The sequence below is a fragment of the Oxyura jamaicensis genome, chromosome 8, assembly GCF_011077185.1.
Source record: "Oxyura jamaicensis isolate SHBP4307 breed ruddy duck chromosome 8, BPBGC_Ojam_1.0, whole genome shotgun sequence".
NCBI lineage: Eukaryota > Metazoa > Chordata > Aves > Anseriformes > Anatidae > Oxyura > Oxyura jamaicensis.
Genome location: NC_048900.1, coordinates 23,865,661 through 23,937,522, shown reverse-complemented (window position 1 = coordinate 23,937,522; position 71,862 = coordinate 23,865,661). Strand labels below are relative to the sequence as shown.

The following is a 71,862-nucleotide window of genomic DNA, read 5'->3' as shown; positions in this document are numbered from 1 at the left end:
GGAGAGTGGACTTAGAAGTGCTGGCTTGGAGGAGAGAAGATGCTGAGACCCGGTAGATAGGAAGGGAAAGGATGAGCCAGGCTGGGGTTGAAGAGGGATGTGTGAATGAAGAGGGATATGTGAAAGACTGAATGAGTTCCCCTTTGCGTGGGGTGGTGTCGAAGAAGTAGCAGTCCCAGACGTTCCTTTCGCTAGTGAGAACCAGGGTTGGTTGCTCCTCTTCTCTTTCCAAGGACTTGAGTTTTATGATTTAGGAGCAGGGTCAGACTCAGCTGGGCCCCCATCTTACAGACGTTACAGAGAACTGCCTGAAAGCAGCCTGGGTTGCATACCTGCAGCCAGGAAGCCAGTAGGCCCTCGTACGTGCTCATCTGTCTTTGAATCATGTGTCTGTACCAATGTCATGATGGATGGATGGGAGCTCAGTATAAGGTCCTTGGAGGTCCTTTCCATACAAGTAAAAACAAAGCAAGCAGGGTCAAAGCTGAGGTCTGCCTACTGTGCCTCAGGACCTCACACCTACTTCTGTAGCCCTATTGCACCCCCAGACAGCCCTCGTGGGAGCCACTGGCACGTGCTTTCCATCCAAATAACATGACTGCAGTCAGAAGGAGTGAGCAGGTATAATTCAGGACAAAAAATTAGGCTTTGCATGCCTTCTGGAAAAGGGCAAGCTACTCAGGATCTGACAAAACTTGAGCTGATTGTGTCTGTGCATTTGCCAGCTGTTTGCTGGGCTTTCATTAGTTAGTTTATCTCTGATAGGGGGAATTTGGCTGAAAACAAGCAAAAGATATCTCACCGAAAGGAGAATGATTTTAAACACCAAACAAACCTGATATTGTCAGTCTTTCAAGGTGAGGGGGTTAAACTGTGAGCATTTTAGGGAGAATAAAATGCCCTCGTGTGATGAATTCCAAGGCATCCAAAAGGCACAGTGCTGGCTTTCTGTCTCCAAGAGCAGAGTAATGAATAGCAGTGACAGTGCGATAATTAAAATGACCTCTTGGAGATATGGATTAGAAGGTATGCAGAGGGGGGGAAAAATTCTCCTTTGAATTAATCTAGTGTTAATTTATGACTATCGTTGGGTTCTATAGGTTTTGAGGGAAAGACTTTCAAAGTTGGTTTACTGGGGGAGAAATGTTCCTTTTGTGTATTAATTGGGAAAACATTTGCAGAATTCCTTATTATTTTTTTTTGAATGGTTCTATATATACATATGCATATATATAACAAGAGAATTTCAGGTATTTGCTTAGCTACTAAAGGATTTCCTCTAGAATTATGAATAAAGTAATAAAAGCAGCTGTGGAATGTGTGTGCTGTTTCACTTTCATTTCTTCTTCCCCAGTAGTCCCCAGAGTCACTTTGAAACCAAGAAGAGGACAAGCTGGTTCTGGGAAGCCCTTGGGCAGCCCTGCTATCGGGTGTCAGAGATTCCTGCCATCTGACTTGTCAGCCTTTTAAGTTTAGATTTAATAACTGGATTTTCCTGAAATCGTTGTCTCTGCTTCTTAATTGTCTCCTGTCACCCATATCTGCTCCAGAGCCTGCAATTTTCAACTTTCAGTAGAGACTAATGCAGAATCCTCATCGCTACTGGAGATGCTTCCCTTCTGCCGAGATATCCCAAGCTTCTAGTCGGATAGAAGGGACAGATTGGAGACAGTTACCCATATGGGAAATGTTGACATCCCATTTGTCAACTCCCATGTTGGTAACCTTCTTCCCATCCCCTCCACCTGCCTAGCAATACCATAACATCCAAACATAAGGTTATCTGCCAAGAGCATCTGCCTTGCTCGTCAGCCAGGCAGCATGCCCGTTTTGGAGCCCACCCTTCCCATCCTTGTTCCAGCACTTTGTGCTCAAAGTCTTTGCTCTCGCATTTCACTCCCATACCTTCTGGTCCACTAGCAGCCCCAGCTGCCCAACCCATCTTTCCACCTCGAGATCCCTACTGTGTCCCCCCTGAACCTTACAAAGTGAGTCTATAGAGTTTTCTCCACAGACAGACCTCTGCTATCATGGTTCACCAGTAAAGCATGCTTCTTGAAAGCTCTCCCTGACCAGCTGGGGACAGGAGCCTACACTGTTGGCTCACATGATGAGGGCTTGCACATCCGTAGGGCAGAGCGTGTGATGTGCACACACCATTTCACAAATGCTTGGGAAGACCTCATGGGAGGTGAAAGTATGAAGTATTCAGCACCCAGTCTCTAGTTCAATTTCCCCTCACGTGAGCACTGAGGTCCTTTTAATCCATCTGATCAGACAGATCCCACTTCAGAGCCTTCTTCTAGCCTGCTAGCTGGTGTGGTTGGAGCCTCGTCTTCCCAGATAAGATGATCTGTGTCTCAGACGTAAGTAATGCACATTGTACACTCAGCAAGTAATTCTTTCCTAGTCTCTCATGTCAAGTTCAAGGTAAGGCAATATCAGGGATTTTTAAAGTTTCAGAAACCAATACAAGGCCAAAATTGGGTGTCTGACTTGTCAGAAATGAATTTACTTTCCAGAACAAATGCATGTGTTTATCTGAGCCCACGTGGTGGACTCTTCTTGTGGGGAGACCACAGCCCCGTTGCACTGCCCTGCCTCTCCTGCTCTCTGCCTGGGGAGTTGGAGGGCCCTCCCTTGGAGGGGTAACAATGAGTTTACTTTGCTTTGCACAGGACTGGGGCATTAATATTAAAATACTGAAATTAACTTGTTTTGGGCTCTCCTGACAAGAAAATCCTGCTACAAACCCCTGCACAGGCAGTCTAACTGCATTGAATTGGACCCTCGCTGTGAGGGGATTATATATTCTGATTGGGGCTACGTTTGCAATTATTTTCCCTGCCACACCAAAGACCTTTACTGCAGAGCTGCAAACCAGTTATAAGAACATGAAATGCTTTGACTTCTTCACGAGGGAAACATTAATCCAATCACAGGTTATGTCCATTACAGACTATGGCAATATTGTATACAGGAATTCCCGGGAGAAGGTTCTACAAAAATTGGAATCTCTCTATAACCATGTTATGAGATTTACTGGTGTGGATAAAATGGGCAGAGTTAAAATTACCAGGCTGGCTATCTCTAAAAGACAGGTGAAGTCTGCTGGCTATCATTGCTTCATAATATTACAAATGGAAAAGCCCTGAAGTAATTGAATAACACATCTGCAGAAAAATCCTTGTGAACTGCTATAACCTAAAGATAGACTGCAAGGAAACAATGTATGTACAGCACCTGGTTAAAAGGAAAAAGATGCTTTCCTTACCTGGTGCAGGAAGATATCATAAATGTAGATACAGATTCTCTCTCTGGCTCCTGTATTATATGTTTGTGTGCTTTATAAATGTGTGTGTGTGTGTCTATCTCCTTTTCACATAAACTAAGTTAAACCAGTTTCCTCTGCAGCCTGAAGCACAATGCCGGATGGTAATGATTCATAAGCAGAGCTCGCTGTGTCTCCTTTTGTACTGGAGGCTGCTAAAAACATTTGGCATGGCTGGTGAAGGAGCTGATTTTTGTCCCCTTAAAGTCTCTCTGTCCCCTGACAGAAAGAGATTTCAAAGAACTTTGCAAGAGTTTATTAAGGATTTTCCTGTGCTTTAGTACTGGCATGCAGTGGGCCACAGCCCAAGTTAACAGCAGAGAGCAACTTCACAGGGTCTCTGCAAGGCCGGGGCTACACGGCGCGGTGTAAGTGTGAACCTTTCAGAGGGGGAGGATGGCCCACAGCCTGCTGACTTGCTCAGTACCTCTGCATAAATGCAACTGGGCCATCTTCAGGCATGGAAGAGCCTGGAAGGCTTCCTGCCGCCGCAGGCTGCCGTCCCAGCAGGTGACCATCGTCTCTGCTCTTCCCTGGAGGTGAGTGCGCCGTGGCCTGCACGTCTGTGGAGCGTGAGAGGGGGTTTCAGCTCAGACATGATACATCCTTCTGATACATCCTCCCCTGGTTCCGCCTGGGCCTGGAGGAGCCCCTCTCATCACTCATGTTCTTCCCCATCTGGTAGCTCCGAGCAGAGATCCAACGGCGTCCGATGGGAGCTGCACCGCAGCAGTACGGCAGCCAGGGGTTGTCAGAGCTGGTTAATTCAGGGAACTGGGATTTATTCCGCATTTCCTGTGCTCCTCCATGGCAGATTAACACACTCAGAAGGAAGATAACGCTTTTGAGAGAGCGAGTCTGGAGGGGTTTGAATCCTCTGTGACAGGAGCACGAGGGAGGCTGAGCTCATGGGCACTGATCAGTGATGTACTTCAATCAGAGCCCCTTTTTTTCATAAAATTGTTCACTAAAGAAATTCTTTATCATTTAAAACATTTTTTAAATATTAAATAATATGTTAAAATACTGCTTTTCCAGTAAGGATTGAACTTTACTCCCTGGAAGCAGTGGGAACAGAAACCACCCAGCTCTAACTTAAGCTGCAGTATCAAGCGCCTGGGTGCACAAAGGAAGATTTTCTTACCAGCCAGTGTTTGGAAGATCAATAAAGAGCTACAGCAACTTTTGCCACTGGGGAAGAAGTCTTTCTCACAACCAGAAGGGAGCCAATATCCTCCTGTGATCCCCCACTGCATGCACAAAATCACACTGAGGGTAAGGAGTCCCCTGTTCATTTTGCACGTTTAGGGCTGTTACAGCGGGTGCCTTCAGCCAAGGCGGCCTGAACAAACGCTGGGGCTCTGCACACATTTCCCTTTGGTGCTAGGTGAAGGCAGGAGATTTTTTGGTTTCATTCCCTGGCTGTACCATGAAGACTATTGGGGATTTTTCTGCAGCACTTACGCCCCATTTCAAGGAAGAATAAAGGAATTTCCAGAGCTGTCAGTTTTTTTTTTGTTTGTTTTTTTTTTAAGGCCCTCTGTTCCCCACGTTATGGGATGCAGTTGCGAGATGCCACCTCCCTGAGCTGTGCTGCAGTACGTGCAGAGGCTGCTGGCTCTTGTTTGCTTTGCTGAATGCCGAGCGCCGTCCTTGGTGGGGAAGTTATTTTCTGGCAAATCCATGTTGTACTCAGCACTTTCATTTCTTCCTCCCCTAAGGCAGGTTCCTTTCCCTCTTGGTTGGTCACAGCTCTGTCACACTCCCAAGGAATCTGAGCAGCTGATCCTGAGTCACTAAGTGGAAAATACACAACATGTCTGGGCAGGCTTGATGAAGAAGTAGGAGGAAGAGGAGAGAAAGGAAGGTGGAGAAGCACGATTTAACTTTAGCTCAGGAAGCTGCATAGAACTGAGGGATGCTGTTAGCACTGGAGCGGCCCTTTCAGAGCTTGCAGCTCAGCACTGAGGGTTGGCTGAAATCTTCCAGGTCAAGAACAGCTTTGCTTTTCTTCTAAATGAAGCCAGGACTTCACCCCACAAATCTTAAGTGATCTTCAAATCTTGAATGCTCAGCTCTTCCATGGATGTAATGCTGCAAGATTTAGGATAAATAGAACAATATTCCTTCCTGTGATTCATCCCTACCATTCAAAACCCTACAGTAAGTCTACCTCATAGGAAAGTTGCTCTATACAGCTTCTTTTCCACATGAGGAAACACTAATTTCTCACGTGGTGGCCCAAGACTCAGGCATCTGAATTGAGTTGAAGTAGGACAGAAGCGGATCACTGAGCCAAGCAGGGAAGTGAACAAGACCCCATGGCGGAGCCCAGCACCCAGCTGAGTGATGTAGGTGGGTGCTTGGTGAACACATCACAGAGGCTCCCACAGCAGTGCTAGCAGAGGGTAAATGGTAACTAATAATGGATGTTAAATGAGTTGATTCATATGTCTCAACCTTGAAAAAATGAGGAGAAAGGTTTCTGCAAAATATTTTCTCTTCTGTCACTCTCACATTCCTTGCTTGGTACATCCCTTCTCAGGATGGCTGCGTGACTGAGCTGTCACGCAGCCATCCTGAGACATCCTGAACCATTCATTTGAGGATTTCGGACTGAAATGGATGTAAACATCACAGTCCCCAGGTAATTAGTTCCATGCCCAAGATACAAACGTGGGATCTGTGAGATGATGAGGTTGGGTGGGAAGTCGCACGGAGGAGAACCCCAGAAACCCCCCATGACCGTCGCTATGATCAGGCGTGGGGGGGCATCTTCTGGGTCAGTCGTGCTGACTTGAGAGAACCCCAGGTATAGTTTGAAAAAACAAAAAAAAAATGTTTTCATTGATTTAGAAAAATGGTGACTAACTGCACAGTACAGGGCCAGAAGTGGAAACCCAAGCCCTGTTTTGTGTCAGGGTGCCATGCAGCATGGGATGTGCCAGGTTAAAAGGAGGGCATGCTGTGAGATGGGGAACCGGTCCTGTGAAATATCAAGGGCTGTCAGAGCAGCCAGTGGTGGCCAGGATAAAGCTGTCTGAATTTTGTTCCAGCCTCCTTACTGTCTCAGTATCCAGGTGCCTGCAGTTTGTAATAAAAACATGTTCATGCTGCAGGCAGCCACTGTAGGTTCAAAACACTAGACTTGACTGAAGGCACAAGTGAGAAGGTCAGAGAGAAGCACATTGCTGCGTCTCTGCCAGCAGTTTATCAGCACGTTGGTGGCCAGCATCCTGTCTGTGTTTGATATGGAGGGGATGCCCAGGGGCAACCACAACCCTCAGACGCTTTTGTAACCCCTTACGCTGATTATGGGACTGCAAAGTCATGCTTAAATGCATGCAGGACAAAATCCTTTCTTACTGTGAACTCCCTGGGTGAGAAGTTACAGGTGAGGTAATACAAATAATGATGACGATCCCAAGAATCGGTATTAGCAGTGCTATGGACTAGCTCACTTGATAAAGACAAGCATGTCCAACACATTCAGCTCTTGGCTGCCCCAGAGCACTTTTGTTGGCTGTTGGGCTTCCCACCACGCATCGGGTCCTGATTCCATCTGGGCCAGTTCTGGCACAGAAAAGCAGTTCTGTCCCAAACAGGGCTGCAGGGTGAATCCTTCATCAGCATGACTGCACTGACGCCAGTGCAAAATCACGGGAGAGACTCTATCCCCGCGTACTTTTAAATCATCGAGCTAATAAGTACCCTGGATGATAAGATGTAATCTTTTAAATGCAGTATGGATATCTTCCCCTGAATTATGCATGATAACATCTTTAGGCATGAGCTTTATTTATTTATTTATTTATTTATTTATTTCTGAAGGAGCTGTCTTTTGGTGGTGGTGGAGATAATCACTGTGGTTTACAATTAGGGAGGCAGGCCCAGGGAGAGCTCCCTGTGGCTTGACAATCTCTGCTAACGGCCTGGAAGCTGTGGTGTCTCCATCCTTGTAGAGATTCAAAACCCAACAAGACACAGTCCTAGGCAATCTGCTCCAGAAGACCGGCCTTGAGCAGAGGGGTTGGACAGGATGCTCTCAAGATCTTTTCCATGCTGGGATTCTGTTTCCCGTTTCTTATATCAATTCCTGACTGTTGTACCATTGCTCTGCAGCAGGTAGTGTAATAATAGTAATATCCAGGTCTCCTGCAGCATTTTTCACTCCTTGATCTGCAATGTCTCTACAGAGGCTTGTGGTTCTCCATCCCTTCTTAACACCTAGGGAAACTGGGACAGTCAGAAAGCAAATGATTGCTTAAAGACGTTAAGAAAGACAGGGTTAGAGGAACCGAGTCTCCAGAGTGTCACCTCCCACTCCCACACCAGCACAGCAACCCCAACACCTCTGCAGCCGTATTTCGAGAGAGACACCTGCTGTGCCCAGCATCCAGCCGCAGCAGAGGCCGGAGGGGCAGGAGGCAGCACACTGTCCACGGCAGCAGCCCCTGGACTGTAAATCACAGCAAATGAGAGCTGTTCCTGCGCTTTGCCAGGGAGACAATGGAGCAGGCAGCTCCGCTCCGGTGAGCTCAGCTGAGCCACGAACAGGCAAGCTGGTGCTTTAATGAAGGTGCGTTCGCGACTGCTAAAAACAGCCTCTACCCACCAGTGCTGCAAACCCCAGGTTTAGCTTCTGCATATCACAGGATTTTTATTTTTCCGGTGATTCTGCAGGTCTCAGATTTAGCCAAATTACAGCACATAACGGCAGAAACCTGCTCTTTATTAATAGTATTATCAGTCCTTACAGACTGATATTTCTAATGACACACACACACAAATCCTTAACTAAATCTTCCATTGCTGTAATTTGATGTCTCAATGTATCTTTTGACCTATTGACAGATACACCTTTATAAAAATATATTTTCTGATTTTCACATGAATATTGGAAATCAAACAGAGAAGCAGATGTGAGTGCTTGTCTACATACACCCAAGCACAGAGCCCACACTGTGTATTTGCTTAAATCCCCCATCCTGACAGACAGCACTGATCTGCTTGTTAGTCTTTTGGTGAGCTGGATAAATATACGGGCTGTGATTGTACGGTATAGGGGAAGGCAGCAATAGCCATTTATAGACAATTAATCACAGCCATGTATTCTTTATTTCCTGTTTATGGGTGACACAGTGGGCTGAATTTTAATCAGCTCTCACCATGGTGGGTTTTCATGTTCCTGCTTTCAGCAGTTAACACTTTAGGGGTATCAGGAAAGGAAACTAGCAGAATGAATACGGATTGGGGTCACTTTCAGGTTTTAGAGATGATTTTGCTTCCAGCTTTAAGAAACGGACCAAACTGATGTCTTGTGAGCGTGGGCTTCTAGGATGGCAGCCTGGAAATGGGTGCAGTTAATGAGAACAGGTCTCCCATAATGATATGTAGAATGGTGAACTAAGTTCAACTAAAACCACCTTCTGAACCCAACTTCCCACAGTCTCTACCTAACAAAAAGGAAAGGGGCTGGTACAGCTGTAGCTGGAAAGTTTGGCGCAGCATGTGCTGTAGCTTTCTGCCTCAACCTTGCTGCCAGTAGAGCCCAGCAAGTCTCCTTCAAGGATTTCCCACACAGAAGTTATTGCAGGAATGGCTCCCCCATTCTTCTTTGCTTTTAAGCTTAAATATGCAGCACAGCATAATGCTCGACAGCAGAGACACAATCTTCATCCCTTTGTTCAAGGAATGCAAAGAATAATTAACAAAGCCCTGACCTCCCCTCCTCGGATGGTGCACAGTTTGACCTTTACAGTACTAAAGTGGTATGAAGATAAGAATCATGTACTGTATCCTGACCTCCGTTACACCATGGTATGTCTGAATTTGGCATCAGACCACTAAAGTAATTAGGATTGACTGGGACTAAGACTGCCACAAGTGGTATTTGATATTTCTGGCAATTCTGTCCAAGCCAGGCAGTGGGATCCACTGCATCGCCCTACGCATCCCACGTACAATGTGGTTGTTATGTGTGCTGCTAATCACATGGCAGGCAATTAAAATGGAGAGCATTTCAAAAGTCTAGTTGGCCATTTACATCATATAATTTGGGACAGGGGCCAGATTGCCCTGGATGATTTAGATACCTAACTCAATCAATGAGTATGAGACATCGAAATGCCTTTGGAAAAAATAAATAAATAAATAAATAAAAACCTGCAGCCCCTAATCTTTAAATTTCATCTTTAATTTTGGAGTGAAATTGGTGCTTAGAAAATATAGCTCAGGGAGGGCAGGGAAAGAAGCATCCAGTGAGTAAAACTGAAATCTTGCTGAGCCAGGACTGCCATCAGCTGAAGACGAGATGAGAAATTAGCACGCAGCTCAGGCTGGCTCGCTCTCAGGAATACATTGACAAAATTGATGCAGGGATATGACGCCATCCGGCCCCTAAAAACCTGCAACCCTTTAAATTGAGGGCCCCTGGGTGACAGATACTTTTCCAGGCATTAAGACTCTGGCAGCCCAACCAAAGTACAAGATCAAGAAAGTAAATTTGAAGGAGTTACTTTATTACAGATAGCACTGCCTTTTCCAGATAGCCACGCTTCAGTTAAGCCCACCGAACCAAACTCCACGTTGCAATTCAGTCGGGAAAAGTAGCTTGCCCTAAGATATGATACAGGACAAGCAAAATTAATAATTTTGAGACGTATCATCATAGGAAGAATGTGAGGAGGTTTTTCTTTCTTTTTTTCTTTTTTTCTTCCTTCTTTTTATCAGGACTCTCTTACCTTCAGATTCTCCTCCTGGGCTACTATTCAAAGGCAAACTTTGTTCATGCTGCTTGGATCCAGTTTTCATGCCCTAGCATCAAAACAGGTCTCAGGAAGAGAAAGAAGCAGGACATATATGCAGTGGGCCAAGCAGAGAAGAGTCTCATCTGGTCCAGGGCTGTAGCTACCAATGGGAAGAATTTAAGTGATTTTTGTAAAATGAAGATTTAGCTCATAAAGGGGTGTGGGGACGTGGAGACTAGAGGTTGGAGGCAAAATGATAGATCCTCGCTTTGAATTCAGCCTGAGACTACAGAAAGCCACTCTGAAACTACCACTGGCCTCAGATGATCCTTAGTGTTGGGATGGGGATGCTTCGGCTGCCTTTTGTGGGGTGAGCGAAAGATATCAGTCTTCAGAGCTGCCAACATTCCAGCACTGGAGGTCTGTGCAATTTGTGACAAATAAAAGGGGATTTACACAGCCAGAACTGCTGTGCAAGTACAGTGATAGAGATAACAAAGAGTTTTCTCCTGGACACGATCCCTTTGGGGGCTTTTTAGAGTATTTCCAGGTAGCCCCATTTGAGAAGAGAACACTGCTTGCATCAGTGCCTATCTGTGAGTGTCTGTGCAAAAGCACAAACACACACATACACACACGCATGTGCTTGGGCAGCTTCATGTTAACAAAAGATCTCTGCTGATTTCCTGGCATGACCAGTTTGTCCTCTGCTACACCCAGAAGGTGTGAACAGCATGGAAATGATCTGCTCCTCCTGAGTAACAACAGAACCCTTATTTAGCATGCTGTAGCAAAGGTTATTAAAACTGCCTGCACAATTTCAATGTCCAATTATTTTTTATTTTATTAGGAATTAAAATTTCAGCTCACCCATGTGGCTTAAAAAAAAAAAAAAAAAAAAAAAAAAAACTGTTTATATGTCAAAAACTCCACACTCATTTATAACAACTTACCACAGGCTTTGTCTACAAATGTGCACAGATTGATGGAGTGGGGCCCAAACTGTGGATGCAGACCAATGACCTACACGTTGTACCAGCCCTGGGTCCACAATGCACTATCTGTGGGGACCACAGCACAGGATCCAGCTGGCAGAACGTGCACAGCCCAGTCATATCGCATGAAAGCTTCATCCATTTTCTCGTTACCCTGCGCCTTCCAGGGACTACTGTACTAGAGCAGCCATTCAATTTTCAAGGGTTTGACCACACAAGAAGCAAAGCAAACTGGCACAATTCCTCTTCAACACTTAACCAAGTGAATATTAAATTCAGATGTGTATTTGTCTGGTAGAACAGAACTGCCCCGATGGGGCAGAGGGCTCAACAAGGATGCTGTAATAGACCCTTACAGCATTGGTCTGCATTGTGAGGATCCTTATATTAATTAACTTCCTTCTCTGACCTCTAAACCAAATATTTTTTCAGTTTCTATCTAGATCAACATCCAAAGACAAAGAAACTAGTGAAGAACATACTAAAATTTGAGCTAGGGGTCAATGAAATTCAAGGTGACAGCATCATTCAATCTCCTGTGCCCACATCCGCTGAAAAGCAACCAGAGAAATCTTATCCCCTCGGTCTGTTGGTTTTAGTTCTACATCAGGCCTTTGCAAGTCACATCAGCAAGTGTGGTCCCCAAACCCCAGTGGTTTAGAAGAAAAAGCTGTTCCCAGGGCGTCTTTTCAGAAGCAGCAAAGTTGCAGCTTTAGATTGATGTTCATTTTTATTTGCTGATCATAGCTAATTAAAAGAAATTAATAGAAACATAGCCAGATCCAAAAGTTTATTACAAAAGAAGCACTGTAGTTTAATTATGCCACTATGTTGTGTATGACACAAAGCCCACTGAAATCTGAATACTTGATGATCTCTGGAATTTGACTAAGAGCTCTTCGGCCGTAGGGAGAAACTTGACAATTACGAATCTACATATGCTGACAATCTCTACATATCAGGGGCCCCGTGAGGGTCTTTAATTGCTCTGTAAACTTCAAACTGGAGTGTTCTTCAGCAGGAAAAAAAACAAGATGCTGCATTCAAGCTAAAGAAGAGTGGTGGTTGACATGTTTATTAAATACCCCAGGCCCTGAAGGACTGCAGGGTGGAAAGTTCTCTGGGTAGGAGAAGTTATAAATGCAGCATCAGATTTATTCAAGACAGAATTACATGTGAATGTTCACGTGCAATGATGATATGATGTGTCCAGGAAAACTTTCTGCAAAAGCACTTCAGCAACTCCAACCTGTACTTCTATTCTCTTGCTTTCACAGCCCATTTTGCCACATTTCCATTAGCTTTATGACTATGCACACAAAATGTTTGCATGAGTTGAATGGAAGTGGGCAGTGGATTTTATAAGGTGCTGACCAGGACTTTTTCACAAGCAAAATACGTGACATTTGCTTTAGTGTTGTATAAGGGTAGGCAGTGAGTTTTGTCCATGTTTCAGGCAGGGGAGAGGCTTCTACTCTCCATGATACCTTCAAACAGGGCCTAAATTTATCCCAGAAATTTCAGTGGGTTTGGTTCAAAATGCAGCTGCAGGAAAACTGATAGTTTCATGTGAGAAGAGATTGTTTCATATCCCTTCCTCTTAATTTCCAGTTTGACATAAGCTCACACTCGGATAATTAAGGTTATTCCTGTGTTATGGACAGCACAGAAGGTGATCCTGGCTCAGTCTCCTATTGCTGGATCGACTTGATGGTGTCGGCTGTGATGTTCACCTCCTACATTGTCGACATAATCTCCAAGTAAATTCTGATTGCTTCATTTCTTATTTCTTTGTATTTTGGGAATGTCTGCTTATCCTCCCACTGCCATGAGGGTTCACTGCCCTTCCTGAACCAGCCACAGAGCACAGGGACAAAAATAACGTTGCCATCCCCACAGCTTCAAGTCAAAATCAAGAAGTGATACAACAACCAGGAGAGAAAAGCTAACCGGGAGGTGATGGTGCCAACAAGCAGCAGACACTGCGTGTGTTTTAAATGCTTTTTAAAAACTCTGGTGGAGAGGTGACTGCCCTAAAAAAAAAAGGCAGCAAAAGAGCACACGTGCTCACAGGCAGAGGTACCCGCTTAATCTGTGCATGAAGGACACTTGAGCAGGACACGGCCTGGTTGCCCACCCGCTGTGTAGGCCGCAACCTCCAGGAGAAAGATGGGGCAGGTGCTTGGCAGGCCACCACCAGCCATGGGCTTTAACCTCACAAATAGCCATCTGACACGGCAGCATCGGTCCTGCAGAGGGGCTTTATGAAGAGTTTTACCCCTTCTGGGGAGCAGAAGGGACGCACAGAGCTTGGGTTGCAGGCAGGTGGGCTGTGCAGCACCGGTCAGTGGGAGGACACCTTGCCATGCAAGGAGGTCGACCAGGAGATAATTGTAGGGAATAATTGGGACCTTCCCAGTGCCAGCTTTGTTCTGGGCTCTAACGACACAACGCAAACCTCTGAATTTGGGGAGGGAGAGTGTTATAGGCGCAACACATTAAACAACCTTAACTCCAGTGAGCAATGGCACCACTGTAACACTTGTTTATTAGCAAAACGCATCTGATCTCAAAGGCCTGCATGACAAGTTCATTACATATCAATTTAATTAGCTGATTTACATTTAATTTACATTTCAATTAATGTCTTTAGCAATAAAACGTTGCCTTAATAGGGTAATTGCCTGTTAGGCAATATGTAAAAGAATAAATAGTCACATTCTGAGGAAGAATTCCTATTTTCAATTTTTTATTACCATAAATAACCTAAATAATTATTGCTCTTAAGGGGCCACGTCCCAGTTCCCTTCTGGGCCTAATTATAAAGACTTAGTACCTCATTAAGCAAAATGGTTTCAGAGTCACAGAAAAGCATTACTCTAATCGTGACTCATTAGTTTCAACAAAAGAGGAGAAAACTGCAAAAGTCGGCACATTTTGCCATATTATTCTTGCGGTTCATAAGCAGCAGCACATTTGAGAAGTGGCTGCTACAGCTGTGTAGGCGTTTCTGTCGTGGAGCCCTGCTTTCAGAAGGGGGTTGTGTGTAACTTTGGTTGTTAAAAGAGTCCTGTCAGGCTGGAAAAGCTGGCACACATGGCCCTGGCACCGAGCAAGGAGCTGGAGCCAATTTCTGGTGTTCTGTTCCCTGAGAGTTCCCTCTGCCCCATGCGACCACACACAGCACGGCTGGGTTGGAGGCTGTAAGGTGGGATCCATCTGCCATGTCAGAAGGGTTGCTGTCATCTCCAAAATATATGCCAGCGCAGAGAAAAAGGATGTGGCCTCTAGGACATGTTTGAATTCAGTGATGCTAGTAAAAACCTTCCATGACAGCGCTCCTTCCTTGTAGCCCCTATGGGTTACTTTAGCACCACATGGATCCGGCACCATCCGTCTTTCAGCAGCCAGCACAAAGCCAGTGTGAGGGCACGAAGCTGGCCCAAGCTGGATCAATGTATGTGTCTGTGCTGCCGCTGCACCCAGCAACAGAGATCCAGGACCAATGACTCAAGCGGAGGCCTGGACTGCATTTGCTGAAAATGATGTCATATAAGCAAATGAAAAAGGGACTGATCAAGGTTTTTTGTAGCAAATGATAAACTCATAATATGCTATGAATGCATAGAGCTTTTAAAAAGAAAGTGTTTAACTAATGAGGAAACAACCTTTCCATAGTTTCCTCATTAACCTTTAAATGATTATTCAAATGTAAAAGACCTGTACTCAAACACCATGCTATTCTTATGCTGCAGATAAATCCAGAGCTAGAAATAGGATTTCTTAATGGTAGTATTTTGCAGCTCATAAGAACAAATAGCCTGTGATGTCTTTTGTTGTTGTTGTTTGTGTGTGGTTTATTTTTGTTATTTTTCATCAGTGGCTGTTACCGTTCTTTTTTTACAGGCAGCACAGCAGCACAGCAATGATCAGTGATGTTCCATACCCCAGAGTTGCAAGGAGAACCCCTGCCCACACTGCCTGGCCATCCTGCTCTGACATGTGTTGAAGTTGGTGGTAACACATTTTGGAATTCATCTTCAACCCCGAGGTCTTCAGACAACTTGAGGCTGTTAAGGAAATGCTGTGCAATTCTGTGCCAGATCTCACCTGGTGTAACTCACTTAGCTCCAGAGGCAAATTGTGGACTGTGTGCCTGGGCAAATTATTGCTTGGCTTTTCCTGTGACAGGTGCTGTATGTATGTACCATTAGACAGTGAAAAAGACCTCAGGTTGGAGTCACTTTCTTCTAACACTAAATGTACCCTTTCACTAGGATAAGCAAAATAGTGCTGTCCTTAGAAGGGAGCTGGGGGTGGTGGTGGTGGGCAGAGAGAGAGAGAAAAGCTTCAATTTCAAAAAAAAAAAATATCTTATTACCATATGAACTTAATTGCTTAGACTCAGATATATCTCCTGGTATTCTGCATTTTATTTTTGCTCCCACACTTGCTGGGTCTGGAATTCTCTTCTGAGCTGCTAACTCAATTTTTGCTTTTTAAAGCTCGTTTAAAACCTTTCCTACTTCCTCTGTCTGTGATTAACACTAATCCACTCACCCCTTTCTTTTCCTATGGCTTCTTACATTCACCCCTTGCTTCAGACTGCAAGAATTCTAATTGGTGTCTGCTCTTCTTTTTGGGTTTCCATTTTTTCCTTTCTTCCTGCTCCATTTTCTCTCTGTTGCTACATGGGCTGCTCTATGCCATCCTGTTATGCTTTCTAGCCCAGATCTGCCTAGTGCTCTAAAGGATTTGATGATTTTCTTTAGGACTGACTCTAATAATAGCCACAATCCTGCCCCTTTACAAATCTTCCTTACAAAGAAAAAAAAAAAAAAAAAAAAAAAAGTTCTGCTCTCCAGAGTGAATTCCATTGAAAACCAAAAGTTCTTGTTAAAAAAAAAAAAAAATCCTTCCCTGTTCCTGATGGATTGGAAAAAATTTAAAGGAGTAATGCTATAATTTATGAGGAATTTGAGCATAGATCTCAGAGCACCCTATTAGACAGGGTAACTTCAGCTATTATTTAAAGAAAGCATTTCAGTTTTCTTCTCTAATAGAATACCACACTCCAGTTTTAACAGGAAAACAAGCCAGCCAGAAAGTCCTTCAGGTTCTCTAGTGACTTTGCTGTTGTCAATCAAATTAACATGGAAGATGCTCAAACACTGCTACTTTAATGGGCAGGGGGACAAAACTCCTGCCACACTGCAGAGAGGCTTTTGAAAAAACAAGCAGCTACACGCCATCTGAGCTGGCTGAGGCTAACAGAAGCCGGAGCCTGGGACTACAATGGGATGTGATGGATTTGGGGCTTTAACTGCCATTTCAGATGGCCCGTGCCCATAACTGTGATTTCTCAGCTGCCTATTCAGCTGCTGGACTAGCCTGGCTGCCCAAAGGTGAGGCTTTTCCCCCAAAAGGCTGGTGTCTGATGCTCAGAAGTAGCTCAGCAAAGACCACGCTGAGGAGCTTGGAGCCCAGGCTGTGCCTCTGCACTCTGGGCCTCCCCAGCAGGAGGACTCCCAGCCCTGAGGAAGGCCGGAGGTGTGCAGGGCACGTCTGTAAGATGTGGGAGACAGGCCTTGGCTCTTTGTTGTCACTTTTCTTTTGGTTTGGCTAAAATAAGTTTTGTTTAGACAAAGGCATGTCTTTAGTCAGCTCCTCATTTTCCTCTGGAATTGCTGGAAGATGGAGATTTCCCTTTTCCTTTAAGAGCTAGTTCCACTGGTTACTCACTTTCGGTGTTAAGATACAACGCCTAATTTCTAATTCAAATTCTTCTAGCTTCAATTTCTAGCAGCTGGCTCTTGCTATGACCTTCCCAGTAATATTAAAGAACCATTTAGTATCCTGCATTTTCTTAACCCAAAGATATTTATCAACTGTAATCAAGCCCCAATCTTTGGCTCTCTGCTCAGGTGTCTGTGCTATCGCTGCTGCAGCTAGAGCCCATCACTGGCAACCTTCTGCATCCACTGCAGCAGACGGGAGCCCGGTCGGATGCTGCCCAGCCGGCTGCTCTGGATTCCTGCAGGGCCAGAGCCACCATCTCTGGGATGGCAGAAGACTTGGCAAGAAGAGTTGGTGGTTTCTGTGTCCTCCACTAGTATCATCTGGAGTTAGTTGCTCTGCCAACCTACCAAAGTTCTTTTCTTTGCTTTTAAATACAAAGCTATACATGCATAAGGAAGAAAATGCTCTAATTTATTCTACAAAAGTGTTCATCAAGTGAGAGACAGGACTCTGGGAAAAGATTAAGAGCTTACATTTTTCATTTGACTTATTTCACATAAAATTTCATAGAGGATAAAATGATGGGAGGCAAAGAAGCAATGATATTTCTGTTTTATCTCTGTCTAAGGACCATAAATCTTTCTGAAGTATCATTAATTATAGCAGCGCAATTCACAACGCTATTGTTAAAGGTCTATCAGCAGTCCCATTATAAACCCCCTATTTTCAGGGGTTTATAACTTGGTTAGAAGAATTTTGTTTCAGGCAAAAACTTTGCTGGGGCAACGTCTCCATCTAAGATAATTTTAAAAAAAGAAAAAAAAAAAGTAAAACACAAAGGAACGTATTACCTCTTTTGAATTGATTAACGGAGAGCCTAGGAACCTTCTAGGGGTATAAATCTAATACTGTATTGGCTGATTGTATCTGTACCATTTGTGAATTCATAAGACTGAATGCATTGAAGTTATCTCTTAGATGAATTTAGATCATTCCTTTACAAGAAAAGTTTCCAATTACCACAGCTGAATTCAAGATCTGGAATATTCCTCCAGTGGCTGTAATCAAATCAGATTTGATTTCTTCCTTAGCTAAAGCCAGTCAAGAAAGAATTTAGTAGAACTTGAAAACAACTTACATGTTAAGAATATTTAAGTATATTTCGGTAGCTTGCTTTTTTTTCTTTTTTTTTTTCCTTTTTTTTTTTTTTTTTTTTTTCAGGCATGACTTGCATCAAGAATCAGTGAAGGTTAATGATCACATCCACCAAAGTGAGTTCTGAGGCTTAGCAGCAACACAGAGGGACTCACATTGTCATGGCTGAGCCATGGTGAAATGTTAGAGAGGTGCTGAGTTTCTCCAGATGTGCAGTAGAAAACGCTCTTCAACAGGCACTAGTGAGACTGGGAAAGCATGGGGAAGAAAAATCATGGCTTCCCCTGCAGAACAACATGACTGGGCACCCTTTGCCTGTAGCAACTTGTAGGTTCATCAGGGAAGCCTGAGAGCTCTGCCCAGTTGTGTTCTTGCAGGTTAGGAAAGAGCAAGATAAACATAATACCCCACACTTTGATGGGATCAACAAGTCATTGTGGTCTTTTTCTAAAGCAGTGGATATTAATGAATGCTAACTTCTGAGCAACTTTTTTTTTTTTTTTTTTTTTCCTTGTTTTAAAGTAGAAAGATTAGATGAAAATGTATTTTGTGAAGCATGTGCTGACACCCTCAGGTAATCTCCATCCTCTGTCCTCATCAATAATCTAACATTCTACTTTCTCTGTTACCTTACTGTCTGCAGTAATGCAATTCACTTTGGTCCCCTTAGATCCTATTAGAATCTCTCACATTACAAAATTCTTCCAGCTCTGCTGTATAGTGCACTGGGATTGTTTAGTCTTAACTTCTGGCTGTTTTCCTCAACTACAATTCTTTGCACAGGAACTGACTTTTGTGAATTGCACATTTAACCTAGCACTGAGTGAGAAGATCAAAATAAGTAATGCACATGGGTATTGTCCTATGGGGTCTCTAAAGCACTCTGATTCTGCTTTGAACACTGGTGAATGTATCTTGTTATAATGAGTTCCACTATCTAAAGTTCTTTCTTCTATCAGTTTTGATTGTTGTCTTTTAATTTCATTGCATGTGTCCTTTGAAAGGATAAATAGGCATGGGTAAATAGAAAAATCCATTTTTACATATTATTCAATCCCTTATGTACCTCTTTTGTATTACATCTTACTTTTCTCCTCTCCGAAGTAAAACAGCCTTAATGTTTTGTTTGTTTGCTTTTTCTAATATGGAAATCTTCCCATATCTCATAATTTGTTGCTGTTATTTGAGCAGATGTCTTCCTGGAATTCTCCAGAGTTATTGACAAGACAATCACTCTCAGTGATGATATCTAAATAGAAGTGCTTGATGTGCATTGACTGAGGTCTTTTTTGGCTTCTCCGACAACATCAAGGTTTTAAAGTAGGCAGGAATGGCTCTCCGACAACACGCTTACAAGGACTGCAGTAGAAGGTGGAAAAATGTGGAAAGCTCATCTATTCCCTTCATTCTTGTTGCCAGAATGCCTGTGAAATACCACTTTTGCACCCAGTGTAAAATGCCACTTTGCACTCGGTGAAATGCCTCCTAAGTTTAAGGAGAAAACCATTCTTGTCTTCTTAACCAAAAATGAATCTCTGACGAACTCGGTGATGTGAGATTCACTCTCTGATCTCCAGTCTTATCTGATCCATTTCTCTCTAATCCCCAGTCTTTTTTAGATTCTGGACTTTGGAATATCCACTGTTTCCAAACGTGATCCTTCTTGTATTTCCTACCTATGTTGTAGCATATACCGCTATGTTGAAACTCCTGAGGCCTGACCCTCTGAACCACTACAGCAATAGGGTAGAATTCTTGTGATAATTATCTTAAACCAGGGCAATTTCAGTCTTTTGATAGTAACTCCTGATTTACAATAATAGAAATAAGAACAGAATCAAGTATTTTGATGACACTAAGCTTCTTATAGTAGGTATGTGGAAGGGGCTGGAGGACTGAAAAAGCAGCTTTTAAATGGAGGAGATTGTAAAAACATTAACATAATGCAAAGCTGTCATCCAGGCTCTTGTATTACATGCAACTAAGTATAAGTAGCATTACAAGAAGATTTACTTTTGTAAAAGCAAAGGAATTCACGTTTTCACAGTGGGGAAACTTTACAGCAGCTAAAACCTCAGGTCTATTTAAGTAGCATGCCGTTTGTGGTTTTGCTTATCAGTTTTGCTTATTAGCAAATGGATTTGTGCTGAAAGTCCCCTCATTGTCCCCAACTCCCTGCATCACTGTTCCCACTGTGAAAATGTAAGACTAAATTATGCACTTCATCATGACCAGGAGGTCCAGATGGATCTCACACTGCTGCAGAAAGGGCTCAACAGGAAAAACACTGCAGCAGCAGCAGACGCAGCAGCCTTTCCTTCCAAGGCCCAGTGGGGCAATTTGGAGAAGCTCTCCAGACCAGAGGGATGGAGAAGCATCTCAGTGCTGAGTGCGTAATCCTCCAGCTTACCCCAGGTTTTCCCTGGTTTACCAGAGAAAAGAACTGAAACTCAACACTGTGTTGTCACTTCAGAGAGGCTTTCAGTCCTGCCTTGTGCTCCTTTTTCAAGGGTTATAAAGTACTTCTGTTCCAGGGCACTGTATGTGGATATTAAATTTTCATCCCAAACATGATGCCATTTTTGATTTCAGTATTTATCTGTCTTCTGGTCTTATATGGCCACACTTACAGTAATATCTCATACCTCACAATCTTTAACACATTATTTACTCCTCTAAACACTATGTATATGAAAGGTATCTGAAAATAAGCAATAAACTATTTTAATAGTGTTACCATCTGAGCCCTGGATCTTTGAGAATTTCCTTCTCTTTAATTCTGAAAAGCTGTTCATAACCTTGAGACTGATAATGCATAGAAAATGGCTTTATCGAAGTGCAACCCCCCTTAATCTATGTAGTAGAGGTGTGCAATTAAAAAAGTGAGTCTTTTCCATCTCCTAAATACTGAATCCCACCTTTTGCTAAGACAGAAAAGAAAAAAAGAAGAAAAAAAAAAAAAAAAAAAAAAAAAAAAAAAAAAAAAAAAAAAAAAAGAAGAGGACTCGCAGCTATTACAGAAGTCACAATAACGTCCAGAGAAGGGCTACAAAGATGGTGAAGGGCCTAGAGGGGAAGACGGAATCATGGAATCACAGAATTGTCAGGGTTGGAAGGGACCTCGAGATCATCGGCTCCAACACCCCTGCCAAAGCAGGTTCCTTAGAGCAGGTTGCCCAGGTAGGCATGCAGATGGGCCTTGAATATCTCCAGAGAAGGAGACTCCACAACTTCCCTGGGCAGCCTGTTGCAGTGCTCCGTCACCCTCACTGTGAAGTTCTTTCGCATGTTGTTGTGGAACTTCCTGTGCTCCATTTTGTGGCCCCTTGTCCTGTCCCCACAAACCACTGAAAAGAGGTTGGCCAAATGCCTCTGTCTCCCACTCTCAAGACACTTGTAAACATTGGTAAGATCCCCTCTCAGTCTTCTCTTCTCAAGGCTGAACAGACCCAGGCCTCTCAGCCTTTTCTCACAGGGGAGATTCTCCAGGCCCCATATCATCTTTGTGGCCCTCTGCTGGACTCTTTCCAGGAGATCCCTGTCTTTTTTGTGCTGGTGAGCCCAGAACTGGACACAATACTCCAGGTGAGGCCTGACCAGGGCAGAGTAGAGGGGGAAGATCACCTCCCTTGACCTGCTGGCCGTATGAGGACGTATGAAGACGTACGAGGAGTGGCTGAGGTCACTTGGCCTTTTCAGCCTGGAAAAGAGGAGGCAGACGGGAGACCTCATCGCGATCTACAGCTTCCTCGTGGGGGGTAGTGGAAGGGCAGGCGCCAATCTATTCTCTTTAGTGACCAGCGATAGGACTAGAGGGAATGGTGTCAGACTATGACAGGGGAGGTTCAGGTGGGATATCAGGAAGAGGTTCTTCACTGAGAAGGTTGTTGCACACTGGAAAACACTTCCCAGGGCCGCAGTCATGGCACCAAGCCTGCTGAAGTTTAAGAAGTGTTTGGACCGTGCTCTTAGTCATATGGTTTGAATTTTTGAGTAGACCTGTGTGGTGCCAGGAGTTGGACTCAATGATCCTTATGAGTTCCTTCCAACTTGGGAGATTCCATGATTCTATGATAATGAAAATAAAGCCTGCATTTCCAGTCATTTATTCTTTTAAAGGATTGAAGTCTATAGATGAATATCACTAGGAATAGTTGATACTACTACTGTCTTCTCTGACATCTAATATTCTCTTTTTTTTTTTTTTTTTTAATTAAAAACACTTTGAGAATGGCGATTCTTTCCAGATCACTTAGCACCAACCGTCAGCCTTTGAAATTGTAAAACTAAAATAAGCAAAGCCAGCCACGGGACACATTTGAGCCATTGTCTTCTTTAGGAGGCAATTAAAAATACCCGCTGAGTTGCTTCCCCTTTCTACACCTGTACTATGAGATTGGAAAGAATATTTAAAGGCTTAAACCCCCTCAGATGGGGCCCGAAGTGAATTGTGGTAAAAGCAGCAGGAATGAGGCTGTTCTGGGGTACCACGTTTGTAAGCACTCTGGGAACACCTCAGCACCACAGCAGCTGGGGAAGGCCCTCAAGCGGTCACAGGCTCGTTAGGGAAGCACCCCATGAAATCAGCAGGGCAGTGGTGTTTGAGATCAGTGGCACACATCTGGCACAGGTGCCTAAACCAGGACGCAGGTGAAACTCGAGGATTCACCCAAAGACAAGGATAACAATAACTAAAAATAAAAAGCCGCAAAGCACTGCGGGAGGCGGCAGCGGCGCAGTGCACTGTGGGAGTGCCGGGCACCGCCTGAGGGCGGCTCCAGGCGGACGCGGCGCATGCGCAGGGGGAAGGCGGAAGCGCCGCTGTTGCCATGACAACGGCGTCCGGCCTGCGGCGCGCCTGAGGCCCAGCGGGCCGGGAGCCGCTGCCCCCCCCGGGCTCCATGGCACGGAAGGCGCTGCGCTGCGTCCTGCGGCTGGAGATCCGCGCGGTGAGTGCCCGGCCCCAGGAGGAGGAGAAGCCCGCGGGATGCGGGGGGAGCTGCCCGTGAGGGGCCGAGCCCACAGCAGCTCCGCGGGGAGGCTTCGGGCTCGTCGCGGGGGGAGCTGCCTCAGCCCCTGGGGATGGCCGGCCGGGAGGGGTGCTCCGGCACGGCGTGCTGGGCGGCTCGGCACCCGTTGGCTGCTGCCGGCCGGACGTGAGGCCTCCCGGCGGGCCGTGTGCTGCCGCAGTGCCTGGTGCCGAAAGGAGGAGGGGCTGCGGCGCCCCGCGGGAAGTTCAAGTGCAGGCACAGAAAGCACACGTTGGGAAACCGGCCCCGTTCGTGATGAGTTAACCACCGTTGTTCACTAACGTGTAGGGCTGCTCTAAACACAGCTCTGAGTTTCTCAATATAGGTTGTGAGGGTGTCATCCTAACAGTGTTTCTCTGCTGGGTTTGCATAATGCAGAGGCCTGTTTTTTTTTTCTTTTTTTTTTTTTTTTTGTTTTGTTTTGTTTTTGTTTTTCTGGAAAGCAGCAAGTACTCTTTCTTCTGTTCCTCCTCACGTGCCAGGAGAGATTACAGGGATGGTGTTCTCCCACAGCTGGGCTTCTTCACCTGCAAGGGATTTGTTACTCACCCTGCTCTCAGGCCTGCAAGTAATAGTGGAAGGGGACAGAACAAGAAACCCCAATTGCAGATCTGAGTGCCCCTTCCTGCATGTGGGTTGTTGAGCCATGTTCCAACTACACTAGATAACTTCTCTCAGGTAACCCTTTTAATAAGTGTATTTAGTCTGGTTTTTGGACCACGTATTTTGCCCTTTTTTCTCATTGGAGCCTCACTTCATACCTGTGAAAACTATCCAGCCTCCATTAATACCCTGCTCTTACACTCATGTCAACACTGGCTTTTTTTTTTTTTTTTTTTTCCCTACGCCAGTGTTTGCTCTATTGATGTATTTCATGGGCAGCAGTTCTGTCGTTTCACAATTCATCTTTACCAGATAAAGAGACCTGATTCTTTCAGTAGTATTTTGTATGGCAGGCTTACCAGTCTTCTGATCACCGTAGGGATGGGTGCTATTCTTCCACTTTGGGTTTGCTGATCAGGGTTAGAATTGAATTCAGCATTCCAGATGGGGTCTCACTGTTGCCTTAGATGATGTCAGGAGAAGTCCAAAATTCATCCTTTATATCTCAATGTCAGTCTCTTCACAGCTGCGCTATGGTTATTCTGTCATTTATTAACACACTTGCCTTCTCTTCAGCCAGCTTTGAAGATGAGCTCCCTGAGTAAAAGAAGAAACTGTTGTTAATACACAGTAGGTGTATCTCATTCCTGTTTCTGATTTTTTTCTATACCTTTTTCTCTACCACTGATGATTTCTTAATTTTAATTGGAAAATTTCATAAGCATAATCTGACTTCTTGTGCCAGGGTCGTTAAAATATTTAAAGACATGGATTGCAGGATGTACAGATGATCATTTTTCATAGTAACCCTCAACCTGATGCTTTCCAGTTTAGCCAGTTACTGATGCTATTCTTTGCCCAGTTCTGTACCACCTTAGGACTTTCACAGGCTCCTATCTTCTGCATCATAAGTAATAATTTGTCACATGGAACCATATTATGTTAGTGAGGTCCATTTAAATTACTTACCCTTTGCCCAGAATATAGGCTTTCCAGTAAATGTTGGGTTTTGCTTGACTCGTCTATTTTTATTAAACATGTGCTGCTGGGCTTTTTTTTTTTTTTTCTAGGCATGTTTTTCATCCATATACTTTATTCTTTACTTTTGTGTGTTTAAGTATTCTGATTGAGAGGGTTATAATTTTCCAGGTCTCTTTTTCTGCCTCACATGGGCCTTTCATTTGCTGCTTTTCAGTCAGATGGTGCTATCCTTGTTTTCATAACATGGGTTTTAGTTATATATCCAACGGAGCAAGAAATATTGCATTCTTTCAGAACCTGGGCTGCAGGTGATTCAGCTTCCCTATGGCTCCGTGGCCTAGGCACACTGGATCATTTCCATAATCTCATTCTTTACATTTTTTTTCTCCTATATTCAGTATCATGAAAACCAAGGAAAAATACTCAGTTGTGTTTGGGACATAATTTGTTAACTCTCACATCATGGTTGATTTTTAATCTTGCTTTTTCCTTTTTTGCTTTATTTATGAATAAAGTCCTATCTGTCTGGATTTCTGGTTAGTTTTCCTATTTTTTCCAATGTTCTGCATATTTCTATACCCTCTTGGAAATCCAACCACTTATGCCAAAAGTTCTGTCATATCTGTTTTTCCATTGCTTTAGGATACGTGTTCCAGATTGGTTTTGCTCCTTTTGGCATAATGAAATTCCAAGGTCTCTTTTCTATCTGAATGCACGAGTTCTTTGGTTTATTTCATTGCTAGTTTTCTTCATTTCTGAAAGGCTGCTCTTCTGAAATTGAAAACCTTAGTTAAAGACCTTATTTGGTTTATCCTGCCATTAATTTAAATTGAATAATTCATGATTGCTCAGACTGAGATTTCATTGTTGTTTGTTTTCTGAGACTAATGTTGGTGCCTACCTCTGCTGCTGGCATTTAGATTGCTCATGTAGCAACAGAATGAAATTCACATTATTCTTCATGTCATTGCTACTTGGAGAATTCACAAATGCAGCAGTGAAGTAGGTAAAGCTTTAAGCACTAAGATGAATTAATAGCACTGTGGATTACTGCCAGGTAAGGAGACTAAAATGGCATCTCTTCACGTTGAGAAGATTATTTTTGCAACTCAAAGACCAAAATGCTATTCTTTATGGAAGCTTGTGCTCTACAGAAGTTAATACTGTCTGTTGCCCTTCATACAGAACTCTTCCTGTGTGGTGGCAATGGGCTTTTAAAAACATTTGGGGGGGAACGGGACCTTTTTCATTGGTTGCAAGTGCATGCTACAGCTTTAGGACTGAGTGTAGAGGAAAAAAATATGTATGGGATTGTGTTGCGGTGGAATTTTGTTCCTTCCCGTGAGAGGAATTCAGTGATTTCTTGGTGGCAGTATGTGATGTCCCAGCACCAGGGATGCTACATGTTGCCTGTCCTTCTGGCAACTGCAGCAGAGAAGTCAGGGATAACACTGTCCCAGCCAGTTACCTTCACGAGTAGTCCTGCTCATTGGTTTTAAGATCAGTTAATTGCAGCACTGATATCCCTCCTGCTGAGCTGATCCATAGATAATGCTATTACGATTTTTATAACGATCACTCATCCTGCCTGAACAGTCTGCAGTCAGGTAAGAACTTCAGCTTGTCTCTTAAGTGTTCTGATGCTCCATGTACCACATATTACAAAACGAATTCCATGAACTGTGGGTGTATACGTGTCGTTCATTATTGGAGCTCCTTTAAAGTTTCATGAACATGTAGATTTGGTGTTTTAGCCTAGGCAATGGATTGTGCTCTTTTTCTCCATGATAATAGAAGTTTCTACATATGCTGATTTGTAAGAACTTCCTTTCTTCTATAGGATAGCCAGAATAAATGTCATCTAACTGCTGCTTGCAGTTTTATTACACCTGATGTCTTCAAACCTTTCACTTTTCATCTCAGAAAGTTGGCAAATACCAGTTGCCTTCTGTAAGGTGTGGAGTCCCGGCTAAAAAGAATTGTAAATTCAAGGGAAAAAGTCCCAGCCAAGCTAATAGGACATAAAATGTGTAGTTTAGGGGATCTTGCCTTGTATGAATGAAATCTCTCTTTCACTCGCTCCTACTAACACTTGCACCATGCTGTTTAATAATAGGCAGCCTGTTTCAATTGGGATGTCCGTTATTCTGGCACTTCTCAGATTTGAAGCCCTAACTTAATGGAGAGGAAACATTTCTTGTTTTTTGTTGCTGTGTAGTTGTTTTGCGTGTGTTTTTTTTTTTTTTTTCCCTTGGATATTTATGAGTAGAAACAACTTTTTTTAAGCTTACACTGTATAGTAATCTATAACACATTATAGATATTATTTCAGTTATTTTTTTCACTAGAGGCTGTTTTTTCTGCTGTTTATATAATTTTGTTTTATATCCATTAACAATGTCTCAAGTAAACATTCATTTGGGAGTAAGAGACTGTAACTAAAGCACTTATTTTAATTCCTGTCAATCTGTTCCTTTGTCTTTCTACCTTGCAATTGAAAGTCTGAACACTTTCTCTGGCAACCTTATGTTAGAAGAGACAACCTCATTTTTATTATACTGCTATAAAAAGTGAGCAGTAGAACTGAAGTGAAAGGTGACAATTCTTTGGCTGGGTAATAGAATAAAACCATGTGGCTTGGGAAAAATAGCAAATAGTTTTGCAGTGATTTGTGTACATCACTGCAGTGGAAATACAGGTAAGAATGTTTGATGCTCATCAGAGCTTTAAAAGCATACCAAATTCTTCTTACTCAAGGAATAAGAATGGCCCAAAGAAAGTCAAAATATTAGTGGCAATATCCGGCAGCCTAATGAGGAGTCTTCCCTGCCTTGTATACCCTCCAGGGTGGCCAGACTTCTCTTAAAAATCTGTGTGACTTCCCACAGTAATGGAACAACAGTTGCTTTTTCTCACTTACATATATAAATGGAAAGTTAACTTAATTGTAATATTGTGAATAAACTTTTTTGGTGGCTAGACAGAGCACGGAAATCTAAGCATGTAAATTTACCAGCTTCATTCTCTCAATGATTAGGCTAAAATTTTTATTATTTTTTTTTTGTCTCTGAATCATCTAGACTTCATTTTAGACTTCTGTCACTCTTTGTGTAGCATCTGATGTGACCCTTGATGACTAAATCATAGATAGTACCATTAAATAGATAGCACACACAGATTCATCTGGGATTGGGATACATACCAGTTTTAGATTTGGCTGAAGACCAATGGAACGTGTTTACAGTAAGAAGAATTTGGTCGTGGTTATTTTACAATGGTGACAATTTTTCCTTGTCAGTCTGTACAAATAGAACTGCTTTAGAAAAGAAATGTTTCCGCTCTAATTCATTATCACCTGACTCTCAGCAATCAACCATTTCAGCCTTGACCATTTTGTTTTTATCCTGAAAACAGCCATTACTTCTGTAACTAAAGTTCAGTTTTTTTTTAATGAATGTGTTACTATTACAGATAACTTGCCCTGGAGTGCAGCTGAAAGACAAAGAGGAACTCTATCTCAGTGTCTCTCTGCTTGGGCAGTACAAAAAAACTCGGTGCGTCCCTGCAGCTTTTCCACTTTTCTTTCAAGAAAGACTAGTGTTTGAAAAGGTAAGATAATGTCAAGTGCTGATACAAGGCAAATAAAACCCATCCCACACTCACAAAAACCCATTGCAGAACCCCCAAGTGCAAGTAGTCACATTGAGGATGGCATAGTATTATAGCTCCTGCTTCTCTTGAGCACAAAGGAGGTGTATGCCTCCTGTACCCACACAGTGACTCGAAAAATATGCATCCTGAAAATTTATAATATTTTATTTTTAGGTGTTTGCTCATTCTTACAGGAACTGTCCTTTTTTCAGTATCTTATTTCCTAGCATGGAAGGAACTAAATGTTGTTGTTTTAAAAACAATGGCAAGGCGTAAAACAAGGACGGTAAGATATGGGAGAGTCGATTTAATTCAGCAGAAAGATAGAATTGCAACTCAAGTCTTTTTGGTGACATCTTTCTCCCTTTCAGTTACTTCTTCATGGTCTGTCACCTGTATTCCCAGGTTAGTACTCTGACCTTATAATTTATAGTTGTTTGTCACGTATTCTGAGTCCCCACTTGCTTCATTATTAGTACCACAGGGATAATGAAACACAGAATCTTACAGATAGGATCTGGTTTCTTGACTACCTGTGCATAATAATACTTTGCCCTTTCTAGTTCTTTTCTTTTAAGCATCCCCTAGCACTGTGAAAACCAGACTGAGTAAACATCAGTGATACTCTTGTGATGTAGGTAATACAAAAACACTGATGATTTCGCCAACCACTGAAGAGTCAAAAAAAAATACAAAAATACTTCTTTAAAGGTAAACATCCCACAAACTACTTAAGAGAAATGCAGTGAACACTGTTTTGGCTGTAATTTAAGGGAACTCCGGGACACTTGAACTTAACTACTTACAAAAGAGCTGAACAAGAAAGCTGATAATAATAACAGTCTTCTTACAAATAGCTGTTGTGTAGTTCTAGGTGCTTGTGGGGTAGCAGTACTTTGGTATTTTTGAGTGTTTGGTATGTAGAACAGCAGAGAGATTTACACCACACTTTGAGCAGAGTTAGAGGGAAGCCTATTACCTGCTTAATATCCTCTGCAACTTTTTTTTTTCTTTTTCAGAAATTCTTCCCCTGTTCTTTGCCATCTGTTCACGTGTGGTTCAGGTTAAAAAAAAAATAAACTGAACGATATGCTGTATGTGAATAGTCACTCCCATGAAAATTAAGCTTCTATCAGAGTTCTAGTACATCCAGCAATTTACTTTTCTCTCTTGAAATTTTCACAGACAATATTTATTTCTGTGTTCAACTCTTCATAATGCCTCCTAATTTAAATATGGAGAGGTAACCCTGGAATGGCTAGAAAGCATATGACAAGAACTGCTAGCTTTCAATGAATTTGATCATGTGCTAAATGATAATTTCAGATTCCTTTCTTTTTCCAATGGGGATAGAACTCTTGGCAACCATCTGAAGCGGGGAAGAATATTGATTTTTATTTTTTTTTCTTCTTCCCCCAGAGGTCCATCTGGTGATTTTGACTGTGCTGTTATTTTTATTCATGTATGTATTTTTTTATTTATTTTCCAGACATTTGCTGATATAGTTGATCCTGCAGACCTTGTGAAGTTACTGGAATGTAGGTTCTGCTTTTTATGTATATTATGTGGTATGCATTTATGACACGCTTGTACAGTTTTTAAAGACGTTTTGGAGGTTTCAAGTATGTAATAGTTTTATCAGGGACCTGTTCTCTGAAAAGTTAGTGGGTAACCAATGTAGAATATCACATATTAAATAAAGTATTTACTTTTTATTATTATTATAATTATTTGCCTTTTTTAAAAAAGCTAGGACCCTAGCACTAGTGATTTTTCAAATTAGATTTGTTGTTAGTGCAGGCATGAGTTCTTGCTGTTTTTTGGATACTACTACCTTACCCAAAATGCTGTTAACTAAGAAAATGCCTCTAGAGCATATAGCTTTAGAACAGGAGAAGGGGTAAAAGTCCTAATTAGCAGAATGTCCAGCTGGTTATTCAGTCAGGTAATGGATTCCTCTGTCTGACAAGTTATATGATTATTTTTGAAATAATATGAGCATAAATCTTTGTTTTTTTTTTTTGTTTTTTTTTTTTGTAAAATGATTCTTTTTATATATATTTTTAAGAAAATGGATTGTACCTACAGTAAGCAGTCTTGGCACATGCGGAGCATAATGCGACAGAACTGACCCTAAGCTCCAGGAGTATGCTCCCTAATACATGAAGTTATCTGAAAAAGTTGTAATGCTTGCTTCATCTTCAAAAGCTATTTTCAAAGGACAAACTTGGCAGCAGATGGAACTTACCAAGTTCTTAGTCAAATTTAGAGTTGTCTTTTGTACTCTGCTAATGCCATTTTGTTCATCTGTAATACTTCACAAGCTGTTCTTAATTTTCTTATTGTTGGTGTTGCAGAAATAGTGTAACAGTGTACAGTGCTATTAAGGTTAAGTCAGTGAGTGCCAACTGTGTCCTGGGGTGCATCAAGCACAGCATCGCTAGCAGGGCAAGTGAAGTGATCGTCCCACTCTACTCTGTGCTGATGTGGCCTCACCTTGAGTACTGTGTGCAGTTCTGGGCACCACAGCACAAAAAGGACATTCAACTGTTGGAGAGTGCCCAGAGGAGGGTGACGAAGATGGTGAAGGGTCTGGAGGGGATGATGTATGAAGAGCAGCTGAGGTCACTGGGCCTGTTCAGCCTAGAGAAGAGGAGGCTGAGGGGGACCTCATCATGGTCTACAACTTCCTTGTGAGGGGAAGTGGAGAGGCGGGTGACCTATTCTCCATAAACACCAGTGACAGGACCCACAGGAATGGGGTGAAGCTGAGGCAGGGGAAGTTCAGACTAGATATCAGGAGGAGATTTTTCACTGAGAGGGTGGTTGCGCACTGGAACAGGCTCCCCAGTGAAGTAGTCACTGCACCAAGCAGTGTATACATTTAAGAAACATTTGGACTGTGCACTGTCACATGGTCTAAACTTTTGGGTAGCCCTGTGTGGTGCAAGGAGTTGGACTTGATGATCCTTATGAGTCCCTTCCAACTCGGAATATTCTATGATTCTATGAGTGTGTTTTTCTTATTTTTTGACAATGAAAATTACTTCTCATTTTAGTGTTTTGATTTTTTTTAACTCATAAAAAAAACTTTTTCTTCCTTTCTAGTTGACACAACAGTACTTGAACTAATACAGCTGGTTCCCCCAGGTATTGTATCAGTCTCTTCATAAATTATTCAGTTTAATAGGTGAATTTCCATGAGGACATTGCCCATTATAGCACAATCACTTTCTCCAACACACAAGCAACATAGAAAGCTCTCCAACAAATAGTCATCTGAATATAAAATGTTAATAAATCAAGAGGATCTCATTCTTGAAGGAGAGTAGTAACTGAATATTGAAATGTACCATACTCAAGCTTAGGAAAGTGATAATATTTTAAAAATGGAAAATAAACTGAAATCACCCAACACATCATGTATTAACTGCATCACAATTCACTTGCGAAGTGGCTGTCTGTGAAATTTCAGAGTGCATAATGGTGTTCTCAGAATGACACTTTTTTTCCCTTCCATCTTAATGGTGACCACTGGGAAAATTCTTATCCTCACTATAAGTATCAGAAGTCTCTTGGGATATGTGATGATAATAAATAGTGATTTGTCATACTTCTGTTATTGGTTTGTGTGATTATAAAAATCTATTTTAATGAAATTCAAGTATTCCCATGAATAATGTAAGTCTGCATTTTATTGGAAATAAAGTCAAGTTTGAAAGAGGACTCATTTGGAAACTGGTATTAAAAACACTCTGTTACTTGTCCTTAGTAGTTTCAAAGAAACAATTGTTTTTCTCAGGTGATTCATGAGTCTATTTATTCAAGCAAATGTACTGAATGTGGATTTTTGTAGGAGGGTAAAAGATCTTGTGTAAGTAATTTAATTTCAGGGGTCAGAGGTAAATGTTATACACCCCAGTGGAAGCTGGCAGAATGACTGTAATAGCACAACTTAAACTTCTTTATAATATGCAGTCATGGTTTTTCCATATATATATATATATATATATATACACACACACACATACAGTTTTTAAAGAAGAAAGTAACAAACCAGGATACTAAGAGAATCTTGAGGTACTGATGTTGATGTTGCTTGCGGTTCCTTCTGGCAACAATGCCAGTTTTCAATTTAAGAAGCATCAATGTTCTGTAACATGGAAAAAGTTTTTCAGAAGGGATTGGCTACCATTAATAAAACTACTAGTTTCTTCTCTGGCATGGAAAGTAAAAAAGGAAGAAAACCATTGAAGTATTTTTTGCCTTAAGAAAATGTTTGTGTATCTTAAAGAAGATTGCCTTAACAGCTCTGTATTTCTTTAAATAACAGCAAAACATACTTTCAGGCTAAGTTTCTGCACATTTCTGCTCCTGATTTAACTAGATGAGGTTATTTCCTAGCCTTGCTGCTAATTTTTAAAGAACAAAATTTATCTTAGTTCGAATATGTCTTGTGTGTGATGTCTGTATTACTATATTATAGCATTTTCTGTTTTCCAATTAAAGTATACATTTTCTTTTTAGTAGGAGAAATTCTAGCTACTTATGAAGAAAATACAAGAGACTTCCTGTTCCCTGACCCTAAGATTACCCGTCGGCACCATGGTTTAGATCGTGAGATTTTAATGAAGAGGTCCTCTTCTTTTACAGTGAGTGAATATCTGTGGATTGTATTTATGGTACAGTGTGTTTCACTAGAGAAACCCATTGAACTTCTTCAAATGAAAAGCGATTTCTTCTGACAGGTTTTGCCAGTTCAGGTGTTGAATGTACAAATCCACAGGTGCACTTCAGTGAATGTATATACATTTTTTTGAAATGCTTCAAAAAGCATTTAATGTGGAAAAGTTAGTTTGCAGTTGGTTTGCAGTGTGGTACCGTGGCATGTCTCTCTTTCAATTTAATCGACATTGCAGTTGGTAGTTGAAGGGCTGAAAGAGAAGAGGGAGACTTGGTATCAACTTCATGGTTCTCATTGGATAAACCATGTAACCCCCATTTCTTTTTAGCGTTTTGTTTCAGACCATTTTTTGTACTGTTTAGGGCAATGCCAGCCTCTACAGATTTATATAGTGCTATGCCATCTGACCTGTGGGCCTCCCCAAGGTCCAAAATCACTACTAAAATAGTAAGTGACTGAAATTTGGCTCAGTGTTGTATGATTGTTGTTCAATTCCAGAGCCTGTTCCTTAAGGTCTATCCATAACTGTTTAATCCACAGTTTTACAAAAGCTATGATAAATGACAACTAATTGGCAGAATGAGTGCAATGAATTAATGTTAATTTTTTGGAGATATGGGCTCAAGTACATATTAAATACCCTTTCATAGAGTTTAAGACTGAACATGATGTATCAGTGGAATACCTCAGGAAGGCACATCAAGGACGATGGAGGTGATGTAGGAGATGTTTTGGAATTTGTTTTGTATGTCTTATTTTGGTTAAGTTGTACTAGTGTAGTGGCAGGACATTTGTATTGGGACTCAGTTGCCTTGTCTGTTGTGATCGGATTAAAAATACGTTGTGGGGATGGGAGGAAGGCTGATTAAAGGTCATTGGTATCGTTTAACTGGTATAATCTTTCCCCTGCAACAGCAACCTGGAAATTGCCCTGTCACTTGCAATTAGAAGGGCTAATTTGGTGTCTAATGCTCTGCTGCATTTGAATGAATTAAGGCTATGATTTCGATACAAAACGTGTGGTTCTACAGCAAGCTTAAGCTGTCCCTGCAAAAAAAGCCATAGTTTTTAAGTCATAGTGTCTTATGAATGTTATAGGTGGCTCAAGGGAGAGGGTGAGACCACAGCAGCCTCCATTTATATGGGTTTTAAGTTGCCACAGCTCAGAACCCAGCTTTCAGTACTGCATCCTTATATCCTGCTGTTTATTCTTTCCTTTCCATTATTTCATCGTTCTTCTCTGGGTGCAACCACACTGTTCACCAGTTCAGGGAAGTAAGTGTTAAAAAATATTTATGTCAGTAAAACCACAGAAAAAGGATGGCCCTAAATACAAGCTATTTCCATTGTGGTTCTCTGTATGGCCACACAAACAGTTGTTCTGGTATTGTGAGTGAGGAGAAGTACCTTAAGAAGTTTCTGGTGTTGCAGCTTTACTCTCTTAAACTGAAAGCCTGTTCTGCAGAGCTTCTGCAACTATCATAGAGTAAATCTGAATGAACTTTTAAGCCTTTACTGAAGGCATGCTGGAGTTGTCTGTTATGTTTTCACTGTTTTTAAATGGCCTTTTGCTATACACTGTTCTTGGACAAGAATGTTGAAATTTGCTGTGTTAGTTACATAAGTGCTTTACACGATTCCTCTATTTTTGAATGGCATCTGTATTTTAAAAAGTTAGTGGGACATCCAAGATACCTGTTCCTGTTTTGTTTTCACATTGCTTATAGGCTGGTTTCTTCCTGGTTTTGAGAAAGAAAACAGATAATTTGGTAATTTAAAAAAAAAAAAAAAGTGGAATTGCCAAAATGGTTTTAGTTTTTTTTGAAAATTCAGCATAATGAATCTCTAGAAGCAGAGCCACTGGAGAAGTTAGTGTTTTGTTTTAATTGTGTTTTTTTTTGTTGGATTAAGTTATTTCTAACAAGTATTTTCTTGTTAGAAACTTGTATTTTCTAACAAAAAGGTGTCATCCTTTATCAGCTGTGAAAAGATGTGGTCAGAATCATTTCGATGTGCAGCTGAATGATAACACTGTAGTAGCTTTCAGATGCTGACTGATGAAAGACAGAAATGTCCTTCCATGTCCTCAGGAGTAGTGTAAATGAAATCCATCTCTGCCCTAAAATGAGGACTGCAGAAGCATCAGTTACTGTGTTCCATCTCCATCAAAGAAAATCAGAACAGTTTAAGAAAGGATTTTCACATACTGACCCCATTTTCGGGAATAATAAAGAAGCTGTGTTTGATGGAAGTGGAGGGAGGCTCTCAAAAAGTACTTGTGGCTCCTCTCCTTGGTTGCCAAATGGGATAGCAGTGAGAGGATTTTTACCTACAGAAGAAGTGCGGTCTCAAATGTCTCCATCTTCTAGTGTTCCCAAAGCTTTACTGGCAAGTATCTCCTGTCAGCACTGTAGTACTGAATGTAAATGCTAAACAAAAGGCAAGGTGTTAAACAAGACCCTGAGAACCAAAATCACTCATGTTATTTCTGTGCTAGTCAAGTTGTATTCTTCCCACATTAAAAGCTTATTTATGCCTAGCTGAGATGTTGAGTATTTTTGACTGACAGCTGTGCTTCAGAGGCACTTTGCTTCCCAATAAATTTGTCTTTTATTAAAAAAAAAAAAAAGAGGTAGCAACAGCAAGGTTACGGTTGTGGAGTTCAGATAGGCAGTGACAAGCAGTGTCTGATTAACACTGCTAATCTGCCAGTTGGAAGGAATCCCAAGTTGAGAGGATCAGAACTCCTCCAGAAATCTGGCACTTGGCTGATAATGTCTCTGGCTAAATGTCTTATGAGGCTTACAAACACAATACGCGTACAAGACATGCCTCGAGTTATCTCTCCTGGTCCAGTGCTGCCCAGCTGAGGCTTTAGCTGGCTCTTCTGTATTTCTCTGCAACCCTTGCCTTTCAGAATATGTTTCTGCCTCAACTGGTGGTGACTTCTTAAAGACGTTCTTATCTCCATTCCCCACCTTCATGCAGTATTTGCTATGTTACTTAAAACATTTCTATTCAGTTCCACTAGCTTTCATTAGCATACCAGTATAAGACCTTTTGTTATGTACATGTATACTTTTTAAGCTACGGACTTGTCTTCATGCTCCTTACAGTTAAAAGCACTTACTAAGTTTGCTTTGCAACTTGGTTCTCCTAAATATAAACTGCTTTTACAGTTTTCCTGTGATCAAGTTAAAAGTATATCCATGTTACATCTGTTTAATGACTGGTACAGGAAGACTGGTAAGTCTGCTCAGGGCTGCAAGCACCGCTAAGCCAGTGGAAGAGGAACACGTGCCCAAAACTTTCTAACTGGACTTTCATTTACAGATGTGTTTGGGGCTATGGAACAGCCTTTGCATATTCTGAATATCTTTCAGCAATTCCCAGTTTGGGAATTGTAGAAAACCTTCTGTATTTCGTTAGCTACGTTACTAAGTTAGCATAAGTTACCTATCCATTCCTGTGTGTGAGTGCCATTCTGTATTTCTTCTTCACAAACCATTTCTTTGAAGAAACTGTGGTTTTGTGTGATTTTTAATTAGGAGCATGTAACAATTCTCTATTCATTCTCGTTCTCTGTAAGAGAAAAGCAGTAGGTGCTCTGTGTTGCTTTTTATAGAAGACTTACTAATTCTGATGTGTCCTTTTTTAAACTGTTGATAACACTTGACAATTCATTAGTAATAAAAATGAGTTGATTAAAGACGATCAGCTTTAAAATCTCTTTTAAATGCCATAACTTGACTTGATTGAATCCTGGACTCTGCTAAATGATGTGACTGAGCTTTCTTGGCATTTTTGTCATTTTATTTCCATAAACTAACCTGAGATCATATTCTCTTATGGGAAATCAGTGTGTGTTTAGACAGGTGGTAGGGAATAGTTTGGTTCAGCAGTAGCCTTCACACATGAAGTTCCTGCTAATTCTCAAGTGTGGGATGTGGTCACTAAAGGACCGTCCCCTTTCTTTGTTTCTCAGTAACTGTGAGTTCAGATGAAAAAATGCCCCTGTACACAGGTGCCTGGGGACACACAGCAAGCTCTCTTTGTGTTGAATGAAGAGCAGGGTGGGAAGTTCTAGGGAGACTTAAATTCCACTTTGTTTCTACAGAGCTGTGCAAGATGTGCCTAGATGATTCTTGCTTCTTTCTAGAATGCATGGCCTTTATTTCTTATGTGTGTTTTTCAGTGTTGCTGCTTTGGAACATAACACTTGTATGTCAAAATCTTTGCTATTTTTGCCTAGTAAATTTTGTATACATTGGCTACTTCTAGAGAAATTTAGCAGGAAGTTGGGCTCTCAAAGGTATTACGTACCTAGATATGGCTGCAGTAAAAGAAGATGAGTTGAACAGACTATTAGCCATAAAAAGGCTCAGGGACCTGCTGGCCCATTAGTATGTGTGCTGGTTGACCAGGAGGTTGGATCCCATAGAATCTAAACTGTTCAAACTGGGGCTGTCTCTTGCCAGCCATGAGCTGAGAAGAGATTAATAAGAAGTAGAACATGGGAGGAAATCCAGAGAAATCAGAGTTGCTCTGAGGGTTACAGAATAAAAGGGACTCTTAATGGTACTGTTACAAATGAATAATTATTTGCAATGTAACTGACTAATTTTCAAAATATTTTTACAGAAAAAAAAGCACAATTGAGGCTATTTATAAATAAGTTTCCAAAGTTAGCAATAATGAAACTTCTAGAGCATGACTGGAATTTTTATTGATGCTATATAGCATGGCATGAAAAATCTTTAAAAGTGCTTTTGACAAAAAAATGTATTGAAATAAAAGTCAGACCTTAATTGTTGTACGAAAGCAATATAATCATCTGTAATTGAATTGTCAGAAATGCAAATGTTAGCATCTTGACATTTACCATTGCTGTTCTGTCTTTTCTAATTATCTTTATTAAAGGCTGAAATTAACAAAGGAAATGGCTGAAAATTAGGAATGGTTTGTTACATTAGGTGACATTTACTACTTTGATACCCTTTATCTTCAGTTGGAGCTTGATGTTCAATTATTGTCTCTCTTCTAGGGAATTGCACCAAAATTGAGATTTTCTACGAGCTCCCTTATTACAGAAAGTCTGTTAAGCTCAGGAAGGAGTCACATACAGGTTAGCATAATTTAATTGTTTGCAATTTAATTTCTAGATTTAATATTGATAGCCTTAGTTCCAATTTTTGCATGTGCTGTTCACTTCGAACTTTTCTCATTCTTTTGTTGTGGTTAAAGCAGTTGTCATGGGTGCTTGACAACTTGATTAAATTTTTAATCAAGTATGAGTAAAGAGTGGGTTTGGTGCATGACAGTAAATGTTGAGAGTTCCCCGAATCTGAAACAATTATCAGCTGCTATGTTCTGTGATCAGCTGAAGTGTCAATCCCTGGTGAATTTGTAGGTGGGAAGATGCCTCCTTACCGTTTCTTACTGACACTTAAAATTAAGATGGGACAATGAAAGCTAGGTGAAGTCAGAGAAGGTACATTATCAAAAACAAACCAATTAATTTAATTGTTTTTCATAACAATATCAGTAACAGCAATGGAAATGAAGATTTCTATTGAAAAGGCTTCACCAATATTAATCTGTAAATGCTTCTTCTGCAACAAGTGAAATTAAAGGCAAAGTAGCAGAAGAGACTGGGGAAAAAAAAACACTCGGTGTTTGTTCATTTGGTAGCACTCTTCTCTGGTCTCACTTGTTTGTGTTTTTGTTGGGTTTCCTGAGACAGACTGTCACACAAAGTCACTGTCACTGGATTATTGAGAAATCGTGCAGCATCATTAAAGCAGAATGGTTGTTCGGAAGGTGTGTGCAAAAAGCACAAGGTGACTTTGACCCATTTGTGGCATTGCTAATTACTGAGAAGTTTCTTCCAATTCTATCAAAAAAAACATTGAGACACGTAAAGGATTAAAAAATCAGTGAAAATTGGCACTGACAGAAAACTAACCTTGTTGAAGGTAAAGGGCAGCTTGATTTATAACTAAAAAGTCTCTTTAAACGTATTTAATGTTACAAAAGGCACATCAAATTTGCACGTGTTGCAGTGAGGGTGTAGAGAATAAGCCAGAAAAAGCACAGTCGACTTCTGTTGAAATTAATCTCTGAGAATTAGGTCCATTTTTGTTTGGGCTGGTTTCATACTCTGGCTCACTACTAGCTGCAGAAGTGCTGGTACAGGCATGAGAAAGACAGGGGAGTGAATTGCCAGTGTGATGCCATATTCAAACTATGTTGATACAAAACAAACACACAACTTCATCATTAGATGAGAAGGAAAGACACAAGGACGTGGACGTTTTGCTCTTGGGTTTTTCTGAACTGAGGCAGTACATGCAATGTTCAGATTTAAGAATAGTGTCAATTTCCTCAAGCTCGAAAAGGAATTTCTATCCAAAACAACAAAAAAATGCTGTTGCTATTCTCTTATTTTTGAGCTTTTGTAACGTGTGATTTGGGGCAAAATTTAATCAAAAAGCCTAATTATCCCAAAAAGCCTAATGATCCATATTGTGGTATGTTAAAACATGCTGCTATGATGTAGTCTACTAAGAGTTGCATAGTCTAGAGTTCCTTGACCTATAAAGCTTCTAGAGTAATTGAAAGTTCATTTAATGCCAAGAATTACGAAGGAATGATGATGTATTTCAACCAAAACTTCAATACTTGACTGAATTTCCCAGAATTTGTTCTCCAGCTTTCCCTTATTCTGTTGTATGTGAATATTTTAAAAGCAGTATCAACTCAAAGGTAAACTTCTAAGGCAGTATTTGATAATGGTGTGATTTTATAAATCTTGGCCTTAAAAAAAAAAAAAAAAAAAGGCGTATTTTGGATGTAAACTCCCAGCCAGACAAATAAACAGCTGTTTTGCCACCCCTTTTGTAAAAGTATTCACATCATTTAAGACAATATTTGGAAGATGGTCTTTAAAGATATTTGTTTTGTTTTACTAAACACATCTTCTTGATTATAACTCTTTAAAGAACTAATAAATTCACCGTGATCCATGAAAATATAAATTTCAAAGTGATTACACTTGTGGATTTTTAGGCAACTCTAAATTAATATAATTTAAGGTATTAAGCAGTTGTATTTTCATGTATATACTTTAAAGGACAAGAATTTTAAAAGATATTTTTTAAAAAAAAAAAGTGTTAGATGAAAAAATGCTTCAAAACTGCATGTCCAATGCAGGTAAAGTTTGTGTTAACTGAACTTGCTACCAAATTCAATTTGATTTTTTTTTTACAGTCTCTATATACTAACCCTGTGAGCAAGTTAATTGAGTAAGTATTAGACACTTAAACATCACTACATGTTGGGAGTTAAGGTGATTTTAACCTTTTTTTGATGTTACACAAAACTGTAAATACACTGTTGCTTTTTATATTGCTGTTTGATTATAGTTTTCTGAGAGGAACTTCAGCTGACATAGCATCTATTTCTGTTACAATTATTAGTTCCCTCTTCCTGTTATTGTCAGAGATCTTGGTTCTGCATGTTGTCAAACCAGGTAATTTCTCTTTTTCCATTTAGGATGATTTGAATTGGGCACCTCACTCAACCCCAAATGGAAAATTGCAAACAAAGTTACCAAAGAAAATCACACTTTCACCTGAGAAAAGCAGGCACAGCATAGTGACAAAGAACTACGAGCAGCCTACGATAGCTTCTAAGTCACGTTCTCCATCTCCGTACACAAAAAGACGAATGTGTGAGCTATCAGAAGAAGCTAGGCAACGGCTGGCCCATTTAAACCTTGGTCCTTACGAATTCAGAAGAGAAACTGATAAACCTCCATTTGTAGTTAGACGGGTTTGTATTCTCTATGAAGTGCTTCTAGCTTAAGCTGTGATCAAATATTGTTCTTTCCCTAAATACTGCTCCAAAAATTCATTCATGTCTTAGTTTAGATGAATAGTTTTTCCTCTCTTTACCAGTCTGTCATGTGGTCATTTAAATATAGAATTAACTAAAATAAAATTTCTTTTATCTGTGTTAGTAATAGACAAAGATCAAATTCTTTCATGAATATCCTGGTTAAATTCTCTGAGGCCCCGTTTCTTTTCTTCCAGCGCACTAGACAGGATAATAGCTGTATAAATTCAACTTGGAAGTAATTGATATTAGTATTAAAAAATCCTGAATAAGATTTTAAAGAAAGAGTGTCTAGTCACATTATGAACATTTACACTGCCTCTCTTTCAACTTTGTTGGCATTCTATGATCTTTGAAATACTTCCTTTGCTCAAACCTACATCTATAGTACTTTACTTAAAGTTAATAACCACCTGCATTTAGCACCTGCATGAGAAATTTTTACCAAGTGTACGTGGAAAAATCATTCTGAAATTAAGTAGTTATTTAAAGAAACTGTGTTAAAGTGATTTACTACTAGGGGTCCAGATTGCTCAGACTCTTGGATGATTGTATTCTCCTATAAATTGGTTTTTATCTCTTGTTACAACTGCAACAATCCTCTATTTTTAGAATACCACCTAGAATGTGTAGGGGCAGAGACAGACACTCTGTGCTGTGACATTGTGATTTGTCTACAATTTTGGACACTTGTCACAGCCATTGAGTATTTAATTCAATTTGGTCCTCACATTATTTCATTTTTCTAGTTTATGTACAGATAGTATCAGCTTGTCAAATTCTAGAATTCTTCCCCAAGTTTTCTTCTACTTGTAGGTACCTTTTAGAAATTCAGATTAACCTTAATAAGCCATTAATTATTCATCAACCTCCTGTTTCTCTCTCCCTCTCTCTGATATTTTTCTTTTAACTCCTGTTAATCAATTCTTCTGGTTTTTGATCTATAGGTGAAGTTCACAGTTTAATTAAAGCACCTGTAAACACTGATTATTGATTTTGGTTGCTCTGTTGTGTTTGTACAAAAAGGAAAAATCTTGTCTCTTAATGTACCATATCCTGACTGTCGTGGCCTTTCTAGATTGAGAATGCTACTTTTAGGGCATCTTTACTGCTTAGATCTCTTTTGGCTTGGAGATTTTGCATTGCATGAAGGTTAAAATTAAATTATGTTAAAGTGTAACTCTTTTAATTAGGAAGAGTAGCACTTTGAGATCTGAACTGTTTGGAATAAATATGTGATACGAAGTATTATTTAAAAACATTATAGGCGTTATAGATGAAGGAAAAACTGCATTTTTTTCCTTTTGAACAACATGACATTGAGTGTTCTGGACCTTTCTAGCACTGTTTTTGTTTATGTGCAATAATGCTAATCATATAACATGAACAAAATGTTATGAAAATATTTTAAAATAGTATTTGATTAAGAGTAAATGCCTTCAGAAAGGACTACATATGCTCTTTTGAACATAAATAATACAAAATATCTATATAGATTGAACTGTTCGATACTGTACATTTTAACAGTAGTTTTGCCGCAGGTAGAACAACCAAGTCCTGGTATTGAACTTCATGCCTGGTGTACCCTGCGAGAAAGCACAATACGAGCCTGGTCCAAGGTAACGCATGGTCAGTATTTAGTACTATATTTCTAATTAAAGCTTTTACTTTCTCCAGTAGACTAGTAGGTTTTTGGTTTTGTTTTTTTAGTCCTCTACAGTCTGTAATAGAGAAAAAACTGTTCCTTCTTCCTAGGAATAGCAAGAATAGTGAATAATCCTACTGCTTCAAAAGCAGGTTTTGCATATTTCTTTACCTTGTGAAACTTGGAATAGTTCTACATGATAAAAAACCAGGAGTGGAAAATACCGAAGTCCAGGCAGATGCTCTGTTCCACTTCACCTGTTTTGATTAGTTGCACAGAGAGGAGCAAATCTGCACCTCAGTCAGTAGGTGTGTTGGTCAGGCTTGGAATATTGATTGTTTTGAAGTTTGTGGGCTATGTTACTCCAAAAATGAATAATGTTTCTATTGACAGAATTTGTGAGTAGTGGATTAGTGACATGCAATTATTAATGAGCATCCAGGATACACTTGTCTATAGGCTTTGACACTCATTGATAGCAGTAACTGAGGGTTTCATAAAGGGTACAGGACAAGAAAATTAAGGAAGTATGCTAGCGTTTGATAATATTGCACGTGTATGGCAATATGGAGATTTTAATGAGTCTCATCAGTATTTGTTTGCTTTGTCTCACTTTTATTGTGCCTCCTTGATAATTATGAATAGTTGTATAGCAAATCATTTTGAACTTACTTTACATTTGCTCTTTGCAGTAGCACCAGGTGCAGGATTTTAAAGGCTTCACATTCCCTTTGGAATGAACCTATCAATCTGTAGCAGCTAGATAATATAACAGACCTATTATCATCTGGTACCATTATGTACTTACAAAATGAGTTGGTGGTCTTTGGCTACTGGTTAGGAGAATGAAGTCTACTTCACTGCTAGTATATGGATGGTTGAATGATCACCTTCTGGGATTCATCTTTTTTCTTTCTCCAGATCCTTCTCTTCTCGGCAGCTACAAACCCAAGAGAGCCCAAGTGAGTACTCTGAGATGCTATTGTTTACAAACTGTTTTTCTGGGGAAGCCCTGAGTGAGAAAGATTGTCCTACCTGTAGGTATTTTTGAAACTTTATTTACTGTACTATCAAACACAAGACAAAGGACATCTAAAATCTGGTATAACTCAGTTTAGCTCTGCTGATGGATTATTTACAAATAGAAATGTGAAACTTAATGCTCTGTAAGATATCCATGCCTATCGGTACCAGACTTACTTTTCCTTGCTATTAAGGCTTGTGTCAAGACTGTAGAAGAGACTTTAAAGGCAACTTACATTTCCCTTCATGGTCATTCTGAGAGGAAACGTTTTCAGAAGAGTGCAAAAGTAGCACTAGTACAAGTGCCAAACTGTTCTGTCATTTCACTTTTTTTTTTTTTAAGATACTAGCTGTTTTGTGTATTAAGTGGATCTGAAGATAATGTCAGAGTACCTTTGTCTTTGTTGTAAAATAAGGTAACCTATAGAGACTTTTTAGGTTAAGAGGAGCTACGAAAAGAGTACCTCAAAGTGAAGAGTGCGTAGAAGATTAATAGGTAGGCTAAGAACAAGGGGTCACAAACTGAGGAGAGGTCTGAGGCTTGTGTGGTTTAAACTCCCAGGCATTGCTGACTCTGGTCCTGGGAGAGGTGAGCCTTCAAACTGTGCAGTCAGAAAAAGATGACAGAAGGCCTGTTCCACGGGACTTTGCCATAATATGGTGTGTGAAATGGGGATGCGTACTATTCCCCAGCAGGTAGATACTACTGCGTATATGGGAAGTGTGTAACACTGGTTTTAAAAACAAAATTGAACATCTTGATACTTATAAATTTTAGCAAGGTTTGGTGGTGTGTTTTTTTTTTCATTTTTTTTTCCTTGTTGTTTTAATAGGCAAAACCTACCCATGGAAAAGACTGTGACAGCTCATCTGACATTTGCATTGAAGATGTGATCTTGGGTCCACCTAACAGACAGTCCCGTTCTGCTGGTTCTTTAGTGCGTTCAGCACCTTCAGCGTTTCAGAAGCATTCTCCAAGTTCGGTGCTAAATCGATCTTCTCTAAGGGAAAGGTAATGACTTGTTTTTGTTTGTGAAATTCTGGAATCATTAACAAGAGCAGATGATAACAGTACTTGCATGACTATAGGTTTTATGTTTGGAGGATACAGGCTGAAGAGACAGGAAATCTTTCCCCATCAACTATCTTGTTTGACTTTTCCTCAGGACCTGTGTTTGCCATCACTTCTGTACTTAATGAATACCATATGAAGTTTATGGCAATGAAAAGGATCTTTGTCGCTGTTGCTAACCCTCTCTGAAGCAATAAAGCCCCAGCTTTCGTGCCCCGTATGTCCATCATAATAAATAAACAGAGAATATTTAATTATTGTTTAAGGAAGAATTAGACTATTGGGAATATAAATATAGATGCATGTCAAGCAGCATGTTTTGGATGTATTTGGAAACCTTTTTCCCTTCTGTCTTGCTTACCCTGCTGTTTGTAAGTATATATTTGTGGCTGGTCTGTAGTCAGACGTGTGACCAGTTTTAGTAACATGCTTGGATTAGCGTTAATCTAGTCAGTCCATTATTTTCTAATCTTGCTGTTTTATTGACATCCTAATATTTTTGTTCTGTTTTCTTTTAAGCTGAAGTGTGGGCCTCTGTAGCAATTCCATGTATATTAATTTCTATATATTTATTTTTCCCCTTTTTAGTCCTCCACTGACAGCTTCTAATATCCCATAGTTTGCTGGATTCCAGTCCCGAGGTTAATACTTTGGGCAAGTATAGCTGTTCCAGTGTCTCATGAGGGTGGGACAGAAGAAATGTGAACAAGCAACAGCTTGTTCATGTTTAAGTCCTCTAATCCTTCAAGGAGAGTAGTCCCTACTTCCCACTGAGTAGAATGTGACCTTGGTACATGATGTTCTACTGTACGTTCAGCTTAATAAGTTACTGGGTGGCTTTCTGGTAGCAGTACATATACAGTATATATAGTTTTGTATACAAAGCTGGGCCTGAATAACGAAGTACATAAAATAACTTGAAGAATCTGAGGATCAAACTGATGTGCTGTCCTAAATTCTGAAGTGTTTCTCTGAGGAGAAACGACTTGGAGATGTACTTCGGCAGCTAGTTCACACTTGTTCCAAGCTCTTTCCTCCTTGTTGCTATTGGTACCTCGCTTAGTGAATGCTCAAAGGGTGCATTTTCTAGCCTACATGTGACCTAATGCTTTTTTTTTCCAAAATGGAAAAAATGTCTGTTCTCTCTTTAAAATAAAAATGACAGATGGCAGGGGGCATTGAATTTTTAATACTCATAAAGATTAAGTTGGTGTTTTAACATCATCTTCTGCTTGAAAACTGGCTTGTTTGTTGTTCTGTGTAATAGTGTTTCTGGTGAACTGTTATGCAGAGATTAGGATGTGTCTGGGATTTTGAGGAGGGTTTTTCTTCTGTCATGTTGTCTACCTCCCCTCTGTCATTGTGCATTAGTTGCCTGTGTCTGGGAGAGAGATTGTAATGGTGATTTTTTTCTTTAATGTGGTATGAATCTTTTTTTTTTTTAATTTGAATGGACTATATTTAAAGCTGACAGAGTCCTTTGTATTGATATCAAGAAAGTATTGTGTGCCGTGAGCTGCTGTTACATGCATAGTAACTTAGTCATCTGCCAAATAATCTTAAAAATGTCTGAACATTCTTGCTCTTTCTCATTACCAGCCCCTCTCCAGAAGAGATTTGTGATCTTGTGAAGTTGTTTTTTCTTATTATTAGAACAAATGCTCTCAGCTCTTCAAGGATGTAACATCTTTTCATGTGAGCATTTACTTTTGTCATCAAAAAAAAATCAAAATAAGGAAGTAAAGGGCACAGTCTAAAAAATTTGATCTTTGTGTCCATGCTGCTGAGATAACGATGGATGTAGCTGACTGTATACAGACTTGTAGCTGGAGTGACAAGCAAGGATCAGAGGTCAGTGTTTGGAAATGCATGCAAATATTGCTGTTCAGATCATAGAAATACAGAGAAAATCAGTGCTACTGAAACGATAGCAGTGTTAGTGTATTTGTGAGAATAGTCTTATCTCACAGTGATTTGGGGTTTATTTCTTCAATTTTATTTTGAATTGCAAAGACAAAGAGCTTAGCATATGCAAACTATTTTTTAATGCTGATCAACCCATAGTATAAAACTTGACTCCACACCCCCACCTTTATTTCCTTTTTTTCTCCTCCGTTTTTAAAAGGAAGTGGTATGAAGTGCGTGTCTGCCATCTTGGGAGCACTTCCCCAGAACACTGAATAGTCACTAACTCATCGTGATACCTTTCAGTGATACAGAAATTTGGATCTTGCATAAGGTCTTGTGAACACTTTTGAATCCTTTGTAGCAGTTTCCATTCCCTTTCTGTGAGCCTGCTAGACAGACCACAAACCAATCCTCTTGCCTCTTCCACTGGATGTGAACCAGAAGTAGAACTATAAACAGTTCTATTGTTGGACAAGGCAGCCAAGTTTTGAATATTTATTTTTCATATTTTATTTTTACATTTTTGTTATTTATGTCACCTAAGGAAATCACTTACTGTGTTGCATTGCACACTGACTAATCAGAGCAATACAGCTGTGCAACTACACTTTCTATTTTGATTCTACCTCCTCTGCAGAGCAATGATACATGCCTGCTCTTTAGTTCCTGTCCATGACGTCTGGCCAGCTTCAATCAATGCAGTTAATATTGCTTGCCCCCGCAGACTGGTTGGTTGTGCATAAATAAGTATCCTATATGCTTTGTGAAAGAGCATTAGGGCTGTGTTCTCTCAATGCTGTTGCAGGAAAGGAGAATTCAACTTCAGTCCTTGTTTTCATTGTGCATGTATATTCTTATGCACTCCTAGAAGAGATTGTGTTTTTCTTTGGGACTTCCAAGCTAAGCCTTCCTTGCAGTGCTGAAATCTGCAGCAAAACACAAAGCTGAAGTCATCTTCTGTAAAGAAAAGAAACAGTGATGTGGATTCTGTAAGCTAATGACAGAAGTCCTCTAATGGAGCTATCTCTGCTGGCACAAGAGAAATCCTATTCACAAGACACTACACCAATCAGAGCAGTATTTGACCATTTCTGTTAGGTTGAGAGGCAAAGCTGCTACTTATGTGTTTGGGATCAATGGGTTCTTTTTCCTACTCTGGACATGGTAGGCTTTTGATTTTAGTTTTTATTATTGATTTGAGGAGTAATCGCTTCTAGAGTTAAGTCCATCCCCATGTCTTTTTTATGTTCTCCTGGTTGTACTGCTGAAATGTGATCTTACCTCCTATAAAATTTAACAGAAATCTAAGTTCTGTTTGAAGTAAGGCAGGTTAACTGCGAATCAGATACCCTTCCGTAATATTCCTGTATTGCTTTACTACCATCTTTTTGTATTATCTTTTTCCGAGTGCTAGGGAAATATCAGCATGAGGTTAGATATTACTAATGAAAGACTAGATTCTATGTGAAGTCCTTGAAAATTCCAGTTATCAGAAGCTTTGGCTTCAAAGATCTTGAAATGTCACCCAAGGATCTTGGTTACTAGTTGTGTCACATAGCAAAATCCAGACCACAGGTAGTTCACCTAATATTTTAGAAAGTGGAATGCATCCAAAGACAGGGTTAACTTCTGTGAGAATACACGTTTAAGTTCTGAGAACTTCCTACTACAAAGCGGAACGCAAAAAAAAATCAGCAGACTTTTCAGAAAAAAAGCCTTGCTCTAGGGAGATACTGCAATAGGTTTCCTATCTTGTTTTAGCTATTTAAATCTAATTATTTTGGAATTTCATTTGGTAGTAAGGTGGTTCTTGAATCTTCTGTGTTTATCATTCTCACCTCTTGAGGAAGTTTACTTCTCTAAGTTGATCTCCAGAAGCAGCACTTGAAGTAATCAGTTAGTTTGTACCATAGTCTGCAAAGACTGAGGTAGTGCATAAGCCTTGTTTTGTATTTTTGACCAGCTTCTCTACTACTTGTCATCTTCATTGGTTGATTTTGCAGCAGCAGTAGGTAAATTTGAAAGTGATTGCTGTCAAAGCCTTTTTGTGTATAAATGAATAAATTCAGAGAAGATAGCGTAATCTGATAGCTTCCGAAGAGTACAAGAAAGTGCTGACCAGTTCTGACATGCTAAACATTTAGTGCAAGAATGACTTGAACTTCTGTTGGGGAACTACTCAGTTAGATATTGGGCCTTCCTTGAAATCTCAGAAGCTTTCTACCCCTTGGGATTCATGTTATACATGAGGATGATTTATTCTGCCTTAGTTTTAAGGGCTAGGAATAAAATTTAGGGGGAGAAAAGAAAGCATTTGTGAATTTTGAAACTCTTCACTGCAAATGTCTGATGTGCTTCAAGGCCTACCAGTAAACAGGGCTTTTGAATGTAAGAGAAACTAGAAAGGATGACGTATTTTTACTTTTTTAAAAAAATTTCTTACTGAAGATGAAGAGTAATTGGGCACAGTCAGACTGTCAGCTACTGCTTCCAAATGTTTAAGCTGTTGTTCTTTGATTTGAGGCTTTGGCTGTATGTAACTGTTTCTGTATCAGAGTAACTACCCTGGCATAGTGGAAGCAGCATGCTTACTCCACTTCAAATATTGTGAGCATGTAAGGATTTTCATGTTGTTACATTTTCATTACAATTCACAGAGCAGTATGTACCAATATAGTCTATAAAACACTTCAGTGCGAGTATAGTTGTGTTTACACTAAGGTTTATAACCATCAGATATTTTCAGAGAAGGCAAAACAAAAGTGCAACCTCTATCAAGTAACCAGTAAAACTCATTAAGTGTAGCTCAGCCTTTCTATTGTGCCTCCGTTCCAGACCACTGTATACTGAGAACCATGTTCATCTCACAGATTACTACTTCATGTCCTTTTACGTGAAATAAATTCTTCACTTACTGTGCACGCTGTATAAACACCTACTTGGATATAAAATCTCTTTTTTTTCAATTTCAGAGCTAATTACACTTGAGTTTCCTAAAAATTTCTCTTGTTCCATGCGTAAGTTCTTGTTGGTTGTTTTATTTTGTAGTTGTTGGCTTTTTTTGTAGTTAGCTTAAGAGTTATTTCTTTCTCTCCCTTCCCCTTGCCCCCAATTACAGTGGCATCCTCTCCAATTGTGAAGCTGGTACTGTAGTACTTCATTGATTTCTGTCCTCTGGTAGTTTGTCCTTGTATGTGGTTTTGCTCAGCGTGAAGTCTGTGTCTTTGAAGCTGATGAATTCTTCATGGAGGCCACATGCACAGAGTTGTTCACAAGGCTAGGAGGTGTGATGGTGGGGGAAAGGGTCACGATAGGCATTGCAAATATTCTGCAGCAGGCTTTTGCATTAATTCTACTGAAATGAAATGTATTAGTATCTCCTGCTGAAATGTGATATTAACATTTTCGCTATGTGCAAGTGAATGATTGGATTGTCTGACATTTGAAAATTCCTATTTATTACTGCTCTCAAGTATGCAAGCTGCTGTTTAACTAGAGTATATGGTTGGATGTATCCTGTTTGTATTTCCAATGGAGTATTTCATCCTAATGGATAAAATTATATGCAAAAATAGCTTTGATCTTTAGCACAAGCTCTGTGCTTGGCTGCTTTTTTTCTATCAAGGTAGATGTCTGCATGACCTTAAAAAAAAAAAAAAAAATCCTTATCTCATAAAGAAAATAAATGCTTTTAGTCACATTACAAGGGAAAATGGTTCTGTTTCCTTGATCGTACTCGACACAACATCTTTGAAATTAATCTTGAGAAGTTCTCTGATTGATCTGGCTTTTTCTAGGTCACTGAGCTATATTTCCAAAGTGTTTATACAATCTATTGGAATCAATAAACAATTTAAACTGATGTAACTGCAGAATGTTTGCAAGTCCCAGGGAAAATTGAAAGTATGACAAAGAATACAGCTGTAGAAGTTTATTTCGTTTATCAGGACAAACAGTCATTGAAATGAAATGACTTTCCTTTCAACACTGCAATACAATACTGACACCTTAATCACATAAATAAATAGCTAGTCATTTTAAAAACACATTATTGGTCATTTTAGGCAAATGGAATCCCTTTATTTATAGTTTAGGAAGCTGTGCTTTAAAGCTTCTTTTATAAAACATTTCCAGTGGGGGAGTTAGCATATAAAAAGGTTTCACTTCAGATTATGGGTGTTGCATTTCAAGGCAGGATTTTATGTTAGCGTGCATTTTGTTGGATGTAAATATTAACGTTATGACTTTAAATGTGACTAAGGCTTAGTAGTTATTACTAAAATTAGACAATGACAATACTAGCAAAACTAATTAAAAATAAGCTGATACTGTTTTTAATCATACTTACGGTTTGGGGTTTTTTTTGTAAATTAAGTTTGGGATGTGTGTGAGTGGCTAACATTTCTTATACCACAGCGCACACTAGTGGATTGATCAATAAAATCACCTGGAGAAAGAAATCTAATAGTTCTTGATTTAGGTACTTAAATTTTTTTCTTGCAGACATGGTCAGATATTTTATAAATTAATACAATAGCAAGCTTGGGGTTTCGTTTTTTCGAAAGTAAATACATGTGTCTCCAAGGATATTTGTAAATTTAAGATTAATATCAATGATCTGAAATCTTACATAGGAATTTCATAAAATTTATTTCCCCACGGCAATCTATTCCACCTTCTCAGCTCCAGCAACCTGAACGTTGGAAGAACAGCAGCTGCTGTATAAATAAGAGGAAAGTGCCGTAACTTCACGAGTCTAGCTTTTATTTGTTAAATGGGAAATGACTCAGTATTACTGCGCCTAGAATGCAGGTTTTTCTAAACATGCGTTTCAGAATTCCCTTAATATTAGTGTTTGTAAGGGCCAATAGGACATCTTAAGATGTTTTTTGGAGTTTTTTGATGCTTGCCTGATATGATTTATTCTAAGTAGTGTGTTTTAGCAGGCATGCAGGGTTGGGTGTTTTTTTGTTGTTGTTCTTTCAAAAACTGCCAGCGATACAGCACTTGCCTTGTGATGCTGTACATCAAACTGTGTTTGACTGTGTTAAGGAATTAAATGTTACTGCCTGCTTAAGTGGTTTAGACCTCTATTTCTTTAAAGACAGCTTTTGTCTCTTAACGGAAATTCACAAACCACTTTCCTTTCTTTTAGGAAAAATTATGTGAGATCTTTTAATGCAACAGATCGTTAGATTCTAGTATGCAAAATAATTAACAATATGGATTTGCCATACATGCTGTTGGGTTTTAAATTAATTGTAAATGTTCAGGATTCTAATATGAATGTTTATCTTTGGATCATTACAGGCAAGGATTTTCACAAAGCTGGCTATAACAGCAATGTTAAATGTCATTAGAGGTATGGAAAATACATCCCCCTATAGATTATATGATTCATTCTTCCAATATTGTGCCATTTATTGGCATCCTTTCTTGGAGAAAAACAGAAGCATTCAGAAATGGATTATTTGATTTAAGGAAACTCATAAATGGGCTGAAAATATTGGGGTTGTTTAGAATAGAAAGAGATTTTGGAAAGGTAAGCAATAATAAATGAGTCTGTGTAAGTTAATTATGTACAGGAAAATAGAAGAAGGCTATGTGAAAGCAGAGAACTAGTCACTTTCTGGTCACATTTTTATCTCTCTGATAACAGAAAGAATAATTCAAAAGATTTTGAGGTGCTCCCAGCCCTGTCTGTATTATTCAAGCCAGCCTGGCACTTCCCATTTTCTAGATCCTGTTTCCATTACTTTTCACGTTGCCAAGTAACACATTTTGGACTGAGGCTTTCAGTGTGTATTTGGTTTGTCCTTTTCAGAAGGAACTGTACCGTTTCTTAGTTGTATTGAAATTTCTGGAAGTTAGATGAAGGTAAACTAAGCTTGATCTGATCAGGCTGGGATTTTCAGAGAGAGGAGAGGGTCAGGGAATGTGATAAACTGGAGAGAAAAGGTCAGAAGACAGTCCCAATCCCACAAACCCATCCAGAGCCCCGTGTAGAATCAAGGTTCAGAGGCACGATGTTTCTCTGCTGCAATGAATTTGTGAAGCCAACTATTACAGACTGTCCCTGTTTCTTGTGCTCCTAATCCACCCGGAGTATGGCCACCAGTCTTGCTGCTGGGTGGTTTTCCATTAGATCAACTTACAGAATCTGGGGCTGATCTACAGCTGGCTGCTTGGCTAGTGACCCATATATATCTTAGCATGAGTTTTAATAAAAAACATATCATGACTTTTTACTTTCTTCGTGCAAGTCAGCTTCTTGGGCATTAGGAAACACTGAAATGAAGATGCACATTCTTGATCTAGTGCCCTGTTTCTGTTCACTCTGATGAAAAGTTTACTTATGCAATCTCATGCTCCCTTTTCTCCAGTGAATTCATTTTTGATGTTGATCTCATCTGTGTATTTGTTGGTTGGTTTGTTTTGATAATACATGTTTGAGTGTACTAAAGTCTGGAGATTGGTGTGTAAATTATCCTATTCTTAGAATCTTGTTTGGCTCCCTTAATAGTCTGAGAATAACTACTGATATGAAATTTCTGCCAGCTTCTGAACTCGCTGAGAAGAATGAAGGCTTTTTTTGTATAACCGGGGGGGGGGGGGGCGGTATGCTGCGAAACATAAAAGAATAAAATCTTAGAGTAGTTTTGGTTTTTAAATCACCCGCATCAAGCAAACTATCTGTTTTAATGTAAACTTTACAACTTTCCATCATGTGAAATAAAGATTGTGAATTTGCCGTTTTTAAACTCCATAGGCTTTCCTATTTGCACACATTGGGGTTATCTTCCTGTTGATTTATTTCAGTGAAAATAATTTCATGTGTGTAATGCTTCCTTTAAAAAGAGAAAAATGAAGCCTGATCACTGGGAATAGAATAACTGTATAGCTTTTCTGTTCTGTAGGGACAGTACAAACATTACAGAAATATTACTCAAGTTACAAAATCATCAACATTTTCTGTGCTTTGTATCTTATGCTGGAATTGTGAATGCATGTTGTTTATGCAGTGCTTCGAAATGTTTCTTTACTTGTACCCCAGAGGAGAAAAAGAATCAAATCCAGACGTTGTATATGTTCCAAATAGACGGAAGTAATGCATGCTTCATAATTTAAAGAAAAAAAAAAATCAGAGCGAAAAGCAAGTTGGAGCTTTTCAACAAGGAAATATTTCTTCTTTTTGTTTGTTTTTCCTCTTCCTCTTGCAGATTTAACTCTGGTTGTCCTCCACCAGCAAATGGAGATGAGATCCATAAAAGAGTGAAAAATATTTTAAGGACACACAGTGCTAGACAGCGCCTAGTATTTGTAAGTTTGACTCAAACTAAATACTTTCTTTTCTCCAAGATGTTGAGGAAGACAATTGCACTTACAGTCTTGAGTCTGTTACGATGTCTTTTGAGGCAAACTTCATTGTAGAAATGTGGATTCAGTACATAAGCTGAACTTCTTCATGCTGGTTTCAGTAGCCTTCTTATGTGGAGCCTTTAGAGACAGGTGGCCTCCTCATAGGGTTTAGAGGAAAATTAAATTTTTTTTTTCCATGCTTTCAGTTTAACCAAAAAGTATGTTGGAGATCTATTAAAGAACATGAAGGGCTTAACATGTTGTGCAGCTGCACATCAACAGCTGCTTGTGTCCAGCTGTTTCTAGAGCTAATATTATGCTTCAGATGCGTGCTTTTTTCCCTCCTAATTACGTGGCTTTTGATGAAATCTAATGAGGCCATGACTGAGACCAAAATATTTTGTCCTTGAGTCTGATGGAATTTTGAAATGTAATTTTAGTCAGATAGCAGTTTTTGCTACTGTGATTTTGAGAAACTCAGTTGTGGCATGGTATCTCCCTGAGCAAAGCATTGTACAAATTGAGTGACAGGATTGTCCATCTGCAGAGAACTTAGGGTCTTAAGTGTGAGAGGAGGTAAAGGAAAGGTAAGGTAAAAAGATATGAGGATGTGAGTAGGTAAGATTAAGATAAGGAGCTCTGATGAAATTATTATTTTGTCTGACACTCTACCACTCTGATGTTATTGATCGGTTCAAAGAGAGATGAGTTACTCAAAGTGGGGAAAGATCTTCTTTGCTTCAGTTTCTCTTTGTAGAAAAAGGAGTGCTGACAGAAATCTGCCTTCAAAGGTTGCTGCAGTTTTAAGTCAATATTGTCCCCAGCTGTCCACCTTACCCCTCTGCCAGAGTTTACTATGTTTGTGGGAAGCATGATGAAGAAGGTTCAATGCAGAAAAAGTAGGTGTAACAGGTGTTGATGTTTGAACTGTACTGGCTGGGATGCAATGACTTCAGTGACTACAGTAAACTCTTGGCAGAGGGCTGGGGCAGTAAAAGAAGGTTGTGTTCATAGTCTGCTGCTGCATGATATACTGAAGAACCTTGGCTCTGAATTCCCAATTTATTTAGTTAGCTATTTAAAATCAGGTCTCCTTCCATTGAGTACTGTAAAATAGAGCAAGATTGTGTTGGGCTTCCCCAGAAGCCCAATTTCTGTTGTTATGCAGTGGATGGATGAGGTAAACGGGTCATCTTGAAAGTGAGGGAGTAGCAAAAGAAGTGCACACAATGGAGTGAGTAGCTTTTTGGCATCAGTTTGGATCCTCTTCCAAACTTTGAGAGTTTACAAAGTATCTCTCACTCTTTTCTATTCCAAAGAACATAATGCTAAACAACCATTCCCAGAAGCATCTGTCTGTTTTCCAAAATTTAGTTTCCATAGTGCTCTGTAAAAATAGTGTGACTGGAGCTCTGCTGCAGATTCCTTAGGGTGTCCACTGTAACTTTCCACTGTGACATTCTGACAGTATCATAATGTTTCCATCGTTCTTTGCTTTCCAGAACATAATTTGCCTCAGGCAAATTCTGCAGAGTTTTATTTGCCACTGTACCCCATTTCCTCTACTCAATGCTTTATAGTCTGTGACTGTTGAAGGAAGAGAGTTTTCCTGTTTACAAACACACATTACCTTTGTATTTCACCACAGTAAATCGTTAGGTTTTTCCACATCCATGCTCCTGCTATGCCGCTTGTTGTGCATCTTATTGCCATCTACCACGGTCTTTACTGTCTTTTCTTCAAATTTTGTGTTACCAACAAGTTCTGTTATTTTAACTTGCTTTTTTCAAATTATTTGTGATGTAGTGTGAAAGACAATTTTGTTTACTAATCTTTGCAGCTATTAGCTTCTGCTAAAAGCATCACTTAATACCATCGCTTACGTAGTGTCTTTGCCCTCTGCAGTAGGTTGAATGTGGATGGAACTTCTACCATCCTGTCTCAGGTGGGCAACTGGCTTGCTTCAAATGAAGTGCTTCGTTCCATGCTTACCTAAGAGGCCAAATATGGGTTTATTAATATCTAGATAGTATTTTGAAGATCAGATTGCTTCTTAGCAACCGTTAAGAATGCCACTGAAGGATCCTTAGGTATATTTTTAAAACTTATTTTTAATGTTGGGTGAGCATGTTCTTAGCCCTGTGTATGGAATGGATGTATTTGGACAGATAGAAATGCTTCTACTTGTTAAGATCCATGACATAGATAACGGTAGCTCATTACAAAAGTTGTTAATTTATTAGAAATTTTTTTTGGTTCTTTTTTTCCAGTTTTTTTTTTCCCTGTCTTCTACAGGAAGCAAAGTATAGCAGTGAGCAATAGGTTTCATAGCATTTAACCCACATGTTTTGGGGGATTATTGAAGCTTATGCTGTCTGCATGGTTCTTTAGATCTACAATGTCTAGAAATTCTTTCCAGTTTATTACCTGAAAAATATTAGCTGAGTTGTGCTGAACTTAATTAAAAGTGTTCATAAATGGCATTTGGCTCATTACACTTTGTCCCTTTCTCCCCCAAGAAATGTAAGCACTTTAATAGTTTTCTAAGTGGAAAGAATGTATTTTTGAAATGAGATCATTGTAATCAGAAACCAAGGTAATGAGAATTTGATTTTCTGGTGTGCTTTTTTTTTTTTTTTTAGAATGAAAGTAACTCATCAAAAGGAGCCTTGACTAAGACAAGAGACTCTTCTCATAAACCGCACTTATCCATGAGTGAACTGCATAGTAGGTATGGAGTTTTCCTCTGACCAAGAAAGAACAGTCATACTCACGATATTGCCCTTTAAATTTTGCTAAAAATTTCTCTTTCTATTTTGAGCTGTGTTATATTGCACTGGGAAAAGGCTTCCGTAGGAGTTAGTCCTAGCAAGATTTTTCACCTAAAAGCAAAATACAGTTAATTATCATCATACCTTTCATGGTGTTTGGAACTGTGTCAGTATAGTCTTCATAAAATTCTGATTTTAGAAGTGGGCTTGGTCATAAAAATGATCTGTGGGCAGTAGTTTTTGGTTTTTATAAGCCAGAGAGTAAAAGTAACTTTAAAAATATCTATTTGTTGATCTTCCCTTAAAATTATGGGAATGGAAAAATAAATTGAAACTTATTTCATAATAAGGCTTTGGGGTGAGGTTTGCAAATGCATGGAACGGTTTAGTGATTCGGTGCTCCTCACATATATATCCAGGTTTTCATTTGAATATTTTACTTAAGACACTGATCATTTTGGTATTTGACAACTTCTGTAGTAGAAGTTATCAGTCCTGATGTTCTCTGTGTACATGCACAGTATTTTGTAGAACATTTTGGATACTTGTTGGAAGAAAGATATGAAGCAATGCGCATTTAGGGTTGTATGGATTCTCTGTTTTTCTTTATATTAAGACAAAGTCCTAGAAATGTGGTGCTAAATTAGAGATCGCTCGACTAAAAAAAAAAGTTTAATAATTAGTGATGCGATATTTTGTAACATAGGCTTCCTAAATCACCACTGTATACCACCAAAAAGAGGGTTAGTTCAGTATGCATAGCATAGTGAACTTCTACTTGAGATTAGTAAGCTCCAAAGAGTTCATCTATTTGTTGGCTTTTTTTAAACTCCTGTAATTTGTGGTCACTGCTGTTCAAGGGATCTAGTAAGTCTTAGATTTTTGCATGAATGTGGAGTTGCTACTGAAGTTCTTAGTGTTTCTGTACCTATGCTCGCTCCTGTATTCTGCTTGTAGCCTTTTTGCTACCTTATCCTTTTTCCTGACAGCTGCTGCAATTAAATTGTGTAGGAGATGTTTCTGAGAGAGAAAGTGCAAGTTTTTGTTTTGAGGCAGCTTTGGGAGTTTGAGATTGATGCTGAGACTGCAGACTATGAAAAAAGAAGAAACAAATCCTAATACTAGAGAATCAAGAAGTGATGGGGATATAAAATGTGGCACTCAGCTTGGGAAAGGACTGGTCCTTGGGTTTAGAGGCCAGCAGCACTAATCCCATTCACTGAAGGGTGAGAAATAAAAAGACTCGAGGACAGTCTGATTGCCAAGTGTTTGCCACAGTGCTCATAAACAGGATACAAGGACAGAGAAAGAGTTCATAGAAGGACATGGTACTGTCGACCAAATGTTGGCAGTAAAGCAGATGATTGAAAACCACTGGGAGCAAGGAAAAGGTCCGTGTTTTGTGAAATATTTAGTATATGATTCACTCAGAAAAGAACTTCTGGGACTCTTAAAGGAGATGTATGATGGAAAAAAAGCATATGACAGGTGTTTCAGAGCAGGGAGTTGCGTGCAGAAGTCCTGCTGTTAATATGATTTGTGAGTGTAATTCCCAGATTGCTTAGCTCAGGTTGTCGGTTGGTTTCCAGTTGAGATGGGAGAGGGACTCTTCTCTAGGTTGGTTGTATGTGTGTCCACACTGGTGCTAAGCATCTCATGTGCAAGATCTCGCTAATGGGAAATGCATGCACACATGCACACTTAATTCTTTTTCAGAAACAGAATAAGGAATTTGTGAAAGTTGCTATTGTTCTTTGACACTCTTTTACTGCATTCCTAAGTGGTTGGGTTATGAGTGTCTCTATGTAGATTCTGCTTTTAGTAGAGGAAAATGAAAGTACAAGGCTCAATACAGGAAATGGATTTTAAGAAAAATGATGTAAAGCTGCTTATTGTATAGTTGCAAGTGCTGCTCCCAGTGCCATGCTTATTTGTTGGATTGAGAATTCTCAGTCAGAACTGAGGAAACGCAAACCGCCAAAAGGAGGAGGTAAAAGTTCAACTGTTGATGGGTCTCCAGAGTATTGACTTGTCTACATTTAACGCAGGCCTACATAACTTTTCTATTGATTTTGCTGTTTGGTAGGTTGGTTTCATTGTGTCCAAACTGTAGAGCACAGATCATCCTCTCCAGGATGATAAGCAGGTTTAAATTTTCCTCATGCTGTTGACTGACTTAAAATGTTGGGACTTTATTTTTTTTATTTTATTTTTTGAAAAAGCATGAAGGTGACCTTTCTTCTCTTTAATACTGGAGTCACTTAGAGATTTTGTTGCTTTATGTGGTATAGATTGATATGACCATAATACTACTTTTGTTTTCTATGGGAGAGAGAATCTTGGAAATGTGAGTTTAAAAAAAATGATAATACTGATTTTTCCTTTTCTTACCTCACTATTTTCTCTTCTTAAAATGAAAACCCTTATGTTTTAATGCAGCTAGCTGCAAGTTTATTTGTGCGTCCTTTGATGCAAGCATTCCTTCTTGTCATGCATGTTTATTGATGTGAACTTGAGGACAAAGTTTTGAGGATTGGTTTGACCATAGTAGGTTAATAAATAATATGTATATAACAAAATGTAAAACTTCTCTGTGAAATGTATTTCATTTCCTAAGGGAAGATGGTCACCATAAGCTTCACATTTCCAGGTTCTTCTTGCAGATGAGAGCCTTTGTGAAAGGGTGAAGATAACTCAGTTCTAATCTTTAAGTGTCATAGGTGCCTAAATCTCCAAGCAGATGTGAGAAATGTCACTTTAGTAGTCATTTTCTGCTGATGATTTTTCATCTGTTTGTTTCATGCTTCATTACAATAAAATAACTCCTTTCGTTACATAACACAATCTTTTTCTTTGAAAGTCTCAAGAGAAGCAAACAATCATGAAGTTGAGCTATACATCAGATTTGGCAGTGTTTTGCAATGATTTTCAGAGAATAAATTCCGCTTCATAGATAAAGGAAATAATATCTCAAAGCAACTAAACTATGAGACTGTGTTTGGTATTAAAACAGTGATACGTAAGATGGGGTGGGGAAGGAACACTCTATTGCCATTGTATCATAATGTATATTGTAGAATACTTAATCCAAGATGCTTCAGATAGAACATTTTACAGCTGCAGCCACAGTAATTTAATATACCTCTGATAGATTGTCTTCATATTGAAATAGCTGCTTGTGGTTACATTTTGACCTTCAAAGGACACAGAAATCCTACTGTGTTGCTCTTGCATAGACTCAGTGCCTAGCCACACTGTCTGTCAAAATACAGCAAAATGACTGCATGCTCTTTTAGAATTAATTCTCTTTCTATCTGGGAGGTATTACCAAGTTCACAAGGATGGGTGGGGGAGAATTTGTGTGAATGAATAACGTAGGGTGGGCTTCCATTTCTTGGATGTAGCTGCAGTGCAGTTTTTGTTTCTATCTGTGAAAGGTAATCTGTGGTTAATAGCTTTACATTTGTATTTCTGCTTCTGCATTTGGATTTGTACTTCTGTTTCCTCTTATTTACCTTGATTTGATCATTATTTCTTATATTCTTTGTGTTGACAGTTCACCAGTGCAGCGGAACACCACTGTTCACTTGGATAATGGTGAATACTGGTCCAGTCGTGCGGCTGTATACAAAGGGAAGTCTCACAGAGCAATCTTTGAAGAAAGTCTCGAGAAAATATATAGAAACATGTACCGAAATGCTTCTGGCACTGTTTCAGACCAAAAACCACACTCCTGATAGCAATCTAGCTGGAAATGCACAGTACACGATGTTGATATTTCTTACGAAAACAATTTTTGTGACAAATATTTGTACTCTATTTTTAAGGTATAATTATGGCTGGGCAGGGTTTTGGAGAAATGGGGTTTTGGCCTGGGTTGCCAAATGAATGCTATTAGCAGAACCACACACTCCCCACTCCACCCCCTGCACCACTATCAGGAGCAACACCTCCCCCCAGTTAAAAAAAAAAAAAGTACTGAGCCCCTGCACAGTTAATTAAGATGGTGTTGCTCCTTTGAGACTATCAGCAAATAGTCACTTGAAGACAAATAGGTCTGCTGGACATTCCTGTCTGACATAAGTCAGGTTTCAGCTGCAGTCAATTATTATTTAAATAATCAAACTATTTAGTAACATAAATATAATTGGTTGAAGAAGCAATATGTCCTACTGTTCAGAGAGGGTGTCTGAGGGGGAGGCAAATGCAAGTGTTGATATAAAAGCGTCTGCTCTGGGAAAGAGGGAATTTGAATGGTTTTATAGAAAACTGGGTTTGTATTGTTTATTTTGAGAAAGACAGAAAGAAAACTCTGATACTGACCTACAGACATGCTTTCAAAGTAGTTTCAAGCACCTTTAATCACAATTTTTTAAGTAATGTCAAATTTTAAAAGAAAACCACCCAGATATCTTTGTATCAGAAGAAGAGTTGTCTTCACATACCCTACGTTTTTGAAAGTTTCCAGGTTTTCTTGAGTGCAGTAATGACATTTACCATTACACTTGTAATTTTTAAAAATACAAATAGGAAATGAGTGAGGAGGGGGAAAGACTGGAGCTAGTCAGCAAGCTTGTATACCCAGTACAGGCTTTCTGAAGTTCCTGCATCGCAATCCCACCTAATTTGGAGCCTGTCCTTCCCAGCCTGCTGGGATCCTGTTGGCAAAAATCACATCCTTTTTGCTAAAGGCCACCAAATGTTCATCAGCAGTTCAATGCTTTCCCCAGGGATGGAACCTTTTCAGCCTTGCATTGAACAGATCCCACATTAGCAGACCAGGGCAAATTGCCCGTCCATTGAAAAGCAGAATGTTTTAAAAGGGCAAGAGTGTCCATCTCTTGCTTCCTTTTAGAATGGGGGGGAAAAACAAATGCATATTCTGGCTCCTTCCCTGACTGAGTGAACAGATTCAGATATACCAATGCCATATTACCTGTTAGGATTGGATAAAGGATAAAGCTTGCAGTACAGATGGCAGAACATCTGACTGTAACCTGCCAGCATGCAAAGATAAACAAAAAGTTGGTCTACTCTGCCTTCCATCCTTTAATGCTGAGACAACATAATTGATTTGAGAAAGCAGTTGGTGAGCAATTATGCTAGTGGGAAAGCACGTTGAAAGGCTGTGTGCTTCTGTTTCAGGAAAGGGGACTCTCGGAGGAAGTGTCTTCCTTATAGACATTTCTATTCCTCGTAGCAGTTAAACCAGTTGAAGTGGATTAACACTGATAACTTCCTGTCCCTGATGCCATTTAGCACATTACTGCTTTCAAAGGGCATTAGCTGCACAGTCTTATGGATAAGTGTTGAGGCACTCTATGAAGTAGTATACCTTTTTTGCAGATTTGCAAAATGAAACTTACCCAAGCCATGCTGCTGAAGGCATGATGGCTGTAGAGTATTGTGCTACCAGTACCTGGTATGCATTCATTAGTATGTTCCTGCTCTTTGCTCTTTAGTAGTCCATAAAGGAAGTTTTTCTTGCTGCTCATGAAAATAAATATATCCAAATGAATCCTAAATAGGCACAGAATACTCCAAGAGATAGAATTTTCCAACCTTTTAGCTTAAAATGAAAATCTGAAATCTGCAAGTTGCTGCAGTTTCCTGTATGTGTTTGAGCCTTAAAGATATGCTGTTCTTCTCATGATGACCCAGATTTCATTCAATATTATCTGCGTTTGCCCTTGCTGGTGTCACAGCTTAGTGAAACTTACTGTCTTGTGAAGGAAGGATGGCTCTCCCCTTTGGCCTCATCTCATTCTATGATATGGAAGTACTGTTTGGTTTTTCCCCCCCTGGCAATCCAGCATTGCAAACTTTACTCCCATTAGCTCAGTGCGTAGGAGGCTGAATGCTGAGGCTTTGGGATTTTTTTGTGTGTGAATGAGTAAGGACACAAGTTGCCATGAATTCAAGACGTGATGAGGGAGGTGGGGGGCCAATGTAGAAAACCAAGGTAAAATTTCAAAGGGGCGCAGAAGCTGGGGGGTATATTTGTTTAATTCCCTGAACTAAAGAAACAAAGCATACAGTAATACAGCAACCTTTCTTCTTCCATTAAAGGCTAAAACTAGATAGGAGAAAAAGAAGAAAGTATCGTATATTGAATTCTGACCAGCATGAATATTCTCACTGAAGCCTTTCAAGGCAGCATAGCAACAAATGAAGCAGATAGATTATGAGTGTCATTGGCCTTGCTCCAGCTGCGGAGGGAGATGGTGTGTATGTCTTTCTGAGTCAGCTGCTGCAGGATATGTGTTTCTCTCTTGGGTCAGTCATTCCACGGCTTATATGCTGTGATACGGCACAGTGCTTTTCCAAGCACTGTGCTGGAAATACAGTTGGTTAATGGAAAACTTTTTTTATGAAATGTGGCTTAAGTCCTGAAGTACACTATCTGTCCATAAAATGTTCAGGTTTTTTAAAGCTTTTGGCTCCTTCCCTGTTTCCTCAGCTACCTCTTCTATTAATATGCATATAGCCCAAGTGCACTGAGCACTGCTGCTCCTTTGCTACTGCAGTGTGTGATAAGTATAGGTTCAGGCAGCAAAGCAGTGTAGTAATAAACTGTAATTGTTTAGTGCACCTTGCCTTCTAATACAATTTAAATCACTTCTATCAAATGCACATTTCTAGGCTCCTGAGTGGAGTTTTAAATAGCATTTTTATGCTCATTCCTGTCTTTTTCCATCCACAAAGTGGTCTGTTAGTGACAGTGGGACGGTGTAACTCCACACCCATCGTTTTACCTCCTGAAGGAAAGCTACCTACTTGAGATTAGCAATAATGGGCTAGATTAAGAGAGAATTAGCGTGCTTTCTATCAAGTCTCTCTCTTTCTCTTGTCCTCCCCAAGCTATTACAACCCATGAGTATTTTCACCAAATGTTTTGCAGAATCCAGTGTTGCTTGCAGTATGCGATCTAATCAGTGTAATATTTTAATAACCTTCATTTTAATAAATCAGAGTCTGCTTCCAACTTGCTCCCTTTCCTCTCTCCTACAAATAACTTTATGTAGCTTAGGACCTTGGGATGGCTCAGTAGGCAGGTAGTTTGTCTACTCATTCGGTAGGATGCCAAATCCTTTGCTGAGTAGTAGTTGCTTTGGAAATCACTCAGTCATTGACCTGTTGTGGATTAAAGGCAAAAATGTCAAACTCTTTAATGATTTGCCTTATCAAAGTTTTCAACAAGAAGAAAGGAAGCTTAAATTGGTCCGCTGGGGACAAGAGGCATAGGGATGGATAGAGTAAGGAACAGCTTTGTGAGATAGATGGGCAGGAGTGTTCATACCCCAAATCCGAGAGGCTTAGATGATGAGGGCTGTTCTTTAGACTGTGCCTCGCATTTGAATTTTACTGTTGTTTAGGGGGTTGCCAAAATGGTGAGTGGAGAAAGAAATTACCTATAGAGGTTGGGAACCTGTTTTGGGGCTAAAATAGCAGAACTTCTACCTCAGCTCAATGTTAAATTAATAGTCTGTTCTAAAATCCCTCTCATTGTTACCTCAGCTGTAAAACAGGGAGTTTGTGCTCTACTGAAGCTTAATTAAATGACTGTAAAGTGCTTTGGGATCCTGAAGTGAATGTTACAGAAATTATTTTGTGGAAGCCTGGCTGAAAAGTCCCATCTCATCTTCAGGTTACTAAAAAGACCTTATTTTAATTTTCCCAGTTTTATTATTTTTTAATTAGACAATTATTAAGCAAGTCTTAATCTTATCAAGATAGAAACCTGATAAATTTAAGAGACTGTTGAAAAAGACAATGAACTTCTTTACTACATGTACTTTCATGAGTTTGTCTTTACCGTGGATATCCTAATCATCTTATGTCTCTGATGATCTGGGTTCATTATACTCATACCAATTGATCTTTGTTTGTTTGTAATCTTAGTGCTTTAGCGCTTTCTTCTAAGTATGCTAACCTGCGTTATTAACATCTATCGCGTTCTGTTCTCATCCTCTTCCTAAGAAGTAAGGGGTGCAAAAGTGTGTTCAACTTGACAGTGGAAGCGTTTCTGTGGTGTGTTGTAGAAAGTCAGAGAAAATTGGAAGGAGTCTTTGCCTTTTCAGTCTGTTTGCAAGGTATTATATTATATAGTTCTGATCTTCCTAATTTTTAGGATTGAAAGTGTGTTCTGGAACACTGAACTATGCAACTAACTAAATTCTTAGCTTCTTAACAGTGGCTACTTATATAAATCTTGTAACATGTAATCTCTTGGTCAAAGGAAAGCCAACCGTGATGTTAATTACTTCACTGTTACTGAGTGCTGACAACATCTCAAGAGACTTAAGCAAGAAATTTGGGGAAACTTTTAAATCAGTGAAAATTAGCTTCACTGCTTAGCTGCAGTGAAAACGATTGAATCTAAGAGAGAACAGCGTTTCTGTGGATGAGCTTAATGAGCTACCTCAGTGACAAAAATGATACCTGGTGTAGGTGATGGTCTCTGGTAGCAGCAGAGAACCAGTCTTCACCCAGTTCCTTTGAGTTTCAACAAATAAACTAGCGTTGTGGGAAGTGACAAAGAGCATCTAAAATCCTTGATTCTGTTACATAGTGAATGATTAAACATGAACCCCAATGGTTTTTTTTGTTTGTTTCTACTGCTTTGTCCATGGAATTCAAAACATTGTCAACCAAAACCCTTAGAAGTTGAGGCTGTAGCTCTGCTTGTCAGCAGTGTTGGCTTGCCAAAGACATGCAGCTTGTTCCTTATGGCTGTCTTCAGCGAGAAATTCTCTGAAGTGATAATTTGTCTGGATGACATGGAGGAACAGTAATCCTTTGTTTTATCAGTGTGGAGAGTTTTTTCATATTTCTGGTCAGTTCTGGGTGATTGTTTCTGACAGAGAGCTCTGCAGTCTGAGATGCGGAGATCTGAGCCGTCTTCTCACCTCTTCAGGGGAGGGAGCTTGCTGTTGCCAAACAAGGTCTCTTTTGGTTCGCAAGGATTTACAGAACCTGAGGATACAGCACAAAAACTTTGTTCTGCTATCAAGCACTGATGCCACCTGAATGGAGAGGGCCACATGGGGTGGGGGTAGGAGGCTGAAAGTCGGAGTGGACTTGGGGAGCTGTTTGGTGAATGGCTTTCCATGGGTTATGGACTTGCTTACCATGAATTATCAGCATATCCCACAATCTGTGAAATTTACAAATATGTGTTGAAGTAACCAAAGCACCACTTCCGTTGCTGAATGGTGGTAAATTCTAATGCTTATATTTGTATTGTTACACTGACTTCAATTTTGGGATGTTGAGTTAATTGTGTTGCTACTAAGACTATATGCATGAACTGCTTCATTCAGTACTCCCGTAGTAAACATTTGCTAAGAGGTTGCTTTCCCTGCTTGCCTTGTTTTCACCACAGTCATCTAGTGTTTACATACATTTTAGCCTCTGTGCCATTTTTGAAGGCTTTATTTGTCTCATTTACGTTTTTGGTTTGGATAATACTTAAATATGAAATCCATCTGTGAAACATATTGTATATTCACGTTGAGGGGTAAAACCAGTTTTTAATTAAAATTTTATACAGCGCTTGTATTTCACTTTGTCCTGTTTTATTATGAAACACTTCAATCTTCCTCCTAAAACACATATGTCTTGTGCGTTTCAAGATGTTCCTTGTTGCTCATGCAGAACCAGTTTCTGAGCTCTGTCAGCAGAGTGCCATATGTTCTGGGGTTCATTTAGCTTCTCTGGCGTTTGTGTAGGCAGCATATTGGATGTAATGCAGCTAAGCTCTGCTCCATTCTTTTCTTTGTAAACTTGTCAAGAGATGAAAAAAGCAGGGAGAAGAAAACACTGAATAATACTTGAGTGATTTGAATTATCAATAAGTTATGGTAACTTGGCCAATCAAAATTGAGGTTTCTTGTGTACTTGAGGATTTTCCTTAAGTGTGGCTTATGCATAGCCTACGAAGTGATGCATCCCTCAGTGCTACCTGGTATTACACCCAAAATGAGTGCTGGAGATTGAGATATAACCCAAGCCATTTGGAAATGACAGGCATTATAAGCTCTCTTAATTGTGCGTTGATCTGTTAGTTCTAAATAAAAAAAGTGAGTAATAGCAGATGGGCATCTGAAGGGATTGTGCTTCTCTTTTTGTCTTCTGGCTTTGTGGAAAATAACTCTACCCTGTTTAAATGCCTGGTACTGAAAAGACAAATCCTGAGACTGATGGTGCCCTCGTGGTGGTGTGTTTGTTTTTTTTTTAAATCATTTTTCTTACCAATCTGTTTTTTTCCTTCCCTGTCCCCCATAAACCAGTAGGTACCATCAGTCTTTAATACACTGCTGGTATGTAGGAACACAGCCCTGACTATTTATTGATAGTAGTCATACATTGTCAGATACTGATCTTATCTGCCAAATGCTTTTCAGAACTGCCGTGGTGACTGTGACAGAGGACCAAAGTATTCCTGTGATACTGTAACTAGAGCTTAAAAAATAAAATAAAAAATAAAGGAAAAAAGAATAAACTTGATAGCAGAAGTAATGCATATTAAAATATTCCCCTTTAGTGAGGTGTGAGGCCAGAGGGGAAGGGCTTGAGTGGCTGCTTGATACCAGTGCTCAGAGGAGTGGGGAGGGAAACTTCTGCAGTCCTGCCCTAAGGTTGGTCAGAAATAACCAGCTGGAGTGACATGAGTGTAAACCTGGTTGAAGTGACAGGCAGCTCAGCTCCTGGGACTCTATTTACATATGTTTAAAACAAACAGAAAAGCTGCCTTTGTTCCCCAGGAAAATTATTTACTTGGCATTCAGCTCATGTATAAACTGGAACTTCTTTCATGGAAGATGTAGAAACAAAGCAACTGACATTTCTGCTTTGATGTGAGGCTGAAGCTAAGATTTGATTTTGAAATATGAAAGTAAACTGAAACTACCTCCAATTTAAAGGTGGTTTTTTTTAATGACCTTAAAAGTTTTGTGAAGTTTTTTTTTTTTTTCCCTTCCCTTAGGGACAAGAAGAAATTATAACAGTAATCTTACTTATAGCTCTAAGTCTACAGAGACAGTGGCTGTAGGTTAATGAAAAATTGACACTGCTACTTGCCTGCGCTTCCAGCAGAATTTTTTTTCTTCAAACTGATGTGAACTATTGCACTGCATGAGCTGGTTATGAGTCTCACATATTAAATTGAATGCCGCTTTAGTGGAAGCTACGGGAGCGAGTCACAGCTGAATGTTTCAACCAACATTCCTGTTCTTGAACGAATGCAACAAAAATTAAGGGTTTCTTAAAATGGTTGCCCTGGCCCCTCCCTCCACACCCAAATATAAAGTCTGCTTGCTTAGGCTACACCAGAAAGCGTTTGGAGGAATTGGCCCCTGACGATCTCCATACTGCATGCTGAGTGCTGTTAACCCAGCCTGACAGAAGTCTAGTGGAGGGACCACACAGCAGAGCAGGAACCGAGTGCTGCATGTACAGGTGCTCCTAGGTGTTGCCTACACACGTACTGCGAGGTACTCGAGCCCACTCCCTCCTGCGTGGCACTGGGACTCCCTGGGGGACATCTTGTGGCTCACAGCGTTGTTCAAGTGCCCTCTCCAGGAGCGTTTCTGCAGTGTGTTTGAGGACAGCTTGCTTCGTTCACAGGAATAGTGTGCGTAAATGGCATGAACTTAGCAGCTCAGGCTGACTTGGTTCGTACTCTGACATCTTAATATGCTTGCTGTCCTTGGCATGGTGCTGCCATCTGGTCTTGCTTGGACAGCTTATCTGTAATACTGCGCAGCATCATATGTTAGCTTTTGCTTATGAAATCTTGGGTTGTGCTTGAATGGCACACTGAGACTTTGGTGCCAGCCTTTGACCAGATGGCAACTGCAGATACAAAATCACCCCGTCTACTGTGATGGAGGTGGGTATGCGGAGGTGCTGGAAACTTCATTTGAGACAAGGGGGGAGAAAAGCATGAAAACTCCTTCAGGCATTATGGGGCATTTTTGGTCAGGAATCGGAGATGCTCATAGACTTCCTTGCTCCACTTGAAGGACTTTAAACCTAAAACTGATTCTGGAAGTGCCCAATACTTGGGTCATGGCTGTTGCAGGGCAGAAGCATTTTCCAGCTTTTCTATATGAGTTTCAAGATTAACTGGGTCAGGGAAAGGTGGAGAAAATATATGACTTTAAGGGTTAGGGTACACTTGGGGAAAGGCAGAGAAAAGGCTTTTCTTATTTGCTAAAAATTTGTTACAGACCTATACAATATTGATGACTTTTTAAATTAAAAAGAATCATGAAGACTTTGTTAAGTAGTGATAAAATGTTTGGTTAAACGCCAACCAGTTTAACAAGTGTGGTTTTTGTGGCTCCCCAGAGATACACAAATGAACACTTGGAAATCCTCTTGCCAATACGTCAGCATTTCTAAACTGTTAAAGCCTGAGGTTTTAGCAGGGTTATTCTCTTTTGTCTGGGGTTTAAACCATTGCTCCTACCCTAGTATCTGGGTAAGATAAGATGAATCCACTGAAGGTAAGAAGTTGGCTTTGTTAGATTGTTGGAGAAGCACTTCTTGACTATATAATTCAAAATTGTGTTAAGCAATCTTCTTTCCCCTCCCAGCAAGAAAGAGGAGTAACATGGTGGTGTTGGAAGCACTGGGCAGTGAGAGATGGAGGCGTGAGCTGCAGTACTGGGGGGAAAAAGCGCAACACTTCCAGGCAGAGGGCTGCGGAGGGGAGCGGCAGGATTCCCGCTGCCTGGGATGTCCAGAGCTCGGAACGTGGGGAATGTCCTGCGGAGGCACAGCAGTGGTGGGAAGTTGAAATTCATGGGTATGATCAAAGTAATTCAAAAGTGATTTTTATTTTTATTTATTTATTATTATTATTCATTATTATTTGTGGTAAAAGTAGGAGGGAAATTCTGATCTTTGGTGTGTATTTATTTTCTTAGTATTTTACTTAAGGGAAGGGAATAACCCAACACAAAAGAATAAAAGAAACCAACCCCTGTAAGCTCATTATGTGCATTTATTTCCCTAACAGTGACCAGAATTGCAGAAGGGTGCTGGGACACCATCAGCCAGGCCTCCCTAATAAGCCCCCGCGTCCCCTCCTCTCCCTCAGATCTCCCTGAGTTTTACCCTGATGTTTACTTCCCTGGGAATACAGGGAGGGCAATGGTCCCTGCAGGGATGAGAGCTTGTGTTCCTGGGTAGGATCCCCTTTAACCCAGCAAGCAGTGACTTCCAGCTGCACTTCCCCTGAGCAGGTGACGTCTGCGCACACTGCTCCCTCTCTGTCCCAGAAAATGAGTGCAAGGAATGAGAGAAAGCACGGAGCCCTGGTTGCTAACTTGCTCTCCATCCTGCTAAAATGTACGGAGTTTCATTTCTTTCCTTTATAATAAACTGTGCCTACCATAGCGTATATTCTTTTAAATAACATTTTAAAATATTTTCCGGTAAATTAAAGTGATGACATGTTTGTAGGGTTCATTGTTAATTTCATTTCCTTTGGCTCAGCCAGCCAGATAAAATGCAATGTTATTAATCTTTGTATAAAAGAAGATCCTTTGCCGAACAGTAATAAATGATCTTGATAGATTTGTCAGGAAAATGAATGATAATCATTTGCAGATAGACACAAGCCTAGTATGGAAGATTAATAAGAAAATATGTATTGGCATCATTAATAACATCTGCTGCCAATGGACTTGTATATTGGTTACAGCTCCGAAAGCGATGCATTCTTGTTAGGATATTGCCATCCATCACGGGCGGTGAGGAGCGAGGCCGTGCCGCGTTCCTGCAGCGCTGACAGGCGGCTCCCGGGAAGGGCTCTGGGGAGCGCAGCCGCCTTCCCACGGGGCTGTCATCGCCACAGCCCCGCGCTGCCGGGCTCTGCCTCTCCTGGTGCCAGTGCTAAAGCCTCTTCCAGACCCCATGAACGTGCTCCTTCCTTGCTCTGGGGCTGTGGCTGGCTGGATTCGTGGATGATGCTGATTCCCTCAGGGGCTGTGCCCAGAAGCTGCTCTGGCACGGAGTGGCTCGGCCTGCAGCAGCCACAGCACCTGGTGTTGAACATACGCCTTCGCTCGGGGGCTACGCTCGTCCCACCTCACGTATCTCTAAAAATGTTCCTCTGAACCTGCCACAGGTGTTTAAGCACTTGTGTGTCTTCAGCTGATGTGGCTTTGAGACAGGCCCTCTCCTTTCGTGGATGCACAGCACGTTAGGAGGTAAAAGTCTTTGCAGTTACTGTGTTGGACTGTCATGGGCCTTGTTTTTTGGCCTTGCTCGTCACTGTTAGGAAAAGGACATTTTATTTTGGGCATGTAATCACTGCACCTGCAGAGCCTCAGGTGGGGTCCCACTCCTTTACAAACCCCAGTGTGTGCCTGAGACACTGCCCGGAGCTGCAGTGCTCCCCACCACAGCATCACCTGCAGTGCTGGGGACCACGAGCCGTCCTGCCCCCTCCTGCCCTGCTCTGCCCTGTCCTCATCCCTGTGCCTCGCTGACATACAGGGTGAGTCTGAGGGAGAGCAGAGGGGCCAGCCAGGCCCCACTTGAAGCAAACAGGAGAGCAGGAGCTGGAGGCACCACAGGGAGACACACATTGACCAGAAATTACCGAGGCTGGGAGATGCAGAGGGGAGCTAGGATGTCGGCAGACAAAAAGGAAGGAGCAGAGGGACTAAAGCGAAGAATTACATGGAAAGGAAACCCTCCTCACCTCCAATCTTATAGGGAGGGAAAAGCTCTTTTTTGTTTGTTTTTGACGTTTTTTGGATAAATATTGTCGTTTCCTGGAAAACACACATCAAGATGTTTTGAGACAACTGGTTTATTTTCAATAAAACATTTCAGTCTCCCCTCTCCCTGATGCTTCTTTTTCTTTTGTTTTGCTTTAATGGTTCAAAGTACAGTAGTACATCACGTAAATTTACCAATGAAATGAATTTGTCCTGCGGGGTGCAGAGCTGGCTGCATCTGGCAGTGCGGATGTCACCACTCCTTCTGTGGCCACGCTCAGGGACGTGGCCACATCTCTCAAAGGGTATTAGTTTAACTGACATCAGCATTGACATTTTAGAGGAAATGTTATTCGAAATCCACAGGGTGAGATGAGGAGCAGGAGAGTCAGTGCTGTACGTCCATAGATAAAACTATTTGTGTCATTAAAAAATAAAAATAAAATAATAATAATAAAGTTTATTAAACTCCACTTCTATTCTCTGCAAAACTAAATTTTGAGGGGAGAAAAGAGTAATCTCATATGGTTAA

General features: G+C 40.2%; 1 protein-coding gene across 3 annotated transcripts; it reads left to right on the top strand.

The window, feature by feature from the left end:
- Positions 1-22,749: 22,749 nt before the first annotated feature.
- On the top strand, positions 22,750-66,153 carry SPATA6 (spermatogenesis associated 6). Of its 3 annotated transcripts, none has more exons than XM_035333243.1 (13): positions 22,750-22,918; positions 28,055-28,192; positions 29,724-29,772; positions 31,343-31,384; positions 32,765-32,886; positions 37,963-38,043; positions 40,473-40,751; positions 42,356-42,443; positions 43,381-43,421; positions 44,316-44,494; positions 53,683-53,782; positions 56,464-56,552; positions 60,149-66,153. In XM_035333243.1, exons 1-13 carry the CDS (start codon positions 22,871-22,873, stop codon positions 60,327-60,329), a joined length of 1,437 nt encoding a protein of 478 aa, XP_035189134.1. In that variant the 5' UTR covers positions 22,750-22,870; the 3' UTR covers positions 60,330-66,153. The 3 variants fall into 3 exon arrangements, 2 of the variants coding, with proteins under 2 accessions (XP_035189134.1, XP_035189133.1); XM_035333242.1 differs by having other exon boundaries at positions 32,762-32,886; XR_004752857.1 differs by lacking the exon at positions 53,683-53,782 and having other exon boundaries at positions 32,762-32,886; positions 60,149-60,278.
- Positions 66,154-71,862: the final 5,709 nt, after the last annotated feature.

Excerpts from the sequence above, each read along its gene's own strand:
- SPATA6 (XM_035333242.1), top strand. The coding sequence starts at position 22,871 with ATGGCACGGAAGGCGCTGCGCTGCGTCCTGCGGCTGGAGATCCGCGCG. Across the intron at positions 38,044-40,472 it reads CAGGAAGGAGTCACATACAG|GATGATTTGAATTGGGCACC; the intron begins GTTAGCATAATT and ends TTTTCCATTTAG. Across the intron at positions 44,495-53,682 it reads CGATCTTCTCTAAGGGAAAG|ATTTAACTCTGGTTGTCCTC; the intron begins GTAATGACTTGT and ends TTCCTCTTGCAG.